The 71,534-nt window shown below is 45.3% G+C and overlaps 1 protein-coding gene across 9 annotated transcripts; it reads left to right on the plus strand.

Annotated features, from left to right (window-relative positions):
• Positions 6,345–42,238, plus strand: AZIN1 (antizyme inhibitor 1). Of its 9 annotated transcripts, none has more exons than XM_021088632.1 (13): positions 6,630–7,015; positions 11,728–11,865; positions 19,656–19,800; positions 27,862–28,059; positions 30,506–30,679; positions 31,564–31,736; positions 34,417–34,551; positions 35,027–35,108; positions 35,422–35,496; positions 36,335–36,494; positions 38,313–38,428; positions 38,894–39,108; positions 39,795–42,116. In XM_021088632.1, exons 4-13 carry the CDS (start codon positions 27,958–27,960, stop codon positions 39,901–39,903), a joined length of 1,341 nt encoding a protein of 446 aa, XP_020944291.1. In that variant the 5' UTR covers positions 6,630–7,015; positions 11,728–11,865; positions 19,656–19,800; positions 27,862–27,957; the 3' UTR covers positions 39,904–42,116. The 9 variants fall into 9 exon arrangements, with proteins under 9 accessions (XP_020944290.1, XP_020944291.1, XP_020944297.1 ...); XM_021088635.1 differs by having other exon boundaries at positions 6,658–7,015; positions 38,316–38,428; XM_021088631.1 differs by lacking the exon at positions 19,656–19,800 and having other exon boundaries at positions 6,345–7,015.

Raw genomic sequence — 71,534 nt, forward strand, 5'->3', positions numbered from 1 at the left:
AGGGCCGCACCCTTGGCATATGGAGGTTCCCAGGATAGGGGTCAAATCAGTGCTACGGCTGCCCGCCACAGACACAGCCACGCCAGATTCAAGCCACGTCTGTGACCTACACCACAGCTCACGACAACACTGGATCCCCAACCCACTGAGTGAGGCCAGGGATCGAACCCACAACCTCATGGTTCCTAATCGGATTCATTTCTGCCGTGCCATGACGAGAACTCCAAATTTTGCTTTTTTAAAAAAAATAATATTTAATGAGTATGTTTGTTTGACTTTTATTTTTTGGTTAAGTAAGGAAAGTGTCTAAGAGGTCCCACTTCTCCAACATCCTCCCAGGGCAGATGTCCCCTCTGTATCTCTGAGGGAGTCCAGTGAGACAACCTATAGCACTGCCTATTACTACATTGTTACAAAGTAATTAGAGGTCTATGTGTAAGGCGCCCTTCTGGGTGTTCCATCAGATTAGAAAAAATAAGAATCAAAATCCCTGCCATAAAGAAGTAGAATACCACTGTACAACTATAAATGGAATAAAATTCATTGAGGAAAAAATACTTTGTTCACAAAATTCAGACAATAATTACAATAACATCAGACAAAAATGAAAAGGGCCATAGAAAGGCACAAACCAAGACTCATGGAAAGTCAAGGGGAGAAATGAGATAGCATGTTTTGCCAACGGAACCCATGGTTACTAGTTCTGCTGTCTGCACTGATTGCAGTTTCTCTTGTCTACTTGTAGAGCTTGACACAGCCTATAGACCAGCCCAAGAGGCAATGTAGTTGAGGGGCCTGAAGTTGGGTCTTGGGCATTTAGACATATTGGATATAAATCTGGACCTTCTCTTTTTTACCTGGGTGACCTCGCTAAACTTCTGTTTTGACTATACTGTACTTCCTACTATACTTACTACAGAAGTAGTAACTTCCTATACTTCTGTTTTTTTCATTTGTAAAATGGGCATGGTAAGACCTATCTGATATGCTTATTGAAGGATTAAATAATAATATAAGGGGCTGTAACATAGTATCTGGCACTTGGTGCATAAAAAAATCGTACATTTTGCTTTTACTTTTTAAAAAATGTTTCCCTCTGTTTGTTTTCCAGTACATCTCTAAAATTTTTTTTTCTTTTTTGACCACACCTGAAGTATATGGAAATCCCCCAGGCCAGGGATTGAATTCCAGCCACAGCAGCAACCTATGCCACAGCTGCAGTAATGCTGGATCCTTAAACCACTGTGCCAGGCTGGGGATCAAACCCTTGCCTCAGCAGAGACAGCACCTAATCCTTCACCTGTTGTACCACAGCTGGAATTCTGATCTCTAACATTTTTATTATTCCTAATAATATGGTATTTTCTAGACCTTCTCACTTTTTTTTTTTTTTTTTTTTTTTTGCACCTGCAACACGTGAAAATACCCGGGCTAGGGATAGAACTTGCTCCACAGCAGCAACCCAAGCCACAGCAAAGATAAGACCAGATCCTTAACCTGATGCACCACCAGGGAACTCCTAGACCTCCTCACCTTTATGGTTATCCTCTTCCAGACTATCTGGTTTTTATTATCCAGTACATGTGCTAGAACTTTACAGCAATAAAACTGTCCCTCAAAACAGAAAATCTACAGTTGGGGTCTGACCAAAATAGTAAACCAAATTGCTACCTCCCTTCTGACTTGTACTTCTGTTAATGCATTAATTCATTGAATGTCCACGATTACTGCATTCAAGTTGTTTTGGTTTGGTTTTCCTTTTAAGCAATTCCACGCATCTTTATTGATTCATGGCAAGCCTGTGGCCATCTACCTTCCCTGGTACTATTTAGATAATGAACAATCATACCGCTCCCGTCCTATACTTGCACAATTGATTTTTTGAACTTAAATGAAGACCTTTTCCTTTCTTTCTCTTGTGTAGGCCTGGATTCTTGGTTGCAAGCTAGCCGGTGCTAACTTAAGACAGATGAATGTCTCTGTTGTTCTAACTAAAGAGTAAGAAAAACGGACAACCGAGTGCTGACTCTGCCTTCTTCATAGTAAGTAGCGGCTTCACTTTCTCATGCAGATTTCTCCCGGGACCCTCTGCCAGCAGCTCCTGACTCATGGTGCCATAATTTGGGCTGTAGGTGAAATGATTCCCCCATCTCATCCTCCCTCCAACAAACACGCTTCCATTGCTTTTGAGCTGCTGCTGCTCCCAACACAGAGTGAGAAGCTGTCAACCCTAAAATAGGTTACTGTGACCTGGGAAGCCAAGGTTGAGAAGATGGCAATTCCCAGCAGAACTCAGGGTGCGGCAGGGAAGATGTTCTCCCAAACGAACAAAGAATATGCTTTCTAAAAGAAATGAAGGTGACTTAGAATAAGCCAAGTAAGGCCAAGATAACATGAAGGTTTTCAAACTTACTGTTACAGATGGTTGAATGACACAAAAAGATTTTTGTGAAATCAAGTAATTTTTCTATTTTAGTAAAGAAAGAATTAATCCTTTATTATCTCTACTGTATGAGCTTTTCCCCTTTTAGTTAATATTAAGTAAAGCAAATTTGATATGTTTATAAGAGAATTTGTAAAATTTTAGATTAAATGACAAAGTCATCTAAAATTCCTCATTAAATAGTGGCCCATACTTACTTTTATTAACCATCATTTAGGTGTTCACATGATATCACTGAAACTAGGGTATTTATTTTTAAAAAAGAGCAAATCATAATTCAAGAACAGATTTCAGAAATCCTATTTTCTATGCCCTTAACCAAAAAGTTTAGATTTTCCAGGCAATCCTTTTGAGATAGAGAGAATACAAGCCTATCTCAGCCATGTATTATCCAACAAACAAAACACTTACCAGATCATGCCTGACAGCAAAGTAAAAATGAGATTAATTTTCCAAGGATTTCCTAACTTGCAAGGATTAGAGGAAGATATGAGGGTGGAAAACTCATAGGTCACATCCATTGACATTTAATTTGTAAAACTGGATTATTGCTTTGCCCTCTTACATAGGTTTCAAAACAGTCCTCACAACAGTGAGTGATTTGTTATTTCTGAAAGTATTAAAAGACTTGCTTATCCAAGAAGCCATCCAAATCATCTGGAAGAGGTAAAATGCTGACCCATATCTAATGACATACTCAGCTAGTAAAATGAAAATAGAAAAAAATTCTTTTCCCTTACGTGTATCTAGGCTCTATCACCCTTTGCTTGCCACGTATGACGTCTTATAGTTCAAATTATCCTGTGGACAAAGATATGGGTGATGAGCATGAGTGACTTTAAGTCAGTGCTGGAATGCAGGGCACCTGGACTAGAATGCCACATAACCCTACTGACCTGATCCCTAAATTCTGTGGGAAAAAAAATTAATAAAAAGTCTTCCTCCAAATTAAGTGATTCCTGATCTGAGGTGAAGATCAACTTAGGTAAAGGAATTGTAACTCTAAAGGATTATAATAACAGATTCTTAGCAAATAAAGGATAGCATCTTATAGCAGATCTGTTCAAAGAGAGCATGGTTTATAATCTGAACTATGTGCTCAGCAAAGAAATTTGGAAACGCTAATTTTCACTAGTCCATAAAAGTCATAGCACCAGATTCTTGATAAGCAAGTTAGCTTTTTAGATTATCAGTGCACAAAAAGATGTGGTGGACAAGTGAAATATCATAACATTTTATTTTCACTTTTTAAGAGCTGAACCTTCGGCATATGGAAGTTCCTGGGCTAGGGGTCCCATCAGAGCTGCACCTAAGGCCTATGCCACCAGTCACAGCCACAATGAATCAGAGCTGCATCTGCAAGCTACACAGCAGCTGAAGCAAGGCTGGATCCTTAACCCACTGAGCAAGGCCAGGGATCAAAGCCACATCCTCATGGAGACGACATCGGATTCTTAACCTGCTGAGCCACAGTGGGAACTCCCATAAAGCTTTTTTTTTTGTTGTCTTTTTAGGGCTGCACCTGTGGCATATGGAGGCTAGGGGTTGAACTGGAGCTGCAACTGCCGGCCCATGCCACAGCCACAGCAATGCTAGATCTGAACCTTGTCTGAAATCTACACCACAGCTCACAGCAACTCAGGATCCTTTACCCAGAGTGAGGGCAGTGATTGAACCTTCGTCCTCACAGATGTTAGTCAGATTCATTTCCACTGAGCCACAAAGGGAACTCCTCCCATAAAGGTTTTTTGTTTGTTTGTTTTTTGTTTTTGTCTTTTTGCCATTTCTTGGGCCGCTCCCGGGGCATATGGAGGTTCCCAGGCTAGGGGTCGAATTGGAGCTTTGGCCGCCGTCCTACGCCAGAGCCACAGCAACTTGGGATCTAAGCCGCACACCACAACTCATGGCAACGCCAGATCCTTAACCCACTGAGCGAGGCCAGGGATTGAACCTGCAACCTCATGGTTCCCAGTCGGATTCGTTAACCACTGAGCCACGACGGGAACTCCTCCCATAAAGTTTTAAAATTGAAATTTTTTTGGTGGGGGGGTACCCACAGCATGTGGAAGTTCCACAGCTAGGGACTGAATCTGACCCACAGCTGTGACGTATCAGCTGCAGCAACACCTGATCTTTAACCCACTGTGCCACAGCGGGAACTCCCAAACTTTCTATTTTCAATCCCACTGATGCTAGAGTAATCTTTTAAAAATATCTTTGATTATATCATGTCTCTGATCAAAAGGTTCCAGAATGAAGTCCAAGGTCTGATCCCTTCTTAATCTCATCTTTTATTTATTTTTTTAGGGCCACATCTGTGGCATATGGAGGGGCATATGGAGGTTCCCAGGTTAAAAGTCCAATCAGAGCTACAGCTGCCAGCCTAGGCCACAGCCAGCAGGATCCCATCCGCATCTGTGACCTACACCACATCTCACCGCAACACCAGATCCTTAACCCACTAGGCCAGGGATCAAACTCACAACTTCATGGTTCCTAGTCGGATTCATTTCCGCTGGGCCAGGACAGGAACTTCAACCTCATCCTTCTTAATCTCACCTTTTCAATCTCATTTGCAACCATACCCCACAGCTGGAACCAGAAAACTCACTCACAGTTCTCTGAATTGGCCCATTTCTGGGCCTTCTCTCATGTATTTCCCTTGTGGAATGTCTGCTCTCAAAATCTGGCTCTATCTTTCCCCAGCAGCCTTCCTCTTAGCTGCAATCATTTCCTCCTTCCACTAGGTTCCATGCAGCATTTTATCTATTTATCTGTCAACAATTTAGTTATTTTATGTAGTTGTCTTATTTCCCCTGCTAGACTATAAAGCAAGATTTCAAGTGGTGTATTCATTTCTAGCCTTCCTCTCTCCACCAGGGGGTCTAGTAAAGTGCTGTGTTTATAAATGTTCTGAGGCGAAAGAATTTTTAACGAATGAAAATCAAGAGCCAGCAGAGCGAAACACGGAAATATGAAATCAGGAACAGAGTCCACAGCTCCTGATTTTTACGTATTACTTTCATCCCAGAGCCCATATTTCAGCGTTGCTACCTTTCCACTCAGGAATGCTCTCTCTTCCTTTGTATCTGATGATTTATTAAGCAACCACAGTGCCACTCAAAAAGTAGAGACGGTGGGAAGTACAAAAAGAAAAAAGTCAGGATCTTCATCTCAACTTGATTTTGGAGGGATGTCAATACATATTTCATTTGTGCCCTTAAATCTGAATTGCAAGGCGTTAGTCAGGGTTTCCGATCAGCAGGGCGAAGACATTTTTTAAAAGATGAGAATAAATTAAAAGCTATGTTATGTCCTCCTAGGTTCGCCAGTAAAGTAAGTTTGTTATGGAGTAGTAAAATTAAAAGCACCGCGAAACGAGACTTAAGGGATTAATGTGCTCTTGTAAATCAGCAATGCCCTCTCCAACACTGGTCCTTCATTAATGACTTAATGAATGACTGCATCAACTCTTTAAAAAAGAAAGGCATAAAAGCCACACTCCTTTAAAAAAAAAAAATTCCTACTGCACCACACTGCAACAAGCGAGCACCGGGGACATTTCCACGCGGTCACGAGCCTCTGCAACCACCCGAACACTGGGCAAAGCCGTCCTGGCCACTAGGAACTCGCTTCCAAAAAGGAGCGCCGCATCCCGCGGGGGCTGGAGCTTCACCCTGGAGAGGCAGTTCTCAGGCACAGCCTACTAAGCCCCACAATGCGGATCGCTCTCAAAGGGGGAGGCTCGGGGATGGCTCACACAGGCCTCCCTTTCACCCTCACCAGGCAGTGCACGCGGCGCACTCGAGAAGTCCCAGAGTGCGCTCGGCGCTGCGGCCGCTGGACGCAGCTCCCAAAGCGCCCGGGCCCAACTCAGGCGTAAACGTAGGCGCCCAAGGGGTGGGGGCGCGGGTGATGCAGCACTCGGGGATAACCTCTTCCTTTCTCCCCCGCCCGCCCACGACAGCGCCGCAGGCGTTCCACGGGTTGGGAAGCTGCAGAGGGCGAGAAGCGCTTGGAGGTCCGCACCTGCACCGCGGGGTCGCGGTCGCCCCGCCCCGCCCCCTTTTGCTCCCTCCGCGCCTTCCCCCTTTCTCTTCCGCCCCCTCCCTTCTCTCGAGGCCGCTTCTCCGCTCCGCCCCGCTCACGCCGCAGCCCGGCCGGCTGTGACATCACTAGACCCCGCCCCCTTACCATAAATACTGGCGTCTGCGGTACCGCCTTCCCACACACTCAGGCTCTTCGCTTGGCTGTGGTGTTTCTTTTTTCTCGCCTATTCTGCTTCTTCTCATTCTTTCTCGCTCTTCTGCTTTGCGGTGTGACGAGGCCGAATCCTCTCCGCACCCAGCCGCCGTTTTCCTTCTGCCCGCGCTGTTGTATTTCTCTCTTTCGGCCGCCGCCGCCACTGCTACACAGCTGGTGTCGGTGCCGCGCTTTTCCCCCGACGTCGTCCCCGCAGCCTATGGCCCAGGCCGCCTTGGGTATTTCTGCTCAAGGTAACCACATCCCTCTTTAAAAATTCCGCCGAAAAAGAGAAGACGCTTTACCCGACTCTTTGGGCCGTTATCTCACGTGAGTACCGACTGGAGGGGCGCGGGCGGGGCCGGGGCGCTGGGCTGGCCTCGGGCAGCTGCCGGGTGCTTTGGGCTGGGCCCCGCCGCCGGGCCAGCGTCTCCGCAGCGCTCCGCGGCCGGCCGCCTCGAACATGGCGGACGGCGGCGTGTGTGGCGGCTGCCGGTGCCTCCGCGGCGGCTGCGGCGCGGCGGGCTGGGGCGGCGGGCACGCCTCGAGGCCTTTGGGCGGACGCCGAACCGGGGCCGAGCCCAAGCCGCCGCTGTTGGGGCAAGGGGGCGTGTGCCTGTGGGGGCGCGCGCGGGGGTCTCGCCCCCGGGGGTCGGCGTCGCCTCCCGGCGGCGTGCGGCCCCCACCCCGCTCCCGTGGTGCATTGCTGTTTCCGGGGAGGGGGCCGGGCACAGCCCGGAGGGGCCTGGGTCCCGCCGCCCGGCCCCGAACGGCGCCGCGCCTTCGCCTTTGGCAGCCCGGCGGTCGGCACGACCGGCTGCAACCGCCGCGGCCTTAGGTTATGAATGGAGCGGGGCGGGCCCGGCGCCGGCCTCCTATGACAGCTGCCGGAGGAGGACGGGTTCTCGAGGGTGCGGGGAGTGCGGCCCCCCTCTGCTGGAGGAAAGCTGACGCCGCCTGGGGCCCGGCGGCGGGGAAGCCCCGGTGTCAGGTAGCGAGCGCGAGAGGCCTTTGGCCCCTTCTGGAAGCCTCGGGGCTGCCGCTCCGCCCCCCTGCGGCGCTCTTGATTGGGCCGAGTCGCCTTCACTCACCCCAGCCACCTCCTGGAGCCCTAGGATTAGTCACCATGGCTTCGTTTTCTTGTCCGCGCCACGGTTCCTGGGCAGAGAGAGGGAGAGCGGTAGGCTTGGGTGCCTTATCAAGTACTGTTTTAGCAGTTAGTGGTGGTGTCGTGTTTTAACTCAACCCAATGTAAATCCTGAACGTTTGTTTCTTAGGCTAAGCTGCTAGTTAACGGAAGCCTTGAGACGGTCGGGGACATAGTTTTCAACCCCTAATGTTTCAGGAGATTTAACTGGATTTTGTGGTTGCGTCGTGGTTACATTTTAAGGTGTGTCCCGTTGTGTTTTCACGGTTGAGCCCCCAGCTTGAATGGGAACCTGAGGAGTCTTAAGAGAGAAGCTGATGATCAGGAAAAGTTAATGGAGACAAGCCTGGCAGAAATCCTGCTAAAGATTGCAGGGCAAGGCCCTGATGATCTTTTGATTACTTTTGCAAATGTAGGTGAGTGCAGGTTCTGAAGGCAAGTAAGCCCTGAGGAGTTTACATTAAGTAGAAGAGATAGGCTACTGATGATTTTAGGTGATAGTACGATCCCTAATCGTGTAATCAGCGCCATTACTCTTGCCGCCCAGGTTTAACTTAACAATTTTTCAAACTAAAGAGGCAAAAGATTGTACCCTCACGTAGAGTCAGTTAACAATTAACACTTTGCTTTATTTGTCATTGAACTATCTAGCCATCAGTCCATCTTACTTTGTATTTCAAAGTAAGTTGGGGACACCAGAAAGAACCCTTCACCCTTCCAGCTTGAGTATGCACATATCATTAAAGAGAATTTCAATATTAAGTATTCTTTTTAAGTAATTGTTTCAGTAAAATTCACATAACAGCAGAATGCTCAAATCTTAAATGTACCATTTGGTTTTTGACAAATACAGCTGTGTAATCCAAACCTCTATCAAGATGTAGAACATTTTCACCCAACCCAGAAAGTTCTTTTTTCCCCTCAAACTCCATCCCTCTCTACCCATTGAGAGAGGCAAGCATGATTCTGATTGTTTATTAAAAAAAAAAAAAAAAACCTCAATTCTAGTTCTCCCTGTGCTATTTGACAAGATGTAGCAAGGCATTTTCTTCAATTAAGGAATTTGGTTGCAGTGTTGTATCTGATCCAGTAATATAAACACCATTCTAAATGAGAATACTTTCTTTCCCTAGAGCTCCTTTTTTCCAAATTTTCATTTACCCTCTCATGATTTATCTTTTTTGTTTTTTTGTTTTTTTTGGTCTTTTAGACCACACCTAAGGCATATGGAAGTACCCAGGCTAGGGGTCAAATTGGAGTTGCAGCTGTCAGCCTAATCCACAGCCACAGTAACAGGGAGATCCGAGCTGTTTCTTCAACCTACACTGCAGCTTGCAGCAATGCTGGATCCTTTAACCGACTGAGCAAGGCTAGGGATTGAACCTGCGTCCTGTCCTCATGGATATATTAGTCAAATTCTTAACCTACTGAACCATAACAGGAACTCCACTCATGGTTTATCTTAACTATACGAATGGACATTCTATTTATTCTGTATGTAAAAGGCTTTGTTAGTCCCCCTCTCCTTTCTTTCTTTCTTTCTTTCTTTTTTTTTTTTAAATGATGGCATTCGGAAGTTCCCCGGGCCAGGGATTAAATCCCAGCTGTGACCTAGCCAGATAATTTTAACCCACTTGCATCGGGCTGGGGGGTCAGACCTGGTGCCTCTGCAGTCAGGTTCTTAACCCACTGTGCCACAGCAGGAATTCCTGATACTGCTTTTATTTACATTGAAATGTACCTTTTAGGATTGTGGCTCGTTGGATTAAGAATCCGACTAGTATCCATGAAGATGGGGGTTCAAACTGGCCTTGCTCAGTGGATTAAGAATTGGAAATTGCTGAAAACTGCGGTGTAGGTCACAGATGTGGCTTGGATCTGGTGTTGCTGTGGCTCTGGCATAGGTCTTGGATGTAGGTCTGATTTGACCCCAGCCCAGGAACTTCCATGTGCTGCAGGTGAGGCTGTTAAAAAAAGAAAGGTTCCTTTCCAAGTTGATTTCGTTCTGTTGTCTTTTTTGTTAGGTGGAAGTGTTTGAGAGATCCCGAAGAATGTTCTTGAATGTCTGAAGTTGAATGGCTTTAACATTTCATAACACTGCAGTTGGGTGGCGTTAAACAGAAAAAGAACTATGGATATATGGGGTTTATGTGTGTGAAAATGTCTCAGCCAGGATAATTATCCTATTCCTTAGGGTAATTGAGAATAAACTCTATCCAGCATGAGTCGGCTTTTAATTTATTTTTAAGACTACCTGGGTGTGGAACCTTTGTTTTGGAATACTTAGCTGGAATCTAATGTAATGTTACATGTTGGCATGGTTCTTCCCTCATTTTCCATAAGGTGTCATTAAGCATGTGAGCAGATACCCCAAATTGAAACAACATTTTCCCTCTCTCAAGGGTGCTCCATCCTAGTTGAGATGAGAGATATGCTTAAGATGTGCCTAGAGTGCTTTGAAATCTCAGATTCTTAAAATTACTAACTTTCATCATTTTTTTTTTTTCCTGGTCTCCTTACCACCCGTCTTCTAGCAAATATTGTTAGGTTGTATTACTTTAAAAGTAGCAATCATTGAATTACAAATAGAAGTAAAGATGTAGTGGTTTAGTTTAGAGGTGATAAATCTGTCCAATCAAACAGTAATAGGTAAAAACCATTTCTAAAATTTGCTTTGCAGAGTTCCCATCACGGCGCAGTGGAAACAATCCCACTAGGAACAATGAGGTTGCAGATTCGATCCCTGGCCTCACTCAGTGTGTTAAAGGATCTGGCGTTGCTTTGAGCTGTGGTGTAGGTCGCAGATGCGGCTTGGATCTGGTGTTGCTGTGGCTCTGGCGTAGGTCAGCAGCTACAGCTCTGATTGGACCCCTAGCCTGGGAACCTCCATATGCCTCGGGTGTGGCCCTGAAAAAGACAAAAACAACAACAAAAAAAAACAAAAAACCGTACCATTTTGTGCCAAGCATGTTCACATTCATATGTTGTTCCTAGTTACAGTAGAGTGACTTAGATCTGGTAGGTATGAGGAGGAGGTAAACCATAGGTGGTTGTATTAGCTAAGTCACAACATGTTTTTTTATCTTTTTAATTTTTTTAGGGCCGCACCTACGGCATATGGAAGTTCCCATGCTAGGGGTCGGAGCTGCAACTGCTGGCCTTCACCGCAGCCACACTGGATCCTTAACCTACTGAGTGGGCCGAGGATTTAACCCACATCCAGATAATATTCAGGTCCTTAGCCCACTGAGCCACAATAGGAACTCCAAAATGTTTTCCTTACCTTCTTAAAATGTCATAGGATTTTATACTTGAGCAGAGAAAAACTTGAAATTGGGAGAGTAAAACAAGTATTCTGGATCATTTCAGACTACTGGATCATGCTAGAGTATTTTACATTTGCAGCCTTGCATACATACCAAGTTGGTGAGGGTACTTGGACACTTTTGAGTTTTAGGCCACTTAGAAATTTGGGTTTTAGAGCACAAATACAAATAAAAACGAAATTAGATGAAAGCTGGAAACTGAGTAGGAAGATGAGAGCAACTTGGTAAAATGACCATGACCTCAAATTATGTGAATTTTGTATTCTTAGCAGATTGGAAGTGCTTATTACCACATAAGGTACTTATCAAGTACTTCTTGGTACTTTGATAAAAATCCTTTGAAAACGTCATTTCATTTAATGTGACCCTTTTTTGGCCACACCCACAGCATGTGGAAGTTCTCAGGCCAGGGGTAATCTGAGCCAGGAACTCCTATGTAATGTGATTTTAATGAAACACTTTTAAAACTGAAACTTCTTCCCATAGTTAATTTTTGTGAATTTAACCTTGAAGCACAAGCTAACATTTTTAAACATAGTACTTAATATCACTACTTTTTTTTCCTTTAGGGCGAACTTTCTGACCAAGTATACAACTACCCAGAGGGCCTAGGAGAAGTGCTGTATAGAGAGCAGTTCGACTTCAACGCTGAGCCACCTTGGGAACCTAGCTGATGATAGGGGGGTTCCATCTCCTAACTTGTCCATGTAAGTATTTTCATATTTCACAAGAGTGGTGGAGGGTCTTGTAAAATAGAAGTAAAGGAAAGTTCTTGTTGCTCAGTCTTTTTCAGAACTTATATTTACCACTTAAAAGTGCAGTGACCCTTAAAGTTGATTCAGTTGTGTGCATTGTTTAGTAGTGACTAGATCACTGTATTACTGTACTTAAGTACATACTGTGGGCTAAGTTTTAGGAAATCTTACTAGTCCAGATTTAAGTTGGGGAGGATTTGGGTTTTTTTAAATTAAATGTGGACAGTAGTTTATCACATTATTGAATCACATCATTTAATTTGGTGGATTGAAAAAAAGACATTTTTAATTTTTTTTTTTTTTTTTTTGTCTTTTTAGGGCTGCACCCACAGCATATGGAGGTTCCCAGGCTAGGGGTCAAATCGGAGCTGTAGCAGCTGGCCTATGCCACAGCCACACAGGATCCGAGCCATGTCTGTGACCTACATCACAACTCACGGCAGCGCTGGATCCTCAACCCAATGAGGCCAGGGATTGAACCTGCGTCCTCATGGATGCTAGTCAGATTGATTTCCACTGAGCCACCAAAAAAGACATTTTGAAAAAGAGCAGAAGGTTCTGTTTCCCATTCCACTTACTGAAGCTGTATCCCAGAGCATGGGATATAGGAGGTGACTCTAGCTATGAGCATCTTGACAGATACAATGTTATTTCTAGAGTTTATATTCTTTTTCACAAAATGACTTTGTATAATACTTACCTGGTGGAAAAAACTGGTTGTTTTTAGAGGACTTGCTGAGAGATGATAGATGTTGTCTCCCAACATCCTGCCTTTCCCAAGAGATTTTCAAGGATAGTTTCTTACTATACCTGATTTTTTTTGCTTTTTAGGGCCACACCCGAGGCATATGGAAGTTCCCAGGCTAGGGGTCAAATTGGAGCTATAGCTGCCGCCCTACACCGCAGGATCTGAACCATGTCTTAGACCTAACCACAGCTCATGGCAATGCCAGATCCTCAACCCTCTGAGTGAGGTCAGAGATCGAACCTGCATCATTGTGAATCTTAGGTTCCTTAACAGCTGAGCCACGGAGGGAACTCCTCTTTTGAGTGTTTTAATTGCCCTTTGTTAATGCACTGTGGTCTTTTGAACAGTAGCATTAGCATCACCTAGATAGACTTGACTTTCAGCCCCCACTCAAACCTGAATCAGAAATCTGCATTTTAGCCAAGTATATTATATGCATATTCAAGAAAAGTAAAGTTACCACCAGTTCAGTGCTAAACCAGTTTCTCTTAATTTTTGCTAGTTATCTATTCTGTTTCTAGCATATCTGATTTTCTTCCACGTTGGCTTGGAGATTTAAAGCTTTTCTGGGTGGGGTGTATTTGAGTCCATAGTGGGGACTGGATTCTTTGATGAAGATTTAAGAGCAAACTGCAAGACCTTATTAAAGAATAGGCTTCTTTATTTCAAGTCTCTTTAATAGAAACAACTTTGCATTATGTTTATTTCTGTTAGCGTTTCCTCTTAGCCTTGAGAAATAAGAATCATTGATAAATGATTCTGCCAAATCAGGGAAAGTCTTCTTTTTCTTTTTAGGGCTGCACCTACAACACATGTAAGTTTCCAGACTAGGGGTCAAAATCAGAGCTGCAGCTGCTGGCCTATGCCACAGCAACACTGGATCCAAGCCGGGTCTGTGACCTACACTGCAGCACATAGCCATGCTGGATCCTTAATCCACTGAGCAGTGCCAGGGATCTAACCCCCATCCCTCATGGATACTAGTGTGTTACTGCTGAGCCACAACAGAAACAGTCCATTTAGGATAATGAATGTATTTTAGAACACAAAAAGTCTATAGTTTCCCCCTCTTTTTTTGTGTGTGGAGTGTAGTGTGGATGGGCACAGATAGAAAATGTGGGTTCTGGCAATCAAAGTGACTGACTGACTTACTATACCCAGGTATAATGTGTATTATGTTAAATGAAACTTTATTTCTTGGTGCTTTGCTATAAAGCTATAGCCACAATCCCTTATTCATATAATTCCAAAATCTGAAAGTTAAAAATTTTTATAGCTTCCTTGATGTGACTTAACTTGATTTGGGAACAAAACGTTGACCTGAATCTAAGTTGATTTGAGGCTATTTTTATTTTGACTTATCCCATTTAGTGTTAATATTCCTAAATTTTGCTGCAGAAATATTCTGGACATGTTGACTCATGCCTCCTGGAAGGTGTTATATAATATGTTTAAAGTATGTGTTCCAAACTGCCATTCTAAAATCTTGAGAAATTTTTAATTCAGTAAGATATCTGGCCCCAAGATTTTCTGGATTAGAATTGGTAAAGATGGCAAGAGAGTCTGCATTTCAGAAATGTGCATTTCAGACAGCAATAGGAGTTTATGATACTAGACATTTGAAATCCTATTTAGAAAATTGGAAATCACTGACAGGACTTAAACATGCTAGTCTTCATGGAAAATACTTGACACATAGCGTTGCAAGATGTGTGGTTACATGAACTCTATTTGAACTGGGTTACACTCCATTACTCCAATAGGATTTCTGTGCAGGTAGTCTAAACTCTAGGATTTGGCTTCATTTATATCAAGCAACCACCTGAATTTTTTGCTTTTTAGGGCCACACCTGTGGCATATGGAGGTTCCCAAGCTAGGGGTCAAATCAGAGCTATAGCTGGTGACCTATATCATAGCTCACTGGATCCTTAACCCACTGAGCAAGGCTAGAGATCGAACTTGCATTGTCATGGATGCTAGTCACAATCATTAACTACTGAGCCATGATTGGTGGTTATCTTAATTTTGAGATAGTTCATTTCATTATCTGGAAACTTTGTAAGTTGCTTACATAGTAAGGTTTTTTTTTTTTTTTTTCTTTTGAATATATTGTGTGGTATAATGTGTGAGCACTGTAAAAGTATCTTAAATGCTTAAGCTAATAATAGATTAAAGACTATTCCAGAAGAACAGAAGCCAGCTATTTTTTGTTGGCAGATCTGGTGAAGCCATTGAATAATCATTAGCATATACCTTTTAATGTTTTGTATCTAAGAATGGGAAATTGGTTTGTTTAAACAGACTCTAAAAATTTTAATATTCTTGTTAATATTTACATGTGCTTTAAAAAGGGCCTGCTTTACCTAGATTTGAATTGCTTTAAGGAAATAAAATATTCTTTATGAATTTACATGGTGACATTCCTTCATGTTTCACTGTTAATTGAATAGAAAAGGTAGGTTTTTGGGTCATTGTGGAGAAATGTCTAAGTTTTGGTAAAGATTCTGTGATGCAAGCAAATTTGGCAGATCTTTTATTAATGGTTGTTGGTGCTCTTTGACCATGAAGATGAATAAAACAATCATGGAAATACACAGATTTAGAGACCAGTTTTTAAAGTATGTGTATGCATAGTGATGGTGATGCTTCATCACTTGTGTAAAGTAGCAAAAATCATTTCATATAAACCCAATGGGAATAATAGCATGTTAATGGATTAAAGGGGCCCTAGGAAACATAGTATTTATTCTTTAGGTAAATGTAGACTCTTTCCTGGGAGGGCCAAATAGATTGGAAAGCAGTGTAGATCCTTTTTTTTTTTTTTTTTTTTTGGTCTTTTTAGGGCCGAACCCGAGGCACATGGAGGTTCCCAAGCTAGGGGTCAAATGGGAACTACAGCCGCCCAGTCTGTGACCTACACCACAGCTCATGGCAATGCCAGATCCTTAACCTGCTGAGCGAGACCAGGGATCAAACCCCATCCTCATGGGTACTAGTTGGGTTCATTAACCACTGAGCCATGACGGGAACTGCATTGTAGACCATGGGATAAAGTGGTTCTTACATTGATTACAGAAGGTTGTAGAACTGAGAAAATTAATAGTCAATACCAATCTGTGTTCCATTATACTCCCCTTCTTTGGTTTTATTTCAGAGTTTTTGAGTTTGGGTACTTCATTGCCTTCAAAAAAGCATTTGGAGATGTATCTTATGTAAACTAAAATCTAGGTAAATGGTCAGCTACTGTTTTAGGCTGGCAAGCATAAAGAGGCTGTTAATATAAGTAAAATGCTCTCACATGCTGGTAAGGCCTAGAAAACAGATACTCCTGTCCTTTGTTTCCACTCCAGGGTCATCCATGCACACTTAAGCAATTTGTCGCAAGCTAACAGATTTGGTCCTTTTCTACAACCCAGTGAATAATGTGGACAACATTATGTCAGGAATGGAAAATATTTGTTCAGCAAACTGAGTTGGAAAGATTATTAGGTTGTTGAAGTTCAGCCTGTCCAGGCCATATTCAGCCACCATGAGGTGTTAAATACCTGTAACTGGGTGACTTGGAACAGGAGCCAAGATGATAAACCTTTTGGAATGCTCTGCTCTATGCTTTTTGCATTTTGTTCACTATCTTAAGTACACATTTTCATTTCTCTGGAATTTACTTGGTGTACAATTTTGTTCCCTTTTGTTCTTTCTCCTCAGAGTTACTTGGGGGTATCACGTTTTTTTGTGTTTTTATTTTTATTATTATTTTTTGTCTTTTTGCTTCTTCTGGGGCCACTCCCACGGCATATGGAGGTTCCCAGGCTAGGGGTCAAATCGGAGCTGTAGCTGCTGGCCTACACCACAGCCACACCAACTCGGGATCCGAGCCGCATCTGCCACCTACCCCACAGCTCACGGCAACGCCAGATCCTTAACCCACTGAGCAAGGCCAGGGATTGAACATGCGTCCTCATGGTTCCTAGTCACATTTGTTAACCACTGAGCCACGGCGGGAACTCCTTTTGTGTTTTTAATCTGTGATGTGTGTGGACTTGATCTTAAGAAGTTTAAAATTTTCTTAAAAAACAGCATCCTATAGAGCTACTCTGTTCAGTCCAGGTAGCTACCAGCCACGTAGCTATATACACTTAAAGAATTAAAACTAAATAAAATAAAAAATTCAGTTCCTTAGTTGCTTGAGACACATTTTGAGTATTTGGAAACTATATGCTGCTAATGGCTATTGTTTTGGACAAACAAAAAACATTTCAGTCATGAAGTTCCTGTTGGACAGCCTCACTCACTCTAGGATAATTGTTACTGTGAATGTGAGTAGTAGTAGCCATGTTAATCTTAAAATATCGATAAGAATCGTAAGAATTATATTCTCTTCAGATTTGTCTAGTAAAAACTTCCTTAACTGTAAGAGTTTTTCAGTTTTATATATATTTTTTTTTCTCTTTTTTTTTCTTTTTTTTGGTCTTTTCTAAAGCTGCACCTGCAGCACATGGAGGTTCCCAGGCTAGGGGTCTAATCGGAGCTGTAGCCGCCAACCTACGCCAAAGCCACAGCAGTGCCAGATCTGAGCTGCATCTGGGACCTACACCATAGCTCTTAGCAATGCTGGATCCTTAACCCACTGAGCGAGGCCAGGGGTCGAACCCGCAACCTCCTGGTTCCTCAGATTTCGTTAACCACTGAGCCATGATGGGAACTCCCCAGTTTTATATTCTAGTTGAATTCTTTAGTAGTCCGGCATGTTTTTAGGATCCAACTCCCAGCTATGACTTTATGTGCTATACAGGCTGAAATTAATTTAGGTTTATGTTGAATATATGAACTTTAGATTATTTTTTATCTAATTTGTGTTTTTACTACAAAGATCCCTCTGCCTAGGTTATGAAGAGCTGCTAAATAAGTATGGTATTTTCTTAGCTCATCCTCTAGGTAAAACATGATTGGCATGTTACATTTAGCATGACCCAAAGTAGATTAAGATTAACCTATCCTAGTATGTTCAACATGGACACTATAACAGAATAAATAAATAATACTCAAATTTGTTAATCTTGAATTGATGAAGAGCTCCAGCAGGTAATTTTTTTTTTTTTTTTTCAAAAACAAAAAAAGTTGGAAAATGAGCAGAAGGCTTGCAAACAACTTTTCACTAACAACCCAGCAGTTTCTAGGTCCCAGGTATGTGGCCCTAGACTACTGCTACTACCTAAATTGCCAGTCTGCAAGACAGACTCTGATGCAAGAATGTCAGGTAGCATGCTGCTTAAGTTCTTAAGGTGTAGATCAGTTAGTTTGCAGACCACAGTTTGAGTAATGCTCCCTTTGGGTACATAAATGATGGCAAGAAATTATAGTGCTTATAATACAGCAAAAAAATGGGAAATAACCCATAGGTCCTGTTTGGATAAATATGTGACACATCTACAAAGAAAGTGCAAACTGACTTGACTCTATCCGTATCTATCTGCATGAAGCACTTGAAAATAAAGTTGAGCAAAAGAAGTCATGGTAGGCAAACAGCTGATTCCATTCATAGTGCAAAACCAGTAAAGCCAATGTTCTAGGGGCATATAGAGGAATGTTGACTAGAAAAGCATGGACATGCTTTTACTCTAGAGGAAATGCAACAGCTGCTACTGGGTAAAGATGTATAGGGGCTTCTAAGGTATTCACTTGTCCTTCACCTGGTATTTACTGCAATAATTATAATGCATACTTGCTTTATATGATGAGACGTTTTACCCTTGGTGAGGTGTTAGTGAGATTTGCATTAAGGTAATCAAAATAGTAAAGTGCATTTGTTTCAAGGCTTATTCCCTTTGCTGCACTTGGACAACTAGAAAGCTTGAAATTAATATGGTTATTTAATTTATTTGTTACTTTACAGTAGTTATCTGTAGTGTTACTACATTCTAATTACCATTGGGATTTACTTCTGTATGGGTACATGCATACTCAAGAAAAATTTTAGTTTTTTTTTTTTAACCAAAAATCTTTTTACCTTAATTTGAAGAATGGAAATGTTTTGTGTTATGTCTCAGGCTGTGTTGTAAAAAAAAAAAAAAAATTACTTTTCACATCAAATAATCAAGACTTTTTCCCTAAAAAGAGAGCCTAATCTTGTCAATTTCTTATACAAAGTACATTGTTGTGAAAAGCCTGTATTTCCATTTTCTCATTTAGATGTATTTAGAATCATGAGGAATTTTATTGGGAAGCCTTTATACAAGCATTTCAAATTTAGTTTGTTAGACTCATTTATTTCCTTTAGGACTCTCCCCCCTTACCCCCGTATATTTCATGTATATTCTTACCTGTTTTAAAAAAAATAATCCTTCAGCTGTCAGTCACCTTTGTGTTCTTCCACTAGAGTTACGTTTTTTTCAACTTTATCACTTAAAAAACTTCAGCTGTTTATTGCCATTACTGGCTTCACTCTTGCTGTCAACTAAAGCAACCCCTGTCCTGATTATCCAAAGTACATCGTTTATTTATGGTCCAATACAACAAAAGTTTATATGGTTTTATGAATACACAATTTGTTGAAACTTCTTTCTGACTACCAGTTATAGTATGTAGATTCCTGAAACTACCCTCCTGGAAGCCTGCTCCAGACCTTAGGTTTGTAGTACCAAAGTCATCCTTCTCTTGTATCCAGTTATTTCTAAAGGTATTCTGTGTGGTAAGTAACATTTTTCTGTCAGATGTGGAATGCCAAGATGACTTTGACAGCATTGTGTCTATTTTAAGCTGAGCTGAGTGTTAAGTTGTCAAATGCCTATATAAAAAAAAAAATAAAGGTAGAAGTGCCCCTAGGCTTCTTTAGAGTAATAGTAGTGGTATAAGTTTCAAAATATCTTTAAGTTTTCATTTTTAATGAGTAAAATTTCTTTTAGAAATTTGGTGATGTGTTAAGGTTGGGTTTCCTGCTTAGATGTCTATGAAACAGTACTCTCAACCTTTCAGCTCTCCCTGTTCTACTTCCAGGGAGGTCTTCACTTCAGAAATCCAAGACATATTCATCCAGCTTGGTGTCAAGTGGGCTGTTGCTGCCAGACATTATCTTGTGATTATTTGAGAGATGTATCAGTTTCTTCTGAAGTACAATCAACTGTAGAAGCCCTTGTAGCAGGTGTGTAACACGGCAAGTGCCCAGCTGCTGCAACCATTCCTCTTGGAGCTGCCCTCTCGATGGCATGAGGACTCAGGACCTCGTGAAAGGCTCCAGGGAGCAGTGTGCGGTTTTGGGAGCTTTTTCTTTCCTTGGCAGCTCTTTATGAAAAATGTATCATCCCCAAACACCAATATGAAGGTGTAAATAAGGAATGTTAAATATTTTTCTTCCTAGCTGTGATGTCCAAGAGGAAATCACCTATTACATAGTATTGTGATTGCAGCAATTGTTTTAGTGTGAAACTGAGATTCTTTTCACTGTATTTTAAGGTGTTTGGTTATGAAAATAGCCTAAAGGCTCTTACTAGTAGAGAGCACATCCTAGTTAGTGTCATTAAAAATGAATTTTGGAGCCTTTATTAAAAATAGGTTTGCTGGAGTTCCTGTTGTGGCGCAGTGGTTAACGAATCCGACTAGGAACCATGAGGTTGCGGGTTCGGTCCCTGCCCTTGCTCAGTGGGTTAATGATCCAGCGTTGCCGTGAGCTGTGGTGTAGGTTGCAGACGCGGCTCGGATCCCGCGTTACTGTGGCTCTGGCGTAGGCCAATGGCTACAGCTCTGATTCGACCCCTAGCCTGGGAACCTCCATATGCCATGGGAGCGGCCCAAGAAATAGCAACAACAACAAAGACAAAAAGACCAAAAAAAAAAAAAAAAAAAAATAGGTTTGCTCTTAAGTTACAAAGGATTTTGAAGAGAGCCCAAGATTTACATAGAAATGTTTGGCATTACCTGGGTTTGAGTCTGCATCCTTTTTATTTTTTTTTTTTTGTCTTTTTAGGGCTGCACCTGCAGCAGATAGAGGTTCTGAGGCTAGAGGTCGAATTTGAGCTGTAGCTGCACACCTACACCACAGCTCACGGCAAAGCTGGATCCTTAACCCACTGAGTGAGGTTGGGGGTCAAACCCATATCCTTATGAATACTAGTTGGGTTCTTTAACCACTTAGCTATGATGGGAACTCCTGAGTCTGCATTCTTATTGGAGAGGTTCCTGGAAATTCCCTGTGGCATGGATTACCTTGGTGGATCTGACATACAGTATAAACTTTGCTCACCCCCAGTACATTTCACAGTTATTTTCATTCTGTCTCTAGAACATGTGTGTCGCACATTTTTGGTTTAGCATTATCACCAAGTAACTATTTATTTATTTTATTTTTTTGTCTTTTTGCCATTTCTTGGGCTGTTCCCTCGGTATATGGAGGTTCCCAGGCCTAGGGGTCGAATTGGAGCTGTAGCCGCCGGCCTACGCCAAAGCCACAGCAGCACGGGACCCAGCACGGGACCCGAGCCGCGTCTGTGACCTACACTGCAGCTCATGGCAACGCCAAATCCTTAACCCACTGAGCGAGGGCAGGGATTGAACCCACAACATCATGGTTCCTAGTCAGATTTGTTAACCACTGAGCCACGTGGGAACTCAAATCACCAAATAACTTTAAATATCTCTTAAATTTTAGTCAATTTTGGGGGGGCATTTTTAGGGCTGCACCCTTGGCATAGAAGTTCCCAGGCTAGGGGTCAAATTGGAGTTGTAGCCGCCAGCCTATGCCACAGTAACACCAGATATGAGCAGCATCTACGACGGGCAGATCCTTAACCCACTGAGCGAGGCCAGGGATCAAACCTGAATCCTAATGGATACTAGTCAGGTTCTTTACCGATGAGCCTCGACAGGAACCACAGTCAAATATTTTCTTAGTGCCTTATAAAGCAGAAATGTAGATCATAAGCCTTTTGCAGCAGTGGAGCTTTAAACTATTTTTGCTTACATGTTAAGAAAATTTCAGGAAGACTTCTTAGGGTATGATTATGAACTGCTTTTTTCCGGCTCTTGCAGTGAGATAAGGGATAGAAAGTACATACTTAAGATCAGCCTATACTTAGCCACCTACTTGAGCCTTTTCAGTTGTTCAAAATACGGGGTTCCAAGTGACATTTCCTTTGAGTAAAGGGGTTTGTTGGCTCAAAATGTGTTAGAAACCCTCTTTCCTGAAGGTCTTTGTGTTTTTGTGGATTCTTTTGAAGAATTATTTTATTCCTGGGCGTAGCTTTTAGTGTTTAACTGATAGTTGAGCTTACTTTTACAGTGATCACTTGCATATCAAGACTTTGGGCTCCTTTTGAGAATGCGAAAGATGAATCATCTTTTTCAGCACACTTCAGGGAGTTCTTCCCTGTCATCACCATAACCCTTAGGTTTAGAAATTCCTCATTTGTAGAATCTGCCTTTGTCCATCTGTTTCTTAGCACCTCCTCTGCGTTAGGAAATTAGCCTTCTTCCTAGGGAACATCTGAGAAAATAAATCAAGATAAAGCTCACTTATCTCCACATTTACCATCTTTTATGTATATAGAATATTAGTATTTATTTATTTTTATTTTTGAGGGCCACTCCTGCAGCATATGGAAGTTCCCAGGCTAGGGATCTAATTGGAGCTACAGCTACTAGCCCACACCGCAGCCATGGAAATGCCACATCTGAACCATGTCTGTGACCTTCACTGCAGCTCACAGTGACGCTGAATCCCCAACCCACTGACCAAGGCCAGGGATGGAACCTGCATCTTCATGGATGCTAGTCTGGGTTAATTTCCACTGAGCCACAACGGGAACTACTCTTTTTGTTTAAGTGGCAGCACCCACATCATTTGGAAGTCCCCGGGCCAGGGTTTGGATCTGAGCTGCAGCTGCAGCAACACTGGATTCTTAGCCTGACCTGGGTCAGGAATAGAACCCACACCTCTGCAGCCACCTGAACCACTGCAGTTGGATTCTTTGGGCCGCACCTGCAGTATATAAAGGTTCCCAGGCTAAGGATCAAATCAGAGCTGTAGCTGCTGGCCTATGGCAGGGCCACAGCAACGCAGGATCCCAGCCGCATCAGCAGCCTACGCCACAGCTCATGGTAATGCCAGATCCCTAACCCACTGAGCAAGGGCAGGGATCGAACCCACAACCTCATGGTTCCTAGTCAGATTTGTTTCCATTGCACCTCACTGGGAACTCCTGCATTTGGATTCTTAACCCACTGCACCCCAGTGGGACTTAGTATGAGTTTTTATCAATTATTACTGTGGTGCTCAGTATAATTAGGTAAAAGAAAAAATACTGCATTTATGTCTGTTTTTAGGGGTTTCAGGTGTGTTGGTCTCAACCTTTTTGTCAGGTACTGCCAACTAGGAAATTTTATTTTATTGTTCTATCACAGTCCTTTTGTCAGGCAGCTAGAGATTGGTATAAACTAACCCAAATGGTTACTTCAGAAGGGAGAGTTAATATTTCAATGATACCCCATTCTAAATGTACTCTAAATCTTTCTCCTTTAGAGCAGGGCGTGCTTTCCCATTTTTCTTATTCATATTGGTAGTACATTTATTTGTCAGCTATTTTAGTTTGGCCATTTATTGTTTAAAATTATTTCATTTCTACAAGTCTATAGTGACAGTAAGCAGGTGGTAAATGGTTGCCTGAGGAGGAGTTGTGAATTTATTGCAAAAGGGACATAAATTTATCTTTATGGTGTTTGTGATTACACTGTTACTATTTACATTTGTCAAAATGTGTGTGCGTGTTATTGCATGTAAACTGTTAATAAGATAGATGAAAACATTTTCAAATACAGGGTTTACCTGAAAATTTGGAGAAAAGGTATGGAAGGAACAAGGTCGAAATGTGGAAAACTTAAGAAGGAAGGTTTAAAAGGCCATGAGTGGGCGTGATAGGATGTTTTGGTACCGTATGTGAATAAACTTATTACATAGAGCATTAATGAACAACTATGGGAATTTATGCCTGAGAAATGGTTATTTGATTATAGGGGTATAATTAAAGCTCTATCAAAGAGACTGAGTTGTGTTGAATTTCCAAAAGAAGGGAGTTCTGTGTTGTCTAAGAATAGGAATGCTGGGGAGACAGGTTTTTCCTTTTAACATACAGGAAAACTTCATTTTATTGCAGTTGGTAGTAATGCGTTGTTTTTCTTTCCTTCCATCCTTTTGTGTGTGTGTGTGTGTTTTTAGGCCCGCACCAGTGGCATATGAAAGTTCCCAGGCTAGGGGTCAAATTGGAGCTCTAGCTGCCAGCCTGTGTCACAGGTATGCCAGATCTGAGCCATGTATGTGACCTACACCATAGCTCATGGCAGTGCCAGATCCTTAACCCACTGAGCGAGGCCAGGCATTGAACCCAAATCCTAATGGATACTAGTTGGGTTTGTTACTGCTGAGGCACAACAGGAACTCCAATAATGGGTTTTTAACAGGTTGAAGTTTTGTGGCAACCGTGTTGAGCAAGTCTATCTGTGCCATTTTTCCAACAGCATTTTTCAGTTGAGGTATATACATTGTTTTTTGTCACACAGTTAGTATAGTGTAAACATAAATTCTGTATGAACTGGGAAATAAAAAATTTTGTATAACTTGCCTTAGGGAGATGATTGTTACAGTGGTCTGGAACTGAACCTGCAGTATGTTTGTGTACTGCAATGTATGTGCCTGTAATTTGATCGTCAGCATTTCTAGAGCTAGCCTAATTAGTTCTGTGTCTCAGTGTCTTCATTCATGAAAAATGAATGATACCATCATTGGTTTTAAGGGGTTAAGAGAATGTTGTACAAAATATTTGGCACACTGCTACTAAAAATGTTTGCTTTTAGGAGTTCCCATCGTGGCTCAGTGGTTAACAAATCCGACTAGGAACCATGAGGTTGCAGGTTCCAACCCTGGCCTTGCCCAGTGGGTTAAGGATCCAGTGTTGCCGTGAGCTGTGGTGTAGGTCGCAGATGCGGCTCGGATCCCGAGTTGGTGTGGCTGTGGTGTAGGCCAGCAGCTACAGCTCCGATTCGACCCCTAGCCTGGGAACCTCCATGTGCTGCAGGTGCAGCTTTAGAAAAGACCAAAAAAAAAAAAAAAAAAATTTGCTTTTAGATATAAGCTAGTTTAGCAGGCAGAGAGTTGAACCTGTTAATTATGAGTTTGAAAATAGTTGGAAAAAATATCCTTATTGTTATGACCATAATCATTCTACTCTAGAAAAAGCTATCAAGAGTATTCAGGTTAGACTAGGGTGAATGGACCTGATGTTTTTGTAACTATTTAGGATTCTGATGTTAGAGGAAAATTAGCCTTTCTAAAAACACTGTAGCTACAGGAAATTTGAGGTTCATCTTGTCCTGGCTTTAAAAGCTAGACATGAAGGAATTCCTGGTAGTGCATTGGGTTAAGGGTCTGACTGCTGTGGTATGGGTTTGATCTGTGGCCCAGGAACTTCTGCATGCCATAGAGGCAGGAAAAAACCAACAACAGAAAAAACTAGACTTTGCATTTGGTAGTAGTTGCCTGTGATGGTCCATAATTGAGAACCCAAGGTTCCCAAGTAAATATTGCATATAGAGTAGAATATACTTAGGAAAATCATGAGCTGAAATACTAGGTTAAGGATCTTGATTATTTCCCCACCCCCCACTTTTTTTTTTCTGTTTTATGGCCACACCTTGTGGCCTATGGAAGCTCCCAGGCTAGGGGTTGAATTGGAGCTGCATCTGTTGGCTTATACCACAGCCAGGTCCAAGATGCATCTGTGACTGCGCTGCAACTTGTGGTGATGCTGGGTCCTTAACCCACTGAGCAAGGCCAGGGATTGAACCTGCATCCTCATGGACACTGTGTCACCTGACACAGTGCCCCCCCCCGCCCCCCGGCCCCATCCCTCTCCTGTGCCCCGCCCCCAGCCACACAGGAACTCCTGATTAAGTATTTTTATCATGAATAGATGAGTAGCCTTTATCTGTTCTGTTTGCTTTAGTGCATAGTTGAATATCCACCTAAAATTCATGTTTCAAATGGTCTTAAACTTAAATGTGTATCCTCAAGCCTAAAATGTCTACTTTCTGGGCACAGATTTGTCTTTTCTGGTGTAACAATTTTTAAGTAATGTCCAGGCTTTGATTTTACTTGTATAAGTATTAGGTCTTAACATAGATGCACCTAAGTTAACTCCTTGGATGAAAGTGTCTTCACCTTGTCATTTTCTACCATTGCCTGAAAGAGCTAAACTAAATGTAGTTGATTTCTTGGAAATAAAGCTGTTAGTGTTTTTAAAATATTATTTTACATGAAATTTTACTAGTGCTATGGCTTATTGATGAGTTTGTTTTGGCAATTTCTAAAAGCTGACACATAAGAACCATTGAAATGGAGTATATTTTTAGGACAAGGGCCGTCACCCAAGGAGAACTCTAACATAGAGCAGAGGGAGGGGAGAGGAAAAAAGGGGGAATCGAGGACACAGGAAAAGCTGTGCAGGTTTTAAAATAGTTGCCAAAAGCTAGCTGGCAACTATTAACCGTGGCAGACCGAAGTCAGTCCCAGGCAATAGGCAGCATCCTGTCTATAGAACCTGTTTTTTTTATAGACTTTATGTTGTTAAATCTTTGCCTAAAGTAATCTAAGGACCAGTGAATTCAGCAAAGAAGATAAACTTAGGTCAGTATATGCTAGTCGAGAGGATATTGGGTGATCTGGAGAAAGGGGGAGAGGACATTGGGTGATCTGGAGAAAGGGGGAAAGTTTGATTGTGGAAGGGTTGGATTTAGTCTGATGCCCCCTTAAAAATTAGAGTTCTTAGTAAACAAGTGGTTCAGGACGTATAGGTCCATGGCTTATACCTAGTTTCAAATTATAGTGGCATTCTTGCATATCTGACAATTGGCAGCTTAATTTTTAGCTCTTCTCAGTCAACACTTCTAACAAGTGTTTTTATTTATATACTGTAAGAATCATTACCTTTTTTTTCTTTTTTGTCATATGGCATATGCATTTCCAGGGGTCAAATCTGAGCCATAGTCGTGACCAGCAACTGCTGCAACCCTGAATCAAACTTCTGTCCCAGCACTCCAGAGACTTCCACTGATCCCATTGCACCACAGTGGGAACTCTTACTTATTTTTATTTTTTTATAACAGTCTTGAAGTAGCAGCTGAGATAGATAACTGAAGTTGACCTCAGGGTTGCACAGCTTGGGGTTGGGTGAGGGGTGCAGCATATTCCCCCCCTCCCAAACAGAGACACACACACACACACGCAAGTGCGTGTGGCATTTCCCAGGCCAGGGGTTGAACCTGCTACCACAGCAGTGACAATGCCAGATCCTTAGCCACCAGGCTGCCAGGCAACTCCTGCACAGCTGTTAAATAACATAGCCAGGACCAGGTCTTTTGACTTCTAGTGTAGAAACCAAATCAACGCACATCATAACTTGATTTAGGTGGTTCTATTTTAGCTTTTGGTGGGGTCTAGGCAGTCTGGGTCAGATTGTTGGCAAGTCAACCTCTAGGAGCTCCTGTTGTGGCACAATGGAATTGGCAGTGTCTTGAGTGCTGGGACTCAAGTTCATTCCCCAGCCTGGCATTGCCACAGCTTTGGCTTAGGTTGGATCTAATCACTGGCCCGGGAGCTCCATATGCCATGGGGCAGCTGAAAATGGGGGGTAAATGACAGTCTCTGCTTTGACTCATTCCTAGTACTTAGATGTCATCTACGCTTGAATTTTACTTAGAAGACACTTATTTGCAGTTACCTGGTAGCACACTGATAAGTGGCAGGCAGTGTGTAAAGTACAGACTATTTTGATTTCTTAGCTGCAGATATTTATTTCGCTAGCTTTCTGTACTTAAAATGAATAAAATTGTATGTTACGAAGAACCACAAAACAAGACGAATAAAACAGACTACGCCTGCAACTCTGTGTAAATAAGATTGACAGTTTTGACTTGTAGTAAATCGTGTGTATGTGTGGATTATCTTTTCAAGAAATTGTTTTTTAGATATGTAAGTACACATTTACTTGCTTTAAAATGGGCACTAAAAAAAGGTTATTAGTGATCCAGTGTTTATGAAAGTTAAATGATCACAACAGATTCTGCTAAAGTAGGTGCTTATTAGCGTACTTTCATCAACAACACATACATTTTTAACTAATGAAATAACAAGGCTTTGAAATAACTTCTCTTTTGACAGTTTGTTGCATATTCTAAGGACCCAGACGTAAGGCTTAGCGGCCCGTCTCTTGTTTTTCCTGGTTTATGACTTTCGGCTTTGTGGAATACGGCTGAGATGAAAGGATTTATTGATGATGCAAACTACTCCGTTGGCCTGTTGGATGAAGGAACAAACCTTGGAAATGTTATTGATAACTATGTTTATGAACATACCCTGGTAAGTGTGTCATTTCTCCAAATAGTATTAATTTTTGAAATCTAGAACATTAGTGCTTTGTTTACAAAATCTTAATCTGATAAAAGTACTTCGTTCAGATTTAACTTTTCCAGGTCTTGACACCCCTGCTGCCTTTGAGTAGTGAGGCTTTCTTTATAGCTCATATTTAAAACAAAAACAAACCAAAAAACCTACAGCCTTTTCTATTTATTTGCTTTTTAGGGCCACACCCACAGCATATGAAAGTTCCTAGGCTAGGGGTCCAGTTGGAGCTACAGCTGCTGGCCTACACATACAGCCACAGTAACATGGGATATGAGCTGAGTCTGCAGCCTACACCTTAGCTCATGGCAATGCCAGGGCCCTGACCCACTGAGCGTGGCCAGGGATTGAACCCACATCCTCATGGATACTAGTTGAATTGATTTATATTTCAGGTAATCTTGGCTGTATATATGTTAACAGAGAATTTATACTGGATGTTTATTCTCCACTGCCCTAAGTATCAACTTGTATGAAATCATATTTACTGCTCCTTAAGATCATTTTTGTTCTGTACTTGCTGATAGAATTATTTTTGTTTATTGCCTTACTGATAGAATTTGTTTTTTTGGAGCTAATTTCCTATATGTCTCAAATTTGAAGAATTGTTTTGATGTTACTGGTGTTCAGTAATAGGATACCCAAAAAACTTCTTTACTTCTCTTGACCTTTACAGATGTGCTCAAGTCTCCTCACACACCAGCAAAATCCTGTTTTTTCTCTCTTCTGCCATCAGAATTCTTTTTTAGGGGGAATGAGGGAGAGTGAAGTGATACTTATCCTACTGTTAAATCTATTCTACAGCCAAGCCAATCTACAGTTAATTCTTTCATGTCTCTGAGAACCTCCTATTGCAAGTATGGCGACCTTTTATAAACACTCTATAGGTCAGAACATTAGGGATGGCAGCATGTCTTTTAAGGATGGATTAACTTTGATATCACTGTCACACATGACTCATGATTTCTAATCATGCTTATTTCGTGGTTAGTGAGTTCCAATAATGTTTGTCTTCAAATAATGGTAGATTTTAGAGTAGAAAACAGCAATATTGTCTTCATGGCTTTTTGAGCAATATTTGGATGCTGTATGTTCTAAATAAGATTATTTTGTCTGACATCTGACATTGGATAATTTTACATTCTGGCTGGCATGCATAGTCATCTCTGTACCCTTAGAGGAGCCCCAATGTTGAAATAATTACAGATTTCTGCCAGATCTCTAATTAAAGCCAGGTGTTTTTTTTTTTTTTTTTTTTTTTTTTTTCTTTTCGAGGAAAGAAACAGCCTTACTTAGTATACTTCTGTATTTAAAATTTTAATTTTGCCTGCTCATAGACTACCAACTTTATCTCCTTAAAAACGGACTTCTTGGGAGATCTCATTGTGGCTCAGTGGTTATGAACCTGACAAGTATGCATGAGTATGTGGGTTCGATCTCTGGCCCCACTGAGTGGGTTGAGGATCTAGCACAGCCGTAAGCTGTGGTGTAGATCGCAGATGCGGCTTGGATCTGGTGTTGCTGTGGCTGTGGTGCAGGCCAGCAGTTGCAGCTCCAATTCAGCCTCTAACCTGGGAACCTCCATGTGCTGTGGATGAGGCCCTAAAAAGCAAAAAAATGGGGGGGGGCACTTATTTTGTTCCCCTTGTTTTGCTGTCTCTGGGTGCAGTTCATAGTGGAGATAGAGCCTTTTGTTGAGCATTCCTGGTGTACTCACTGTGTTAGGAAATTAGATCCTGAACTGTTGAAGTAGGATTATTATTTTATAAACAGGAAAGCATTGAAGGAAACAGGTAGTCTCCTTCCTGTCCACTCCTCAAAAGTAAAATTGAGGCAGTTTTCTGAATATTGAAAATCTTTCTGAAATAAAACTATAATTGATAATGTTGGGGGGGAGTGGCGTCGCCTGAGGCATGTGGAAATTTCTGGGCCAGCGATCAAACCCATGCCAAAGCAGTGATCCAGGCCACTAAGGTGACAGCACCGGATCCTTAACCTGCTGTGCCGCAGGAGAACTCCAAAGTAGAGAATATTTTATAGGCCAGCATAGCCACAAATCTGGTTTACAAGAGAATGTCTAAGAGTAACAATAATGCCATTATGGAGTTCCTGTTGTGGCTTAGCAGGTTAAGAACCTGACATAGTATCTGTGAGGATGCAGGTTCGATCCTTGGCCTCGATCTGACATTGCTGTGACTGTGACATAGGGCGGCAGTTACAGCTCTGATTTAACCAGGGAACTTCCACATGCCCCAAGTGCATCAATAAAAAGAAAAAATTAAAAAATAAGAAAGAATGTATAAATTCTCCTTTGTTTGATCTACTTAACTTTTTAATAAGCCTTATTTATAATATTCTGTTTTCAGTAGTTCTTTATGTTTCTCTTTTTTCCTGTCCATAATAGACAGGAAAAAATGCATTTTTTGTGGGAGATCTTGGAAAGATTGTGAAGAAACACAGTCAGTGGCAGAACATAGTGGCTCAGATAAAGCCATTCTACACGGTAAAGTGCAACTCCACTCCAGCTGTGCTTGAGATTTTGGCAGCTCTTGGAACTGGATTTGCTTGTTCCAGTAAAGTAAGTCATTTTCATTATTTTGTTATTAAACTGCAACATGGCTAATTTTTGTTGACTTAGAGCAGTAGGAGAACAATTGCAAGGAATTTTCACTTTGGGATAGGTTTTTTTAAGTCTAATTTTTCAGCTTAATATTGGAAATTTAGAAACTTTCAAGTGTACCAATGAAAGTTTCGGTTAGATGAGACAGTTCCTCAGAGATATTGTGGGTTCCGTTCCAGACTGCTGCACTAAAAAAGCAAGTCGCATGGATTTTTTTTTGTTTCCCAGTACAATCTAAAAGTTATGTTTATACTATGCTGTAGTCAATTAAGTGTGCAATAGCATTATGTCTAACTATATACCTAAATCAGAAAATAATTCTGTTGAAAAAGGTGCTAATAGACTTGCTAACACAGGGTTGCCACAAATCTTCCATTGGTTAAAAAAAAAAAATCTGAAAAGAAATGAGTATGGCTCTACTTTTTAAAAGGTTTTTAACAAGAGTATATAGTGTAGTAAGCATTACCAGAATATGAACTGTGATGTTAAATAATTCTAATTTAACCTTATATAATTTGAATTTAATCAGAAAACCAAAGTATAAAAATACTAATTGAAAAGTAATGGCGGAATTCCTGTTGTGGCACAGTGGAAACGAATTAGACTAGTATCCATGAGGATATGGGTTCAATCCCTGGCCTTTCTTAGTGGATCAGGGATCCGGCATTGCTATGGCTGTGGTGTAGGCCGGCAGCTGTAGCTCTGATTCGACCCCTACCCTGGGAACTTCCATATGCTGTGGGTGCAAGGGTGCAGCCGTAAAAAGTAAAAGCAAAAAAAAAAAAAAAAAGAGTAATAGAATGTTTGCCTTTTAGATGACACTGTTGAAAATCTATTTTTAGACTGAAATGGCTTTAGTGCAAGAATTGGGTGTATCGCCAGAAAACATCATTTACATAAGTCCTTGCAAGCAAGTGTCTCAGATAAAGTATGCGGCAAAAGTTGGAGTAAATATCATGACATGTGACAATGAAGTCGAATTAAAGAAAATTGCACGTAATCACCCAAATGCCAAGTAAGTGTAAAACTAAGTACATGGGAGTAATACTACTTGGGGTTTGAGTTTGTCTTTAGCCTGGGCAGAGGGGGCATTTACATAGAGCAGTGGTATAAACTGTAATCATTGTAACTTATTTGAAGTTCCTATATGGAAAATGCTACTAGCGTTTTATTGGCTGACTACTTCTGATACTTTATGTGGAGATGGGATAAGGGCATTTTGGGATATGAACTTGTAATCTTTAATTCATGGAAGAAAATTTGGTGTGATAATCAAACTAGGGCCACAGCTATACTTTCATAATTACATTAACTATGCTAGTTATTTGTCCTGTGGTAATGGGATGTTTCAGTAAGTTTTTTTTCCTGGTTAAGGGTTTAATCTGCCCTTAGCCGAGGTTTCTTGAATGGTTGTCCTTCGTGTCAGTGTATTAGGACCTAGTCCACAGATTGTGGCGGTTTCTTAAGGCCCACATTTCTCTTTAGTCAGGAAGTGTAATGTTTTGACTTGTATCCTGCAGTCACCCCAAGATTTTTTACCTGGCTACATCCACGCCATATGGAAGTTCCCAGGCCAGGGATCAAACCTGCGCCACAGCTGTAGGAACTCTGGATCCTTAATTCTCTGTACCAGAAGGGTGCTTACCCAAGATTGATTGATTTTGTCTGTTTAGGGCTGCACCCATGGCATATGGAGGTTCCCAAGCTAGGGGTCAAATCTGAGCTATAGCTGTCAGCCTATGCCACAGCTACACAGGACCCGAACCGTGTCTGCAGTCTACACCACAGCTCACAGCAACGTTGGGTGGATCCTTAACCCACTGAGCGAGGCTAGGGATCTAACCTGGGTCCTCATGCATACTAGTTGGTTTCATTAACCACTGTCCCAAGATTTTTTTTTTTTTTTTTTTTTGGGTCTTTTTGCTATTTCTTGGGCCGCTCCCGCAGCATATGGAGATTCCCAGGTTAGGGGTCTAATTGGAGCCGTAGCCACTAGCCTACACCAGAGCCATAGCAATGCGGGATCCGAGCCGCATCTGCAACCTACACCACAGCTCGCGGCAGTGCCGGATCCTTAACCCACTGAGCAAGGCCAGGGATCGAACCCGAAACCTCATGGTTCCTAGTCGGATTCGTTAACCACTGCGCCACGACGGGAACTCCCCAAGATTTATTTTTAATAGAAAACTTTACTCTTTTTTTTTGGCGTGCTCATGGCATGGCAGCCAGGGGCATTAAACAACATCTGAATACATTTTCTTTCTTTTTATGGCTGCCCATGGCATATGGAGTTCCAGGTCAGGGATCAGATCTGAGCTGCATTTGCCCCTCTGCCACAGCTGTGGCAACGCCAGATCCTTTAATATTAACCTGAATCCTGCCATTGCCACCAATCTTGTTATACCACAGCAGGAACTTCAAGGCATTTGTTTGGCCTTTTTGGAGAAATTCTAGGGACCTTCTTGTCCCTCAAAAAACTTCCTCAGAGTTCCGATTGTGGTGTGTTGAGTTAAGGATCTAGCATTGACTTTTAAGTAGCATGGGTTCAGTCTCTAGCCGGGGAACTTCACATTGCCATTTAAAAAACAAAAACAAAACAAAAGCCTGAAAACTTCCTGTGAGACAAGATCCTATGCCAAAACCTGTTGGAGAAAAAAAATGTGTGGGGCCAGACCCAGCCCCAAATCTCATGAAGTTTACAGTCTTTGCATGCATACAATACATAGTCTGAGATGCTCCTTTAGTACGTAAATATTTTGTAATATACACATAAAGAATGGTGTATAACAGGAGAGTAAAATTTTACATTTTGATTATTTTTTAGCTCGCAAAAATAGTATGAAAAATTTTCACACTTTTAAAATATTACCTGTATATTCTAGATATTTTGGCGTGTGAACTTCCATATGCTGTGTATGTAGCCAAAAAAAAAAAAAAAATCTCCCTGTTCTGTGACTTTCTGGTGATAAGCCCTGATTTGGGGTGTTTACTGTGATAAATCATAAATGGAATGGTATATTATTGATAAAAACCCAGTTCTACCCATAGGTAGGGTAATTTTGTTTTTACAAACAGCATTTTTATGTAATTATTGTTTTAATGGTTGACAGTTAACTTGGAGATTGCTTGACAGTCTTAATCACGGTGTCATGGTTTGGAATGAAATACCAAACAGATTTGAATCAGTAGTCTAAAAGACTGCTGTTGAAACACATAAAATAACTTAAAGCTTCCCAGTCTTTTTGTTAGATGTACAAGATTGATGGGAAGAATGTTTAGAATAAGTTAGCTAGCTAGAAAACAGTTTAGGAAATCTGGAACGTTTAAGGCCCTGATATTGAAAAATAGTGATGGCATTGCTATTGAATTTAGTCTTTCTAGGTGGATTTATGGACTGATGAAATTTGAAAGTAATGTCTTTCATTACAGAGCCCAACCCACTCTTGCTGCTACAACAGAATCTTAACTTCCTGCATTTTCCAAATTCCCATCCTTGAAAGCTTCATGCTTTAGGCCCTAATTGCTAGTTTTTTCTCTATACAGGATTGTATTTCATTAGGTTCACTTGATTCATCCATCGCTGGATTTTGGAGCACTGACAGCATAATCAACACACTTCCTACAATCTTCAGGCTTCACATGTGCTGATGATGATGTAAACCAACTCTGCCCCAATCATCTTCCCCTTCTCTTAGGGTCTTACTACATATTGCAACAGAAGATAATATTGGAGGTGAAGAGGGTAACATGAAGTTTGGCACTACCCTGAAGAACTGTAGGCATCTTTTGGAATGTGCTAAGGAACTTGATGTCCAAATTATTGGGGTTAAGTGAGTATTTGTATTAAACTTAATTTTGTAGTGATCATCTTTGTCTTTCTGCTTATTGATTTAGGATTTCATTTGCATGAACTCCAGTAGATTCAATTTTCCACATACTGCAAGTGCAGCCAAAAAAAAATTGTTTATAAAATGTGATTTTTAATTTTATGATCCAGTCATTGCCTTTAGTCTAATACCAGCCTTTCTAAAAGACTTAGAACCTGGTGGCTTAGCAGGATCTGGCATTGTCATTGCTGTGGCCCTGGTTACAGGTGTGGTACAGGTTTGATCTCTGGCCTGGGAACTTCCAGAGGCATGGCCAAAAACAATTTTTTTAAAGGCTGGTATTGTAACGTGTGCTTCTCATGCTTTTAAATATTTGGTAAGATTAATATGAATGCTTTTTATGAATGAGTTGAAAGGAATTATAGGAAGGGCCTCTAAAAGTTGTTACAACTTTGAATTTATTACTCATTTCTTTCAGATTTCATGTTTCAAGTGCTTGCAAGGAATCTCAAGTATATGTACATGCTCTATCTGATGCTCGATGTGTGTTTGACATGGCTGTAAGTTTTTCTCATATCATTTTGCTATTTTAAGCCAGGATGTTATTTAGTGGTTTTGTATCTCCGCAGTACTTGCATATGTATTTTTGGACTTTTAAAAAATGGTTGTGAAGGTATGATATAGTAATTTTCTTGCCTATGTCTAAGGATAGTACAGATAACATCAGGAAGAGAGCATACACAACATTGAATTAATCTGCTTCTGTTACTAGAAAGCCGAAAGTTTACAGTGTTATTTACCTCCTGGGAGGGTTTTTCGTACTTTGGAAAAGGATTTAAAGATTTTTTTCCCTTCCCCCCCCCTCATCTACAGGGAGAATTTGGCTTCACAATGAACATGTTAGACATTGGTGGAGGCTTCACAGGAACTCAATTTCAACTGGAAGAGGTAAACCTTGTTCAGTAAACAGACATAGTGGAATAATCTCTTTACTGTTGTAGATTTGTAGGCTAGAGTTTTTATAGCAGGAACTAAAGTTGTAACATTTGATTTTAAGAAAATGAATAGGCAAAGAGAAGACCTAGCTAACTTTGAAAAGTGAATAGACTTTGAACTCTGTATAACTTAAAGAGAAAGTTTCTGTTTCAGTACTTGATGACGTAAATGAATTCATAACTTGAAGAGCTTGACCTGTTTTATCCATATACACATCATTCCTTGTCCTAGGATATAGGAACTGATTTGAAAATTTTCTCCTTTGTTAACTGACTATAGAAACATGACTTGAAACAATCATAGTCACCAGTAGCTATTTGCCATTGGCATTAATTAATTGATTTTTTTTTAAAGTAATGCCATCACAGAGTTCCTGTTGTGGCTCAGCAGGTTAAGAACCTGACATAATCTCCATGAAGATGCATGTTCCATCCTTGGCCTTGTTCAGTGGGTTAAGGATCTGGTGTTGCCACAAGCTGCAGCACAGGTGTCAGATTCGGCTAGGATCTAGTGTTACTGTGGCTGGGGCGTAGGCCTGCAGCTGCAGCTGTAATTTGACCCCTAGCCAGGGAGCTTGTATATGCTGAGGGTCTGGGCATAAAAAGAAAAAAAATTAATGCCATTCTGATAGTTAGAAAATAAACTTTGATGACTTGAGTTTTGCTAAGCTTCATGGTCTATGATTCAACTACTTTATCTTCCTAGAAAATTTAATAGTTAACAATCTCTCAATATTTGTGAATTATCTAATCCAATATTGAAACTATAATAAGGGGTTTAAAATCCATAGGTTAATCATGTTATCAGCCCTTTGTTGGATGTCTACTTTCCTGAAGGATCTGGCATTAAGATAATTTCTGAACCTGGAAGCTACTATGTGTCTTCTGCATTTACACTTGCAGTTAATATCATTGCAAAGAAAGTTGTTGAAAATAAGTTTTCCTCTGGAGGTAAGTTACAAGTTTATAGTTTTGTTTCTGTTAATAGATAATTTGAATTAGTTTTGAAGATGAGTTTATCAGATACTGCTCAGGTATAAATATACTATAGGGCATGTCATGGATTATAAAGTCGTGGATGGTCTTATCTGCAGTTTTCAAAGTGCCCTAGCCAAGGTCACACACACTCTGGAAGACTTTTGGAATCCAACTCTTCTTTTTTTTGTTGTTTTTGTGTTTGTATATTTTATTTTTTATTTTTATTACTCAATGAATTTATCATATCTGTAGTTATATAATGAACATAACAATCCAGTTTTACAGGATTTCCATCCCATGGACTCCAACTCTTCTTTTTTTTTTTTTTTTTTTTTTTTTTTTTGTCTTTTTTCCTTTTTCTAGGGCCACTCCCATGGCACATGGAGGTTCCCAGGCTAGGGGTCCAGTCGGAGCTACAGCTGCCAGCCTATGCCACAGCCACAGCAAGGCCAGATCCTAGCCACATCTGTGACCTACCCCACAGCTCATGGCAACGCCAGATCCTTAACCCATGAGCAAGGCCAGGGATCGAACCTGTAACCTCATGGTTCCTAGTCGGATTCGTTAGCCTTGACAGGAACACCCGGAATCCAACTCTTCTTTTTTTTTTTGCCTTTTCTAGGGCTGCTCCCACGGCATATGGAGGTTCCCAGGCTAGGGGTCTAATCAGAGCTGTAGCCACTGGCCTACACCAGAGCCACAGCAAAGCGGGATCCGAGCCGAGTCTGTGACCTACACCACAGCTCACGGCAATGCCGGATCGTTAACCCACTGAGCAAGGACAGGGACCAAACCCGCAACTTCATGGTTCCTAGTCAGATTCATTAACCACTGCGCCACGACGGGAACTCCAATCCAACTCTTCTTGATGCTGGTGTATAGATAGGCTTATTTTTGATAAACTTCCTGTTAATCATTACAACCTTAAGTGTATAATTTAATGAATGAAGGCTTATACTGTCTTTCATATCAAAATACTAGTAGTTTTCATATCTTAAAATTGTCTCTCGGTTTTATTCTCTTGTTAGATCATCAGTTTGGGCTGCCCTTGAACTTTATATAAATGGCATCATAAAACATACTCTTCTCTTTTTATTTATTTTTATTTATTTATTTTTGTCTTTTTAGAACCACACCCATGGCATATGGAGGTTCCCATGTGAACCCGCCTCCTCATGGATGTCAGTTGGGTTCTATAACGCTGAGCCACAATGAGAACTCCTATACTCCTCTCTTTAAGTCAGTTGAGTGTAATGTCTGGTTGAACCATTTTGGCTTAATGTTTATTACCAGTTAATATTCCACTATGTCATGAGTGTACAGTTTATTCATTCTTCTTGCTGATGGGTACTGTTTGTGGCTATTAAGAGTAAAACTGCTATTCTTATAAGTATTGTGGATACTTTTCATTTCTTTTAGGCAAATGATTAAGAATAGAATTTCTCTGTCATAGAGCAGGCGTTCGAAATTTCAAAATGGTATTCCCATTTTACCCTTCCACTGGCAATGTATATGTGCAAGTTCTGGTTGTTCTCACCTTTACTGAGAGAACTGGTTGTGGTTTTAATTTGCATTTACCTGGTGACTAATTGTGTAGAGCATTTTTCGTGTGTTTGTTGGTTATCCTCCTTTGTGAAGTGTGTTCTGTATTTTTAGGCTGTATTAAGGTATGTCAGTATTTATGTTTTGGTGAATGTGAACCTAAGTTCTATAAATACTAATTCAAACTTTGATAACACCTTTTAGATGATTTACTATACATTCCTTTCTACTTCCCTTGTTTTATTTCAGTAGGAAAAACCGGAAGTGATGAACCAGCCTTCATGTATTATTTGAATGATGGTGTTTATGGTTCTTTTGCAAGTAAACTGTCTGAGGACTTAAATACCATTCCAGAGGTTCATAAGGCAAGTTTTGTTTTTTTGTTTTTTGTTTTTTTACAAGTAATGTAAAAACTGCTTACATTACGTTACATTGGCAGGTGATGAATAGAGCTATTATTTTGGAGAGATATTTTAAGATGAGAGAATGTTGCCCCTTTTGATGATTTACATTTCTCTGGCTGAGTCCCTTATAGTCTGCCTGAAATGGAGTTGAAAGGGGGTGTAATGCCCATGGCTCCAGGCCTTTTTTCCAGGGGCACATTGGCTCTGAGATAACAAAACGATGTTCTTAGCCACCCTCAAATTCAGTGCCTGCCTGAGTAAAAAAACAAAAAGAGTTCTCTTGTAGCTCAGCTGGGTAAGGAATCAGCTTCATCACTGCCACAGCTTGGGTCCCTCCTAGGGCATGGGTTTGATCCTTGGAGTGGAAACTTACACGTGCTGCAGCCATGGCAAAAAACTAAACAAAACAAAACCTTTTCCCTACAGAAATACAAGGAAGATGAGCCTCTGTTTACAAGCAGCCTTTGGGGTCCATCCTGTGATGAGCTTGATCAAATCATGGAAAACTGTCTTCTTCCTGAGCTGAATGTGGGAGATTGGCTTATCTTTGATAACATGGGAGCAGATTCTTTGCATGAACCATCTGCTTTTAATGATTTTCAGAGGCCAGCTATATATTATATGATGTCATACAGTGATTGGTAAGACGGTGTTATTATTTTAGGGTAGATTGGATATTTGAGGTGACATAATTCTGTAATGAATGCACATCTTTTTCTTTTTCTTTCTTTTTTTTTTTTGCTTTTTAGGGCCACACCCAAGGTATATGGAGGTTCCCAGGCTAGGGGTTGAATCAGAGCTATAGCTGCCGGCCTACACCACAGCCACAGCAACCCACAGAGTGAGGCCAGGGATCTATCCTGCATCCCGTGGTTACTACTAGTTGGATTCGTTTCCACTGAGCCACATGGGAACTCTGAATGCCCATCTTTACAGTAATAGCCAAATGAAATAGCCAAATGATTATTATTAAGAGCCACACCCATGGTTTATGGAAGTTCTTGGGCTAGGAGTCTAGAAATCAGAGCTGCAGCTGCTGGCCTACACCACAGCCACAGCAATGCCAGATCCGAGCTGCATCTGTGACCTTCACCACAGCTCACAGCAGTGCTGGATCTCTATCCCACTGAGCAAGGCCTGGGATCGTACCTGTATCCTCATGGTTCCTAGTCAGGTTTGTTGCTGCTGAGCTGTGACGGGAACTCCATAAAATGATCTTTTAAGAGTGATTGGAAGACCAGTTATATTTTATAGTCCTATTTCAGAGTCCATTTGTTATGTGGTTTGTGGCCTTTGCACTTAAATCTAAAATTCTTCTTTTATGTAGGTATGAGATGCAGGATGCTGGAATTACTTCAGACATGATGATGAAGAACTTCTTTGTGCCTTCTTGCATTCAGCTGAGCCAAGAAGACAGCTTTTCCACTGAAGCTTAAACAGGCATTAATACTTCTTTAGATCTGAAGTTGCAGGTTAAGCTTGTCTGGTCTACATTCCAGTCTGGAAAAAAATGAACCATCTTATTCTGTTAATTCTCTTGGAAACAAAAATATTAGTAAATAGCTATTTGGGACCAGACAGAATCAGCTCTCATCTATAATTCACAGGGGCTAATTGGGAGATTAAGATAATGTATCCAGATTTAAACTTAACCAGTTTGCCCTACCCCTCCAGCATTTAAAATAAAATATGCAACAAAATGGATGACTTAGTGGAGATGGAAGCCCATTAATTGGGTTCCCCATTAAACCGTTTACATACAAGTACACAGTTTTTATACTAAGGATTCGTGTTAAAAAGTCTTGTAAAGTTAATGTCTTTCACCCAGAGATATCAGCTGTCAGTGGAAGACCAGTGTGACTTCATTAGATACGTTTAGTGTATTTAGAATGTGTAAATTTGTGCTTTGAACTGTAGTTTATTAAATGTAAAATTGCATCATAGTATTTGTTGTATTTGACCTAATGTAACCCTTGTATGATTGCAATAAAATTTTGTGTAGATTTTACTGTTTTTTCAGGCTAAAACTGGGAAAGGGGCTAGCTAGTGTAGGTAGTTTTGAAATAGATGTGTATATGGACTGTTTTGAAGGTTATTTTCCTTTATAGCCCATTTTGAGTTTAGTTTGGCTCAGTACACTTTTCAGTTATTTAATTAGTAATTTAAGCAAAATGTTTGGTAAATCATTGTGAAGTTCAGATTCATTTTGGAGAGTTGATGTGCAGTAAGCATGATAACAATTTTAACACCAAAAATGTTACTTCTGCATAAACCAATTGTAATTAATAGGTGTTTCTGTATAGATAGAATGCATAGAGTACCTTAGTAAATCTTTGAATCACAAATCTTTTGGCTGAAATGGAAGATTCTATTAAATACTTTGAATGAACTTTGGGGGAGGGAAATAAAATTGCAGAAAACTGCAGCATACTAAATCTTAAAGAAGGGCTACATCTATATCCAGAAACCTGCTCTTTTGCACGGAATATTATTTAAATTCAGAGTTGTGAGAGGGTTGGGGTGTGGTACACCCACTTTCAATTTCTCAATTGCATTGAATTCAAACTTAGGGTTTGTTTTTTAGCCATTCACTTAGTTTCTAGTTACTTCCCATTTGTTCAGCTTAGTGTAATTAGTTTTAATTCTTTTCATACTAAAATTTTATGGTGATTGGGGGAAGGGATTTAAGCGTCACTAACCTGACAGTTGTTTCCAGGAATTTGCTATGTTCACTGCTAGTGTATTAGTAATCCTAGACTCAGAATCACAATAGTAATAAAATAACACCAGGGGTCATTTTTCCTAACTTACTCTATGTTCAGATGTGGAATTTCTGTCTTCCAAGAGGAAATGTGACTTCACTTTGGTGCCAATGGACAGAAAATTCTACGTGTGCTACATAGGAGAAGTTTGGAATGCACTTAATAGCTGGTTTTTCACCTTGGTTTCAAGGTGGAAAGAAATTGATCATGAATCTCTAATAAATTTCGATCTCTTAAACCAGTAGGTGCTTAATAATTTTTGATTTGATTAATTCCCATTTGAATTTTATGGGTTCTATTAAAGAAAATCAGGACCCCAATCCATTGTCATCTAATTAATTACCCTTGAAGTTTTCCAAGGTATAATGTGGGATTTTATGCAAAATTCCAAGCTACCATGCCACTTTTTTTTTAGCTGTAATGAGGAGGAATTTCTTCCCAACCTTGTTTACATGTTGTGCTTTTTTGGTCCAGAAATGCCAAATCTTTTAAAAGATGGTACAACTTTTGAGTCCTGGCTTGACTATACAACTTTGAGCTTTAATGGCATGAGTTTTGCCGTATTTATAGGAGAGTTATTCTCTGTATAACAGCTCAGAGTTGCAAGTATGACATGTGAATGATACAATAACTTTAAGAAATGTCTGTGTTGTATATTAAGACTGTTTGCCATGAATCTGAAGTTTGAACTTATGTATTTCAATTTGGTATGCTAAAAAAGTACTGAATTAATGTATCGATCTTTTTTTAAAAACGATATTGTAATCTCAGTTCAGAATTTAACTGAAAATATAAAACCCAAATGATTTCTATATGGTAAATTGAACTGTGTAAAGGTAACTTGTGTGATTCTGAATACACAGATAAAATGTTTTTATTCCTCCTTATGTTTTAGTTTTACTTTGGCTTCTGTCCTAAGAGTTCAAATTTTACGTATCAGCTTTGTGTATATTAATTTGCAAGCATTCTTTCAGAATTTTACTTGCTTTATTACATAGTAAATAATTGAATCTGATAAAATGACTCTGGGTATGAAACAGTGAAGGCTTTGATAAAGTCCAGACGTATGTGTGAGCACAAAGATTTATATGTGGGCACTGATAGCATTGAATGCAGATTTGGGTGAAGAAAGCCACACTGTTTTCTTTTTTTGTCCATTGTTGGATTTCCTCTTGATTTACTCTGGTAGTTATTAGCAACTTGGCCGATAAGGTAGTAAAGAATGCTTACTTAATTGGCTTGGAAGTATGAATCAAAATTTTCTTAGTCTTCCATATTCAGGTTGCGAATAAGTCCTACAACTACTTTAGTCCCTGCCTCATCCATCCTGAAGTATAGGGATAGAAGCCTGCTACAGGTATTTATGGGAATAAACCTGGCCCGGGGTAAGAAACAAACTGGCTGTAGTCTTTACTGGCACCTTCGGAGCCATCTCTACCAGCAGCAAGCTACCAGCTTGAGGATGGCTGGCTATATTTTGATAGCGAAAGTAAGTTACAGCTGTGATTTTTAGAACCTGTCCCAAACTCTGGCAGTTGAACAAAGAGAAGCAAAAATAGAGGACGAACAGTGGAATTTAAAGCCTAACCTTTGAGTTGCCTGGTGGCTCAGGGGATTAGGGTCCAGGTTGTTAATGCTGTGGCCCTGACAACTGTAGTGCAGGTTTGATCCCTAGCCCAGGACGCATGTGTGGCCAAAGATCCTAAGTTAAGGACTCTGCTTCCTCATGTTACTTTTATGTGACACACAGTCAAATCAGGAGCTCAGTGTCCTACAAACATTCATTTTTTACACTTAAGGGAATGACTCAAATAGATGGATTTTTTTTTTTTTTATAGGGCCTAACCTGCAGCATATGAAAGTTCCCAGGCTAGGGTCACATCAGCTGCAGCTGCCAGCCAATGACACAGCCACAGCAACTCCAGATCTCAGCTGTGTCTGTGACCTGTTACCACAGCTCACGGCAACCCCAGATCCTTAACCCACTGAGTGAGGCCCAAGGACCTGCATTATCATGGATACTAGTCAGATTTGTTACCCCCTGAGCCATGGTGGAAACTCCAGATTAAGGAATTTGTCCCCAGATTTTACAGCTAGGAGTGTCAGATCAGAGTGGAGGTTTGAACCTAAGATTTGATAAATCTCTGTCATTTAATTGGGTTTCCTGGACACAGATGGAGACAGCTGCATAAAAAAGCTGAGAGCTGCTCGTAGGAGATAGGAGGCAGGACTGGGTAGTGGTAGAAGCTGATCCATAATGCAATTTGACAGGGCCTTAGCTGATCCTATGGGGATGGCTCTTCAGAGTTGAACCAAATTGAGAAGCGGGGCTAGAACTTTGGGGAATTGGCCAGCCATTGGCTACAAGATGCACTTGTGAAGAGGCAATCTTGGACAAGTTGTTCCCTTATGACAAATTCTCAGCCATGAACAAAGCTGTGAACTAAATCCACCAGCAGCTGGTAGCTGGTGGGGGCAGGGGATGGTGCAGAACCACAATATCTGTTTAAGATACGTATTAGTTTTCTAGGGCTGCTGAAAAAGTACCACATACTTTGTGGTACCACATATGCCAGAAGTCAAGGCACTGTAAAGGTCGGTTCCTTCTGAGAGCCATGAGGGAAAGATCCCTTCTAAGCCTCTATGGCATGTAGACAGCTGTCTTTTATGTTAACATGGCATTCTCCTTGTATATATAGATCTGTTTCCAAACAACCACCCACCCCCCCTTTTTTTTGTTTTGTTTTTAGGACCACACTTCTGGCATGGAAGTTCCCCTGCTAGGGGTTGAATTGGAGCCTACACCACAGCTACAGTAACACAGAATCTGAGCCTATACCACTGCCCACAGCAACGCTGGATCTGCAACCTACTGAGGGAGGCCAGGGATTAAACCCGAATCCTCATGGGTACTAGTTGGGTTTGTTACCACTGAGCCACAACAGGAACTCCCCAAACTTGCTCTTTTTATGGAACTTCCTGGGCCAGGCAGAGATGGAACCCACACCACAGTAGTGGCCTGAGCCACAGCAGTGACAACGCCAAATCCTTAACCTAGGCCACCAGGGAATTCACAGTTAGCTGTTTTCATCTCAACATTGCAACCCCCTTCTGGAAGGTCTGACTTTTAAACCTTTTATCTCAGTTCCTGCAGGTTCCCTCTGTGATTCTAGAGGGAAACTTCTGGGGAGACCGTCTGAATTTGGTTCACCCTCAGGTACACCTGCAATGCCTGAAAATAGATTCAAAGGGATGTAGCAACTTTGCCACCTTCCAGATGGTTCTCTAGAGGAAGGTGAGCCTGAGTTCAGGCTCAGCTGGAGGTGAGAGAGCATGTGCAAAATTAGTTTCTTCAACCTGAGTGGCACATTTTTATTTATAACTCAGTCTCCAGACCAGCAGCTCAGAAGGCTCTCACCTCTCCTGGCTTCAGCCTGCTGATATACCCACATGGCTTGACCTAGAAGATCTGCAACACTAAACTGCTCCAACACAGCAGGGCCCAAAGGCAGGCGAAAGAGCTTTCTTTAGGGCTGGTGCTCCATATGGAAGGAAGTTCCCAGTTTAGGGGTGGAATTGGAGCTGCACCTTCCAGCCTACTCCACAGCAACTCAGGATTGGAGCATCTGTGACCTACAACGCAGCTCATGGCAACGTGAGATCCTTAACCCACTGGGGTGGTGGGGGGCACGGATCAAACCAGCATCTTCGTGGGTACTAGTCAGGTTTGCTACCACTGAGCCACAATGGGAATTTCCCTCACCTGAACAGTTTCAATGGTTTCTAAATAGTCTCTCTGCTGCCAGGGTCTCCCCTCAGGCCACCATCCTTACGGCTGCAGAGTGAGCTTCTGAAACTGGCCTGATTAAATCACTAATCTGCTCAAAAATCTCCCTTGACCGACTTCTAGGCCTGGTCAGCCTTTAAACCAAAGATGCCATCTCTATTCATCCCACAAGATGCCGCAACACCACACAGCATGGCTCCCTCAGCAATGCCCCAGGGAGAGTTCATCTTGACCTTCCTTCCTTCATCTGATTGTTCATTTATTCTCCAACAAATATGTTTGGATATTTTGAGGCCAGGCACTCTTCTAGTCCTGGGACTGCAGTAAACAAGACAGCCCCAAATCTCAGCCCACATGGCACTTCCATTCCAGGAGGCCACCTAGAGCCTTTCAACTCACTTCTGGATTCTAAGAGACAGGCCAACCCTGGCAGATCTCCAAGCCTGCTACAGTTAGTGGACTGACCCTGCAAGTCCCCCGCATCCCTCATCTGGGATGCTGGGCGAGTCAACACCTCTGTAACAGTCACACAACCCCAATTATACGTATCAAGCAACCGCGGATGGATCTGTGTCGCACAGCTCGCCAGCTTTCTGCTGGTGAATTCCTTGGAGACAACGCCAGGTCCTTAACCAGCTGCCTCACGGCGGGAACTCCTCAAGATGCTTTTTCTGGGAGTTCCCTCCGGATCGGATGCGTCTCTGGAGCGCTGGGATCCAGGTTCAATGCGGGGTCCTGCACAGTGGGTTAAGGATCCAGCATTGCTGCGGTGTGAGGTAGGTCGCAACTGCAGCTCGGATCTGATCCTTAGCCTAGGGACTCCATATGCACCACCCCCCCCAACCCGGGCGGCGACGAGGGTCTTTTTCTGGCAAGGGCCCAGGTACGGGTGGCTGGCCTCCGCTGTGGGTGCCAAAGGTGCAGACCTCTCACACGGGCTGGGCTCAGGAAAGGCTCCAGGGTTGCGCGCTAGTGACAGGTATGCCCACTAGATGGCGCTCATGGATTACCTTTGCTCATAGTGCCTGGCAGTTGCTGCACGTTTTTCAGTGTAGGTAGCTGATTTCACATAGTGCTGAATTCTGTCTGTGAATGTTACGCAAACCTCTGTCTCTGCATTGCTACAAGTGGGTTTTGAGGTAGAGCAGAGCCAGGAGGAAGAGGTGATTCTGCCTCACTTTTCCTTCCCTCACTCATATACCCACCCCCATTAACAACTTTTGCCACAAATCCCAAAGTACAGGTTTCCAGTTGTGACAACAGCTGGGGCTGAGCCCACTGACAAGTTACCATGACAACTCTGAGCCCGAGGGGGACACTCGTTCCCGGGTGTGAAACAGTATAAAGGCTAGAAGACATGGATGAGCAAGGAATGTGGTTGTTAAACTTTGAATGTGGCTTTTTCCAGGTGCTTTTTGAACTCAAGTTAGGATGGCAGGTCCACCAATGACATGCCTGTGGCTACACAAAGCCAAGTTTACTTAGCTTGATGCATCCAAGAAACCCACACACTAGACAGTCCTTTGGAGCCTCTTGGTCTTTGAGGGTCAAGATGGGCTTTTTGTAGGATAAAGAGCCCAGCTCAAAAATCAAGGTACAGTTAGGGCTGGTTGGTTGGGAGAAAAGGGACTTTGGTTGATGAGTTCTGGTTCAAAGAGGGATTTTATTTTTTTATCTGTGGGGAACATTCCCTTTGTGGCTGTGGCTTTACTAGATCCATGTGATTTAGAGGTTAAGTTTTTTTGGTTTTTTTGTTTTTTGTTTTTAGGGCCATACCCACAGTGTATGGAAGTTCCCAGGCTAGGGGTCAAATGCGAGCTGTAGCCACCAGCTGGATCTGAGCCTTGTCTGCAACCTACCAAGCTCATGGCAATGCCAGATCCTTAACCCACTGAGTGAGACCTGGCATCAAACCTTACGGATACTAGTTGGGTTCATTACCTCTGGGTCAAATGCGAGCTGTAGCCACCAGCTGGATCTGAGCCTTGTCTGCAACCTACCAAGCTCATGGCAATGCCAGATCCTTAACCCACTGAGTGAGACCTGGCATCAAACCTTACGGATACTAGTTGGGTTCATTACCTCTGACCCACAATAGGAACTCCTAGAAGTTAAGATCTTGAAGGCAGTCAACTGGTTTCTCTTCTGCCAACTTTTTCACATCCCCAGAGCCTGACACATAACAGATGCACTTTTGGGGGGGCTTGATAAGTGAACTCACACACACTCCCTCCTTTCTGTGCTTCTGGTTCTCCTCCTTGGCTTGTCCTAAGATGAGTGAGCAGATAAGGCAGTGGATTCATGGAACACATATTCATGAAGCACTTACTTAACGCCGAGCACTGGACCTGGAGGTGGGAGCACCATGATGGGCAAACCAGGCACAAGAATTCCTGTGGGAAGCAGGCATGGATCGAATCAACAAATAAATGTATGACTCCAAAACGGAGCAGCTTTGAGGGAGCAGCACTGGTGCTAAAGGGCCCTTTCCTTGGTCAGGAAGACTTCTTGGGGAAATAATGGGAGTGAAGAGTGGGAGTGAAGTAGGTGAAGAGATGGAGGGAGAATGTTCTGGGCAAGGGGTACAGCAAGTGCAGGGCAGAGACTCCTGGCACGAGCCTTGTCAGGACAAAGCCCGCTCCAGCAGAGAGGGCTCTGCAGGCCTTTTCATAGATTTTTATTTCTATCCTAAGAAAGATGGGGGTGGGGTGCATTTCAGAGCTGTCAAATGATCTTGCTGAAATCCTAGGAGAAGTGATAAACCTTGGCAGCTGCTCCTGGTGGTCCTGGGCCATGAGTGAAGTAACTGAGTCTATGTTTCAAAGGAGCCTGGCCTCATTGTGCAGAAAGGACCTGAGTAGAGCAAGAATTGGATTGGCAGCCTGCTTAGGCTCTGGCATTGGGACTGGATGGTGGTGCCGTGGAGGGCTGCTTCAGAGGTAAATGGGCAAGACGTGTTGAGGTGGGTAAGGATGAAGGAGGAAGAGAGGGAAGATGCCTGAGCTTCTAGCTTGTTTCACTAGATGGCTGATGGGCTTGGTCAGGACCTGGGTCACAAAAGAGGACCAGGCTTTGAGTGGGTCATGGGTAGGGTCTTGGACACATGGCATTTGAAGTAAATTTGGGGATTGAGTGGAGATGTCAGCAGGAGGCTGGATATCCAGTCTGGAGCTCAGAGAGAGGCCCAGCTCAGAGGCTGCAGAACATGTGATCACGGCTCAACCAACGACTCTTAAGTTGAATGTCTTGATTCCCAGGCCCTTCTGGACAAGATACCGTAGCATCTTTTTGGCCGCATAGGCCCGTGGATGGCGGTGTTTGTTTGGGGGGAATTTGGCTGCTCTCAGTGGGGTCCACTAGAACAAGCATAGCCTTGGAAGAAACAAAGGCAACCGCACAAGTGCTGAAGTCCATTGGTTTGAAGGTGGTGGCTTGGTGTAGGGAAGGTGTGGCCACATCCAAAAATCTAACCCAATCATATCCTTCCCTTTCTCACCACACCCCACATTCAATCACATCTCATCAACTGGCACCTCAATTACCTGGGGCTACCAAGCACCCAGAGTGTGTAAGAGACAGAGGTAAATGGGAAAACACGAGCTCACAGCAGAGACATCATCAGACCCTTGATGTGCCCAGAGGTTAGTGCATCTCTCTCTTTTTTTGTTGTTTTTGGTTTGGTCTTTTTAGGGCCACACCCATGGCATATGGAGGTTCCAAGGCTAGGGGTCAAATAGGAGCTGCAGCTGCCAGCCTACACCACAGCCACAGTAATGCGGGATCCGAGCCGTGTCTGCAACCTACACCATAGCTCATGGCAATGCCGGATCCTTAACCCACTGGGCAAGGCCAGGGATCAAATCGGCATCCTCATGAATACTAGTCAGATTTGTTTCTGCAGAGTCACGTTGAGAACTCCCAGTACATCTCTTCAAACTCAAAATTCAGAATGGTCTGGGAACTCAAAAGTTTTTTGGTTTAGTTTGGGGAAAACTCACTCATTTAACCTCAAAACCTGACTGAAGGGACGTGAAGCTGTTGACAGTGTTTATCTTACTTGATGTGAATAGTCCTACATTTTGCTGGAGAAATGTAGTGTGTTTGATTACAGAGTGTTTGTTGTTCCAGAGCCTGCAGCTGGTAGTGATGGTGGTGGTGTTACCATATACATAGACTGTGAATAATTCTGAATTCCAGACACATTCCTTCAGATTCTAGAAGGTGGTTAGTGGACCATTCTAGTATCAGTCTTTTACTACTCAGGGGAACATACAAAAGAATTTAAGCATGCTAAAAATGATGATCATGAAAGTGTGAAAAGCATGATCCCATGTTGGTAGAGCCAACGTTTGATTTTTGAGCACCCAGAACACTGCTAAACCGTGTTCTAGACACTGAGGGTGGAGCAGTGAACAAAACAAGGCCTGTGAGTTCTCAGAGCTGACAATGCTACATTTTAAAAATTCCAGGAGTTCCCCTGTGGTAGTGGAAACAATCTGAATAGTATCCATGAGGATGCAGGTTTGATCCCTGGCCTCACTCAGTGGATTAAGGATCTGCCGTTTCTGTGAGCTGTGGTGTAGCTCACAGATGTGGCTTGGATCTTGGCGTTGCTGTGGCTGTGGTGTAGGCCAGCAGCTGTAGCTCCGATTGGACCCCTAGCCTGGGAACCTCCATATGCTGCAGGTTGGGCCCTAAAAAGCAAATTAAATAAATAAATATGCTGTAAAGGATGCGCGCGTGCACACACACACAAATTTAAAGATATGAAGCCCTGGAAGGGCAGTCACTAAAATTCCAGAAGTGTTTATTTCTAGATACAGGCATTAAGAGTAATTTTTTTCTTTTTTCTCTCTGCATTTCCAAATTTTCCTGCAATGCTCAGGACTTATTTTTGAATTTGTTTCTTTTTTTTTCTAAGAATGGCATCGTTAACTGAACAGTAATTTCTACCAGCTCTCCTCCTGGCAGGTGCGGATGGAGTCTCTGTGCAGTTCCGAAACCCCACCAGCAGAGGGCGCTGCGGTCGCGGGGCTCAGGGCGGAGCCGCCGCTGCGCTTTTCTCCCCAGCAACACCGGCCGGCGCGCGGCTCCGGAGGCGCGGCCTCCCGGTTTCCCCTGCCGGGCCTCCCCCTCGCCCCGCCTTCCGCCCGCCTCCCGCCCAGCAGGGGCGGTGGCCGCCGTGCCGCGACCTCGCCCGCGCCTCGCCCCTTGGGCCCGGGCCGACTCGGGCCCGAAGGGCGGAGCCCTGGCTCCTCGCAGACCTACCCGCGTGGTGCAGGAGGGAGGAGGGAGCCCGGCGCCCGGCCTCGCCCGCCCGGGCCGCCTGCCCCCCGCCCGCCCCCGGCGCCGCCCTCCCTCTGCCCCCGCCCGCCCCCGGCGCCGCCCTCCCTCTGCCCCCGCCCTGCCGCAGGGTCGGCCGGGCAGCGGCTGACTCGTACTTTGGAGCCGGATGGGGAGACGTGACCGCCGAGACACGGGCTGCGCCGGGAACAGGCGCGGGGGCGGGAGGGGGAGGCCGAGTTTCTGGGCACCTGGCGGCCGGGCGGATGGGGAGGGCAGCCGCCGCCCCCTCCCCCCGCGCTGAGTTCCCAGGGGAGGGGAAGGGAAGTGGGCTCCTCCCCGCCACGGGGCCCCAGCCCTGGGCCTCGTGTGTGCGCGCGCCGGCTCTCCTTCCTCCGCTCCTCTGCCCCGCCGCGCCCGGGCAGAGTCTGGTTTAGAAGGGTGGCCACGTTACCATTCCTGTCCGCTGAAGGTGCTCAGGCCTCCCGGGACGGAGAAATTTATGCAGTAAGATGCAGCCGCAATTGAGTCCTGGCCTCTGTCCAAGCTCAGTTTTCTAATCTGTAAAATGGGAAAGAGAATACCTACCTCCCAGTAGGCCCGTAGGTTTTCACACCAGGAAGCTTGTGATGCTCCAAGGAGATGTGCCGGGGAGAATTCCAAAGGAGAGCAGAATTATCCCATTCCCAAATCCAAAAAAAGGGCCATCTTGGTATCTCTACTGCATTTCCTAAGCTGTTTAACAATCTCTTGCCCTCACTTTGGCCAGGAAAGACCACCAAACACTGATTACCCTTCATAGAGTTTCCTCTTCTGTAATGGGGATTAAAAGGGAGGAGAGTGCACAAGCATTTCAGGGGCCGTCTTACTCTTTGGGTTAAATGCCCCAACCCTAGGATTAAGTGTGGCTTTTCTGGAGCTCTGATTGTAAACAAAGCTTAAGATGAAATACCCTGGTCCTTTAGAGTCAAAAGGTGGGGAGGGGTCATCCTACTACATTTAAGATGCAGATTCCAAGCCCTTCTCTGCTACTTGCTACTGTGGCTACTTTACCAAGTATTGAATATCGCTCAGCCTCAGTTTTCTTAGCAGTCAAATGGGAACACAGCACTGCTTTGTGGTGATAGGGTCAGGTACCCAGGGCGAATCTCCGACTTTCGCAGACCCTCATGAGTCAGTGAGGCAGCATTGTGTTGTCATTTGTCAGGAAATTCTCCTTATAGCTCTAGATCCTCCCCAGGCTTCAGGCTGTATTTCTGCGGCTCAGTCCCGGGAGAGAACCACTGGTCAGCCCCTTGTTCATTGATGTCATCTTCCAAGCAGAGAGGCAACTGCCAAGCTCCTCAGCCTGCCTTTCCTCACCCCTGGCCTCAGATATGGTATCAGGGTCCTCCCCAGGGAAATGGGGGAGGACAAATGCTGAGAGAACTGAGGTCCAGACCTGGAGATTTCCCCTAAATTTGTGAAAGGAATTACTAGCAAATCAGGAAGAAGAAAATGCTATGGAAAACTACCCCTGTGCTGGGGGGATTTATCTCAAGGCCCTCACAAGAACCCGGGCAGGAATCATCACTGCCTTTTTGCCTGTAAGGAAGCAGAGGATCTGCTGCCCAGGTCCCCAGTCTGTCCTTAGCTGGGCCCTCCTCCACCCCAGAGGACTCGTGAGTGTCTCAGGAGAAGGTGCTACCTCCACCTTGGCCTCTTCCATGTGTGTGTTGGGAAATGGCCGCAACTGCTACTGACACCAGGTTCTCTTGCCAGTGAGTTTCCTGGTGGTTATCCCTGGCTTGAAAGGCCAAGTGGCTCTTGGGAAACACACAGAAGCCTCCCCCTCCCTTCCTGTTGGAAACTTTGGCCTCAGGCGTAGAGTGGATGCCTGGGAAACACATTTCAGCTCCAGCCTCAGAGAGTCCAACTGCTCCTGGAGCTCTGCCAAGGCCGCTCTCAGGGATTGTGGGAGTTGGGAAGTCTGAAGGCCAGGAGGCCCCGCTCCCATGTGGGCCTCATCTCTGGACACGCTTGCTGGTGACCATCTGCGTGAGTGGTTCTCATCCCTGGCTGCCCTTGGAAAGAAGGCCGATGCCTGGGCTCCACCGCAGACCAATGAAATCCCATTTCTGGGAGGGGGCCCATGCTCCAACACTTAGGTTTTCTGAAGCATCCCCGGCTAATTCCCATGTGCTGTCGCCGGGGATGAGAAACACGAAGGGAGATCAATACCAACAGACAGTCAAAGGACAGAATAGCCAAGTATTTAAAATCTGAGCAAAAGATTTAGATAGCAACGAATAGAAGCCACCCAGGGCAGGAAGACGCCCACAGCCCTGGCTGGGCAGGACTGTGGAATTCTTGGAAAGAATCTATCTATCCATCAGGGAACTGGCATGACTTGGTGCCTAGGAGCAGAGGGCAGAACCCTGTGGCTCCAGGTCCCTGTGGGTCACTATATCTGCTTCTGAGAGCCACATCTGTGCTACCTGGCCAGGCCCCTGATGTGCCTGTGCATTCCTCTAATGCAACTGCATTGCTTGCTATTCTGGGAACTCACCCTGCTCTTTCCTCCCTCTTGGGTTTTGGTTCCAGGCGTTTGTTTCCGTCTGAAACATCCTTTCCCCATCTGTTAAATCCTTGCTCTTCAAGGCCCCTGCCCTAATGCCAGCTCCACCAGGAAGCCTCTACCAGGGCCTCTGTAAGCACCTGTACCCCACTTCCCACTCTGTCACTGCTCAAACTGTGCCCAGGCTATCTCCCTGGCCAGATACAGGGAGGGCAAGGACAGTCAGACCCCTCTGTGCCCTTTCCTCCCCTTGCCTGTCAGAGCGGGTGGAGGACACCTTGCTTGGAGGAGCCACACATTTCCTGAATGCTACAGAATTTATCCCTGTTTCAGGACAGGGTGGACAGTCACAAAGACAAATCCTCTCTGCCCATGCCCCTTCCTGATAGCTCCCTAGCCCGTCTGCTCCATTTCCTGAGTGCCACGGGCCCTTGTGGTTAGCCGGCAGCGACAGGAAAGAGCTGGGGCCAGGCCTTGACCCGGCACGCGGTGTCCACGGCAGGGCAGCGGAGTAGCTTTCCCTGGGGAGGGAGGGTAGAAAGACGGAGGCGGGGGATGAGAATGTCGAGGCCCCAGATGCTGGTGTAGTCTTTTCCCACCGAGACCCGGCGTCTTTAGAAGGCGAGGTAGAACCCTGCGACCTCGGGCGCCTTGGAGGCCAGTGATGGTGCCACGGAACCGCCTTCTCCCGACACCGAAGCGTGTGCGACACGGGGAGGGGGAGCCCCGGGTGGGGGCCCGCGCAGCCCAGGGAGAACCGCGAAGGGGAGCGGGACCCGGTCGCGGCTCGCCGGCTGCGGTGACGTTGGGAGACTTGTTCCCCCCTTTGTCGCCCGCCACTAGCCCGCGCCGCAGGTGACTCTGGCAGCTGCCAGTCGTCTCCGTGCCGACACGGCGCCCCCGCCACAGCCTCCTTCTTGGGCTTTTCCGGCTCCGAGCGCCTCAAACGACCTCGGCGGCCGCCTGCCCGGGCCGCTCCCCGCCCCGCCCCCCGGGCCGCGCGGCAGGGCTTTCTGATGAGTCAGCGGGAGCCCGGGAGCCTCCAGCCGCCCCGGGCATCTGCTCCGGTGACGCACCGTGACTCACGGGCGCCCGGGCAGCCGCAGCCGCCGAGCGCGCAGCGCCGAGCTGAGGAGCCGAGAGCAGTCCCCCGCCGCGGCCGGGCGTCCCCCCGGGGCGGGCTCCACTCCACACCCCGGGCCCCGCACCCCGCACCCCGCACCCCGCGCCGGGCTCCTCCCGCGCCCCCAGCGCCGTCCTCCCCCAGCCCTCCCGCTCCCGCCCGCCCGCCTGCCTCCGGCACCTTCCTCCCCCCTCCCTCGCCTCTCCGCTCCCTTGGCCCAACTCCAAGCTGACATCAGACGCTGGCCGCCCGGCCACCCTCTGAGTCAACAGTTTCCGAAGCCGAGCCCGCTGCCAGGGGCGGGGAGAAAGCGCTGCCTCCGGGGGAGGCGGTGGGGAGCGGAGGCGGCTCGGCCCTGGCAGCCGCGGGAGGGCGGAGGTGGGTGGGGACGAGCAGACCTTTTACAAGAAGTCACGGGGTGGGGGGCTGGCTGTGGGGGGGAACAGGGAGGGTGAAAACCACCCAGCGGAGCCGCCGGGGCGGGGAGGAAACCTGCGCCAGGAGCCACGTGCTGGAGCCGGCGCTGGGTGGGTGGCTCGGGGAGCGGTGGGGGAGGGAGAGGCCCTTGCTGGGAAAGGCCCCAGGCCACGTTTCTGGGGGAGGAGAAGAACCGCGGGTGGACACCCTGGGCCCCAGGCCACCAGGGAACCTTCACCTCCGTCTGGATAATGCAGCCCAGATCTCTTTGATGGGAGCAGCTCTGGCCAAGCCCTGCCTGCTTGGGGTTGGACCTGAAGGAATGCACTGGCCTAACCTAATTGCCTTTTCGGACCTCGGTGGGACGGCGCTGGGGCTGGGACGGGAGGCTCTCCCACCTCACACCCTTCAAAGGGGATGTACGTCCAAGGGTCGAAGAATTGGAGAGCCTAAGTAAACCCAGGGTGGTTGGCTGTCCAGGGAAGGTGGGGGGAGTCGTAGGAAGAAGAAAGGAAGCATGCAAAAGAAGGAAGAAGCATTTAAGCACGTGATAAGGACATAACTGCAGTCCTTGGAAAGGTGGATTTCCTACTCCCTGGGAATTTAAGCCAAAATCCCCTCAGCAGAGAAAATGGATTAGCTGCAGGAAGGAATGAGACACGTTGAGGAGTCTGGGCTGCTTCCGAGTGGTAAGAGGCCAGAGGCTTTGGGTGCTGTGGTCTGCCACTGTCTGTTCAGCAACCCCCTTGAGAGGCTGCCTCCTGTGGTTCCAGGATGCTCAAGAAGGGCTAGAGACCCTTTAAGAAGCACCCACCTGCAGTGGCCTAAGTGGCACCTAGAAACTTCTGTAAACCCTTACGGTTTTTCCTGCCTAATCAATCAGGAAGGGAGAGGAGCCAGGAAGTCAAGGCGGCAAACCTCCACAGGTGCCTGGGTTTCCTCCCCTGCCCTCCATCTCACCTCACTCCCCCCACCCATGGACCCCCCCCCATGACCCCCTCTCCCCGCCCCCTGCAACCAGGAGCAAACACAACTGCCACTGGTGGGCCCCCTGCTGGAATTTATTCTCAGTCTCTTTTCCAGCTTTGCCATGCTGTTCTTTCAAAGCCACAGCTCAACAAGTGATGCCAGCCCAGGGAGGGGGTGTCGTCTGTGTCTCCTCTTGCAGGCGGAAGCAGCACCACAGCCGGGAGAACAAAACCCGTTTGGATCTGTCCAGAGCTGTTTGTCAGTACTGCCTTCCAGGACCACGTGAGCTGCCTCTTGCCCCACGTGACCCTCATTCAAACTCAGGGAGAACGAGAGCTCCCGGGCCCCTTCTCCTCGGACAGCCTAATCCCACGTGTGCAGATGGGTGGCTCATTTCTGCCAGCTCAAAATAACTCTGAGCCAGACTTCTGGGAAACCCTGTAGGCCAGGCCTCTGCAGAAGTTAAAAATGACAGCTCCGGGGAACCAAGGGGTCTGATTTGCTGAGGGGGAGACGATGCTAGAGTCCTGTGACATCAAAGGGCAGAAATACTGGCTAGGAATGGGTATGGAAGGTGTTAGTAGCAGAAGGTCCTGGACCCTGTGTGGTTGCCCTTTGGGGAAACTGGTGGACTAGACTGATGGGGGTTATCCTGGGAGTTAAGGGCAGGTGCAGGAGGGGAGCTGTGGCCGGATACGTAAGCCGCAAACACTGCAACCCCCAACTTCCACTTTTTTTTTTTTCTTTAATGCATACTGAGAACTCTCTTGGTAGGAGCTGCCTCCTCCACTGTTTCAAATTCTGATTTCTCACATCTCTATCAGAGAGACAGTTGCCACCGTCTCTGTGAAGCTCTCTCTCATCCCACGGTGTGTGGGCCTAGGCACTTGCACTGTAACTCTTCCCAGGCTTTGCTTGGCCTGAGAGGTTTTGCTGTTTTCAACTTCCCTCTCTACCCAGAGGCCTGCTGGGAGGCCCCGAGTTTCATCTTTGCAGCTCCCTCTTGGCACAACTCCCGGGGAAGTGAGTTAGCTGTCAGCTCTGCCCCACGCTTGCTTGGCCCGATAGCCTCCTTTGTGTCTAACGGCACTTCCTGTTTGCTGGGTTTTGACCCAACCTGCTCTTCAAGTGACGGTTTGGCCCAGCCTTTGGAACCCTGGCTTCTTATCCTAATTGACTCCTGGCAGCTCTTTATCAGGAGGGGCCTAAACGCCTTCCCTTAGCAGGTGAAACTAGGGCAGAGGGTTGATGGACCCTAAAGTGGGCCTCACTAAAGCCAGCCTGCCCATTGTGTGTACATGCACACCCAGGAACACAGGTGGGCCTCACTAACGCTCACATGCCATGTGTAAATCCACATTTATACAAAAAATAAATGGGGCGCATCCCTTCACAATACATTTTTCAAAGTATACCCTTAGATGTGAGAGTCCTTGTATGCATTTAGAGGGCTCATTTTCCTCGCAACTTTTGGGAAACCTTTATATTGAAAGTGAAATAACAGGAGTTCCCGTTGGCCTAGCAGTTAAAGACCTGGCATTATCACGTCGCTGCTGTGGCTTGGGTTCGATCCCTGGCCTGAGAGCTTCTGCATGCCGTGGGCATGGTCCCTCCGGAAAAGTGAGATACAAAATTAGGAGGTGAATTAGCAGAGATTTTGTATCACTGTAGATGCCAGAAAAGTTGGAAATGAAACTGAGCCAAACTAGGAACACCTGCCTCCAAAAATTTGTCCTAACTCCTCAAAACATCTGGCATCCCTTGGTAGCATTTATCACTCCACTAAGAAATCAGCCTTCTCCAGGTGAATGTGATCTCACAGTGGAGCAGAGAGCAGTGGACTCTGTAGAAAATCTTGGCTCCATCTCTGGCTGTGTCTGAGCTCTGCTACCTTGGGCCATCTGCTGATCTCTCTGTGCCTTGATTTCTTTTCCTGTAAAACTGAGATCTTTATACCTACCTTTTTAGAGCTCCTGTGAGGCCCAGAGGAAGTCAGTGACACCCAGTGGGCACTCTGTAGGGGTAGCTTAAAATGTTTAGACTTTCTGGGAGTTCCTTGTGTCTGAGTAGGTTGAGACCCTGACTCATATCCATGAGGATGTGGGTTCAATCCCTGGCCTTGCTCAATGGGTTAAGGATCTGGTGTTGCCGTGAGCTATGGTGTAGGTCGCAGACGTGGCTCTGATCTGCCATTGCTGTGGCTGTGGTGTAGGTTGGCAGCTGTAGCTCCGATTCATCCCCTAGCCTGGGAACCTCCATAGGCCTCAGGTGCGGCCCTTAAAAAAAAAAAAATAAATAAGAGCAGCACAATCTGCCAACCCATTGTGGGTTTGGGGCCTAAGAGAAACCTGATAATGAATCAGTCTGAGGCCTGATCAGTGACAAATATGACCTTTGCACAGATACTAGGTGTGTTTGAGCTGCTGAATGAGTTTTTAATACAGGAGGTGTTGAAAGAGCCGAATAAATACTTATTCACTGAGTCAATCCCAAGTGTTTAAAGAAAAATACAAAGTTTATTTTTTGTGCCCGTCTACCATGTGAGATGTGACCCCGAGGAAAAACACTAAATCAGACCCTGCCGTAACGGATCATGGGACCCAGAGCCCTGTGCTGGGCCCGGGACACTTGCTTCTGTGCATGGGAGCACATAATGTTCCCAGGAGGCAGGTCAACTGGTGGCGTTGGACACCCTTCAGAAAGGGGGTGGAACGGTACTTTTTACTTCACCCCAGCTCTTTCTGGCCCAGTGGACACCAGTCCAAGGAACACATGGTATATTAGTCTCCGAGGAGGGCGTAACCAAGCACCACAAGCTGAGGATCTTTTTTTTTTTTTTTTTTTCTTTTTTTTTTTCAGGCCACATCTGCAGCATATGGAGGTTCCCAGGCTAGGAACCGAATCGGAGCTATGGCTGCCGGCCTCCGCCACAGACACGGTAACACCGGTTCTGAGCCAAGTCTGCGACCTATGCTGCAGCTTGTGGCAACACTGGATCCTTAACCCCCTGAGCAAGACTAGGGATCGAACCTCTAGCCCCATGGATACTAGTTGAATTCTTCACTGGATGAGTCACAACGGGAACTCCCAAACTGAGTATTTTCAAACAACAGAAATGTATTTGCTCAGAGTTCTGGAGGCTGGAGGTTTAAAATCAAGGTATTGGCAGAGCCCTGCTCCCTCTGAGACTCTGGGTAGAATCCTTCCTTGTCTCTTCCCAGCTTCCTAGCTTCACATAGCTGGCAATCCTTGGCATTCCTTGGCCTGCAGCTACATCACTCCATTCTCTACCTCCATGAGCACCCGGGCTTCTCCTTGTGCGTCTCTGTCTTCGTACGGCAATCACCTCTTTATAAGAACCCAGTTATGTTGGATCAGAGTCCATCCTAATAGCCTCTTCTTAATTTGATTATACCTGCAAGGACTCTTTCCTAATGAGGTCACATCTACAGGTAGTGGCGGGAGGGTGGGTAGGAATTCACAGTATCTTTTTTAGGGAAAACAATTCAACCCATAACATAGTAAGAGTGACACCTTAGATAAACAAGCTGCCAGGTAGCATGGGGGTGTAGCATGGGGCATTCTGCTCCATGCAGGTGAGGGGGCGTGTTGGGACAATAAGTTGGCATCTATCAGGAGCCTCAAAAACATTCATATCCTTTAATCCAGTGATTCACTACTAGGTATCTAGCTATAGGAAGTCATCAAAAATACTGATAAAACTATGCACACAGCTATTCATTTCAATATTGTTTGTAATAATTGTCAGAGAAGTTCCCATTCTAGCTCAGTGGAAACGAACCTGACTAGTATCCGTGAGGATGCGGGTTTGATCCCTGGCCCTGCTCAGTGGTTTAACGATTTGCCGCTGCCTTGAGCTGTGGTGTAGTTCGTAGATGTGACTCGGGTCCCACGTGGCTCTAGCTGTGGTGTAGGCTGGCAACTGCAGCTCTGATTTGACCCATAGCCTGGGAACATACGCTGCACTTGTGGCCCTAAAGAAAAAAAAAATGTTAGAAACAACTTCAACATCCAGCAGTTAGGGATGGTTATTAAAATAAGCCACATCTACATGAGAGGGGTGTTACAGCCTTTCAAAATGATTTCCAGAAAAAAATTAGTAACGTGGGGAGAAATGAAATAAAATGATATATTCAGTATATTGCCAACTTTATAAAAAATACACAAGGAAGGGAAAAAATCAACATAATGCTAATAGTCTTTCTCCTTCTTATGGAAAGATTGTGAGTGATTTTTCAAAATTATTATTATGGCATTATGTATGTTCTTTGCATTAGCTTTATAACCAAGAAGAAAAAAACCCTGATGTTGTTTTAAAAATAGAAATATACATAGTTTCCTGGAATATACATTCCAGGAATGTTCTGGCTGGAAGGAGAGTAGCAGCTGCTGGTCTGATTTCTGTGTGTATAAGCCACAACCGTAACCCTCTAGTATTTCTCCACATGTATTCGGATGGCTACTTGCCTCAGAATTACCCATGATGCTTATTTAAAAATGCAGAGTTCTAGGCCCCACCCCAGGCCTACTAAATCGGGATCTCTGGGCTCAGGGCCCAGGAATTTGCATTCTCACAGGTTCTGCACACTTGAGTTTGAGTTCCCCTGGCCTTAGAGGCTGTGGACAATGCAGTCATCAGAAATCCACTGTGGTTTGTCTTATCAGTCATTTTTGCTTTGAAGAATAAAACCAAATGGAAGTCGTAAAGTCCACTCTTGCCTGTGCCCAAGAAGGGAGGCTGCAAAACACAATATTCAAAAGAATAGAAAATTCCTACCTGTATTTTAACTTGGAATTCAGTAACAACAGATTGTGTTTCTTTCTTTTTTTTTTTTTTTTTTTTGTCTTTTTGCCATTTCTTGGGCCACTCCCACGGCATATGGAGGTTCCCGGGCTAGGGGTCGAATCGGAGCTGCAGCTGCCAGCCTACGCCAGAGCCACAGCAGTGCAGGATCCGAGCCGCGTCTGCGACCTACACCACAGCTCACGGCAATGCCGGAACCCTGACCCACTGAGCAAGGGCAGGGATCGAACCCTCAACCTCATGGTTCCTAGTCGGATTCGTTAACCACTGTGCCACGATGGGAACTCCAGATTGTGTTTCTTAATTTATGTTAGGCAAATAATTGAAAGGGGTTACCATTCCCAGACTCTTTCTCTAGGTTGGAATTCAGAAAAGTGGTTGAAGGGAGTTCCCATTGTGGCTCAGCAGGTTAAGAACCTGATTAGTATCCATGAGGATGCCGGTTTGATCCCTGGCCTCCCTCAGTGGGTTAAGGCTCTGATGTTACTGTGAGCTGTGGTGTAGGTCACAGATGGGCTCTGATCCCATGTTGCTGTGGCTGTGGTGTCAGCTGGCCACTGCAGCTCTGAGTCAACCCTTAGCCTGGAAATTTCCATATGTTTCAGGCGCAGCCGTAAAAAGCAAAAAAAAAAAGTTTTTGCAGAAGGACCCACAGAGAAAGCTTTGCTCCATTAACAAGTGGGTATTCCATGTGCTGTTAGTTGAGAATTGTAATTACAGACGTGATGACTCTTAACTCACAACCTGAGGTTGCCTTTATTGACTGGCTTAGGGGAGTGATATCAGAGGACAGTAGAAAGTTCTCTACCTCGAGGTTGTGCTGGCTCAGGGCAGGGGCTGGCCCGGAATGCCCTTCCAGCGCTGTGGTGCCGTGACTTGTCAAGACTGAAGGGAGCTGTAGCTTGTGTCCAGGGAGCCTGGCAGCTGTACCATTAGCCATCTCATCTCTCCTTGAAACTCAACACGGCAAAGAGGCAATAATGCAGGGCATTAGTTCACACTTGTTGCTTCTGGAGTAGGTCACAGCCTCCTGAAGAAAAGATGAGCTATCCTGAGAGCGAAATATCCCAAGAATGAAGACAGCTACGTGTGGGAGCCATCAGAAAAAAAGAACTGAGAAGACAGCAGCAGCTGTGAAACTCTGCGTCTAGCCTCCGGGGAAGGGGCTGCCTTCCCTCTCTGCGCCCTCACACACGTGGCACCTGACCCCCTCTGTTTGGGAGCGGAGGAGGGCGACAGGAGGGGGGTGAAGTGCGTGGCACCTTTTAATAACACCTTCCATTTGTGCTTTGTCATAATCCCCAGCGCTCTGGCAGGAGCGGATGGCCCTGCAGTGGGAAATGAGACCTGGATGGGTAGGGCTGTCGCCAGCTCACCAGCTCCCAGCAGTCAGAGGCTGAGAGCCCGGCCCTGGGGAGCGCAGGGCAGGAGGTCAGGCCAGCTCCTCCTCCCAGCGCCCTTCTTTCCCGCACAGGGAGGGAGCAGGCGAAGGCGGCAGAAGGGTTAGGACCCATCGACGAGGAAAAAAATGTAAAAGGAAGCCCCGCATCTTTCATACAACATGTAATTAACTCAGCAGAAGATGCCAGGGATTCATAATGGGAGCCGACAGCGGGGGAGGAAGGCTCTGACAAGCATGAGATTTCTTGTGGGTTTTTTTTTTTCTTAAATTTAATTTTTAAAAGAACACGAACAGTTGCAATTATAATCGTGGACCTTGAGTGATTGTGTCTCCCCAGCAACCAGCCAGATCGTGCTGTATCCCACCCCACCCAGGCAGGATGAGCCGCAAGGGCCTTTCCGCCTCAGCGCTCTCTCCTCCTCTGGCCCCTGGTGCCCCAGGTGGGCCTGTCAGCCTGCCTGGTGGGAAACCAGCCCCAGAGCCCTCTCCTCTCCACGACGGCCGTCCTTGGGGTCACCCTGGTGTCCAGCCAGGGTCACCCTTCTGGCAGAGCCCAGGCCTCCTCCCGAGGGCCCTGCCCTTGCAGGGTGGCTGCATCTGGTGAGGAAAGGAGGTACAGCTGGAGAGGAAAGACGGGGAGCTCCGGGGGGTTGGGGGGTGGCTGCAGGTGGGCACTGCCTGGACTTCCGGCAGAACAAATGTGGCCAACCCTTTCCCAGGCACAAAGGGCTCTCTGTGAGGGACACGCCCAGCCCTGTGTGCAATCTGGGAGGCTCGTGTTTCCTAACACAAAGGAGGCCCATTCCCAGACGGCTTGGGTGTGGCCTGAATCCTGCTGGGCAGGGTCCATGGACTCTGGTGACCCATCTGGGTGACTTCAGTCCTCATTATGCTCCGGTCTGCACGTGGGCAAGGAGGGAGGCCTGGGCAGGCCACTCAACTCCACAGGACACGGGCAGCGGCCTTTTCTTCTCCTGGAAAAGAGCCTTCCTAGGTCCTCCACACACACACACACACACACACACACACATACACTCTCTCTCTCTCTCTCTCTCTCTCTCTCTCACTCTCACTCTCTCACTCACTCACTCATATACTCAAAGTCCACATGAGAGTAGATCTCAACCTAACCATACTTAGACTACCCAAGTCTATTGTGCGGACACATCCCCCTTCCCCCAAGCCATTACCTTGGAGAAATTAGACTAGGCCACCAAGAGATCAAGCCAGGCAGTATGTAACAAGAACCACTGTACTGACCACAGAGATAATTATCACTTTATTTTCAGAATTCAGAGGCTCTCCCTGCCACTAAACGCCTCCTTGGTATGACCCTGCTATACCTGAAAAAAAATAAAAGAGAGAAACCCTGGGGGAGGCAAGCTGGCACGGACAGCATGTTGAAAGGGTCTGGGCTGATGTGACCCTTAAGTTGAGCTTAAGGGTTACCTCAGGTGGCTGTGCTGTGCCATGGTGTGTTGGGTCAGGGAGTTACTTAGGTCCTCAGACCTCATGGACTTTGTGTCTTAAAATGAAAGAGTTGGGAGTTCCCGGCGTGGTGCAGTGGAAACGAGTCTGACTAGGAACCATAAGGTTTTGGGTTCGATCCCTGGCCTCCCTCAGTGGGTTAAGGATCTGGCATTGCTGTGAGCTGTGGTGTAGGTTGCAGACGTGGCTCAGATCTGGCGTTGCTGTGGCTGTGGTGTAGGCCAGCAGCAACAGCTCCAATTAGACTCCTAGCCTGGGACACTCCATATGCTGTGGATGTAGCCCTAAAAAGACAAAAAAAAGAAAAAAGAGGTGGAGTAGGATTTTTACGGTCTCTTCAGCAGTTAGTCAGCCCCGAGAGCCACAAGTCCACATAGCGTCCACACGGCTCCTATGGCCCTGCTGCTGCCTCAGGTGGGTCCTGCAGCGGCTGCAGGGGTGGGCAGCGGGGCAGGCACGGTCCTCCACCACCGGTGAGGCCTATGGTGACAGATGAGAGGTGCGCAGTCTTTGAAGGAAGGGTCTTTCTCTGTCCTGTTCACACTGTGCTGTGAACTATGAAAAGGACATACATTTATTGAATGTATATTTCTTGGGGACCCTCTAGGAGCCAGAAAATGAAACAGACAAAATGCCTTGTTCCTCAAGAGCTTAGGTTTGACACCAAAGCATAAGGGCTGCTCCTCATGTATTTCCTAGGGCTGCTGCTGGAACAGAGTACCACAAACTGGGTGGCTTAAGCAGCAGAAATGTATTTTCTCACAGTTTTAGAGAGTAGGAACCCAAGGATAAGGTTGGTTCCCTGAGGGGCTGAGAGGGCAAATCTGCTCCAGGCCTCTCTGCTTGCTTCTGGTGGCTGCTGGCAATCTTTGGTGTTCCTTGACCACGGCTCCATCATTCCGCTTTCTGCCTGCCTCTTCGCATGGTGTTCTCCCTGTGCGTCTGCATTTCCAAATTTTCCCTTTTTATAAAGACCCATCCCATTAATTAGAGCCCACCCTAAAGGGCTTATTAACTTGACTATCTCCGAAAGGACTCAGAAGTCATATTCTAAGGGACCAAGAGTTAGGAGTCCAACATGTCTTCTTTTGTAGGCGGAAGCGGGGGAGTGGGGGGGGAGTGGGGAGGGGGGGAGTAGGGGGGACGGTGGACACCGTTCTGACCCTAACAGCCTCTACAGAGAAGGGTAGGAAAGTATGGAAGAGTCCTTTGCCTTGGAGACGCCTGCAGTCTCCTGCTTCCGCAAGGTCTCTCATGGAAGAATCTGATTGGTGGAGCCTGGGTCCTGTGCCCCATCGCAAGGCAAGCTGGGACATTGGCTTCTCTGGCTTCTCTCTTGGGGAGGGTAGACGTCTAACTAACATGGGATTTTACCCAGACCCAGGGAGAGCGCTCAAAGGAGTCATGCAAAGGTGACCACAAAGCACAAGCGAAATCTACTAGGCGGATGCTTTGCGGATGCTTTCAGATTTTCTCCGAGGGGACCCAAGAGCAGAGAATGAGAACAGTGTCCATGTTACACGTCTCCCCATTAGTGTCTAGTATTGTGCGCTGCTCAATGCAGGGACCACATGTTGGTGACCACGAAGGACATCTGGCAAGTCTAGATTATAGCCAACATGTATTGTTCAATAAGCATTTCCTACGTGCCAGGATTTCTCTAAGCTTCTTAGAGGCATTGCCTCATTTAGTTCTCATAACAGCCTCATGAGGTAAGGATGATGACCAGCCCCCTTTGACAGATGAGAAAACTGAGGCACAGAGAGGTTAAGTAACCTAGCCTAGTGGGTAAGAGAGCTAGGATTCGAATCCAGCCATTTCGATCTGAGACAGAGCTTAAGCACTGTACCCCCTAAGGGATGGAAGAAGATGATGAGAGATGGGAGGAAAACCTCCCAGCCAGGGTTCAGGACAGGTGCCGGAGTGCTATTAAGCCACTGCCCAGCTGTCAACCTGGGAGCTCACCGGAGCCATCCCTGGGTGGCATGTACATTGCCTCACACGCTCTGAGCCAAGGTGTGTGAGAAGTTGGCGTGAAGCACCCTGACAAAGTCCTTGGGAATCCTGAGAGGAGGGAGTGGGGAGAGCAAAACCTGCAGTGGGGTTCAGCCCAGGAGGCCCTGCCTGGAGTGGCTGAGGATGGCCTGCGTCAGAGGATGGGTGGAGGCTGGCTCCCCTGTGAGGCAGGGAGGGGCCCAGGCTGGGCCCTTGCCAAGGCGCTGCCAGGAGAAGGCTGAATGTTCCCAGAGGTTCTTCCCCAGTGACCTAGAGTGACAGCTGGGCCTTGGAGGAGCCAGGTGGCTGCCACACCAGACCCTCCTTGTTGAGGTGCACATGAAAAGTGTTTTAGGAGTTCCCGTCGTGGCTCAGTGGTTAACAAACTTGACTGGTATCCATGAAGTTGCGGGTTCAATCCCTGACCTTGCTCGGTGGGTTATTGATCCACTGTTGCCGTGAGCTGTGGTGTAGGTCGCAGATGCAGCTCGGATCTGGTGTTGCTGGGGCTGTGCTGTAGGCAAGTGGCTACAGCTCTGATTCGACCCCTAGCCTGGGAACCTCCATATGCTGTGAGTGCCACCCTAAAAAGACAAAAAAATAAAAAAGGTAAGAAAAGTGTTTCAAATCCCTGCCACGTGCCTGGAGGCAGAGACTAGGGACCCTTGTGTCTGCCCTGGGGGAGCCTTGGCCATGACCTACTCCTGTGACTCTGGACGAGGATTGCTATTTCTAAGACTCTGGGGCGGCAGGAGAAAGGTGGGAAAAGGAGCAGGAGACAAACATAGATGGAACACATTTCCACAGCCTCAAGCTTGCCCAGCTGGAGATGCCCTGTGGCCCTGGCCCTTAGGATTGGGCCTCGAGCCTCACACACTCCGAGTCCCAGGCATAACTCCTAGACTGTCCATACACCAGGGGTGACTGCCAGTCACCAGGGAGCCCCCCTCTCAAGAAAGCTGGGACCAGCCTAACAGCTTCCTTTCCCAAAGGGAAATAGGGGACATGGTGGTAGCTGAGCTTTGCTTAAAAGGAACCAAAGAGAAAGGTTAAAAAGTATTTTACTTGAACAGTGAACAGCATTGTAAAAATAAGGTAAAAATACTTGCCTTTATTCTGGCAAGACATTTCCAAAACACAACGGTAACAAAAATAAGAAAGAAACAGGAAGGAAAAAGAATTATCCACTGGAGCGTTTAATTTTTTTTCTATTTTTTTGGAGAGTTTTTACAGTAGATGACTGTGAAATTTATAGTTAATAAAATAGATCATTTGCAGAAATGTTTGCAAACATTAGTAATGTTCCAGAGTTTTAAAACCAGGTTCATAGCCACAATAACATAAAAATACCAACGCCTTGCATGTGCCCTGATGTTTGAGTATCTCCCCACAGATAAGAAGCAGAGAGGAGGGACATTCTGAGAATTTAAAGAATGAGGTGGGGCCAGGGTTGCCAGATAATAATACAGGATGGCCTGTTACATTTGAATTCCAGATAAAACAATGACTATTTTGTTAATATAAAAGCGTGTTCCAAATATTGCATGAGACCTACCTATATTCAAAAATTAGGAGTTTTCAGAGTTCCTGTCATGGCTCCATGGTTAATGAACCCGACTAGTATCCATGAGAACCCCCTGGTCTCGCTCAGTGGGTTAAGGATCCGGTGTTGCTGTGAGCTGTGGTGTAGGTCACAGACGCGGCTTGGGTCCTACATTGCTGTGGCTCTGGTGTAGGCCGGAGGCTACAGCTCCAATTCGACCCCTAGCCTGGGAACCTCCATATGCTGCAGGTGTGGCCTGGAAAAAAAAAAAATGGAAGTCCCAGTCGTGGCTCAGTGGTAATGAACCAGACTAGTATCCATGAGGACTCAGGTTCAATCCCTGGCCTTGTTCAGTGGGTTAAGGGTCTGACGTTGCCATAAGCTGCAATATAGGTTGCAGATGCAGCTGGGATCTGGTGTTGCTGTGGCTGTGGTGTAGGCCAGCAGTTGCAGCTCCAATTTGACCCCTAGCCTGGGAACTTCCATATGCCGTGAGTGAGGCCCTTAAAAAAAAAAAAAATTATTCGTTGTTTATCTGAAGTTCAAATTGAATTGGCCATCACGTAGAATTTTCACTTGCTCCATCTGGCAGCCTAGGGAAGATCTTCTATCCACCTCTCCGTAGGGGAAGGCAGAGAAGTGACTTCTGGAGGAGAGGCTGGCAGGCATGCGCCTGGTATCAGGGACTCCAGGGAGCCCAGGCCTGGGGCTCCAGGGCTGCCATGTGGGACCCTGGGAAAAGGCCCTTGGCCTCCTCTATGAGCTCTGGCTCCCTGGAGGGAACAGGCGGGGCCCAACAGCTGCAGAAGGAGGCCTTGAAAACAACCTGGAAACAATTCAGGCTTCTCTGGGCAGCTGCCAACACGTCTGCAAGTGCACCAGGGCCCCCAGACCACACGCTGGGCCACCTCCCTCGGGCTTGAGCAGTCACCCTGACCCCCTTGGGGTATAGTAACACCGAGCCACACCTCAGCCGGCCCTGTGAACGGCCCAGCCTAAGCTGACCTCTCCTTGAGCCCTGTCTCAGGCTGAATTCCCCCACATTCCCTGCAGCTGAGGTCATGGAGTAGCTTCAGGCCTTTCCTGCAAGGCTGCCGTGCCAATCCACGGGCATCAGCTGGGTGACTAGTTATTTGTGTGCTGCCCACAGGTACCCCAGGGAGGGGCAGTGTGGGCACCTGCTCCGAGGAGCCCTGGGAGATCAATGGGTGAGAGTCCAGCAGGCCCCCTGCTAGGGTGGCTGTGCTGAGGGGCAGGCCTCCTCAGGGCCTTCCTCCCAGGGCCATGTGGGAGCTCTTCTCTCGTGAACAGGGAGGGGAGGAGGAGGGAGAAAAGGGGGCAGGCCTGCCCTGGGAAGTTTCAACTTGAATGTTGGATCAGATCCCACACCGGAGGGTTGAGGAAGTGGGAAGGTAGGACCACCTGTGAGCAAAGCATCACTTTGATAAGCATCTCTTGTGAGGTGCTTTTAGTCCCATTTTTATGGAAGATGAAATAGAGGTCCAGAGAGGTTGTAGAACTTTCCTCAGGTCACACAGTAAGTGCTAGAGTCGGAACTCCCACCCAGATCACTCTGATTCTTCAACTTGAGCCCATTCATTTCCCCCTTTGCTACCCAGGAAAATTCTCATCTAGCTCAGGAGAAAATACCTACTGTCAAGGCTGTTAGTCTACTGGGTTAGGTTCCTGCATCCCCTGACACCCCCAAGACTTGGCTCAAGACTGTGAAATTTCCACTAGAAAATCATGCTGAGAAGAAACAGCTGTACTTCTCCGTGTCCACACCCAGGAACCCCATCTCCTGGGCTCTCAACCCTCCTCTCACAGAGCTGAGTGAGCGCTCGGGGCCAGGCACGTTGGGGATTGTCCCCCGTTTCCGCTCTTGTGTGGCTCATCTGGTACTTCCTGACAGACGGAAAACCAGCTCTGAACTCTGGCCTGTGGGGTGGGTCGAGTTTAGTAGAACTGTAGGATTTCGTTCCCCACGGTGCCCCATCACCCCTCCCAAGGGACTCTGAGTTGTCCCTGTCCCCTTGGCCCTCTCCAGATGTCTCCCACAGAGGCTGCAAGCCTTCCTTCTCTTGGGCATTTGTCCTGTCTCTGGCACTCACGCCACCTTGGTCCCCCGTTCCTCCCGTCGACACCTCGCAGCAGTCTGAGGACAAGAACTGTCTGAGGCGGTGGGGAGAGAGCGGGTGGTTGCGGTGGGGGAGGCTGGGAGGGAAGAGAGTGGGCTCTTTTTCTTCTGATCCTGAGCTTCATGCCTGTGTGCCTTTATCTGCTCATGCCTGTGTGTTGGCTGGATGGGAAAGTGCAGCAGAGCATGGATGCTGGCTGTGGCAGCGCCAGCCGGGGCCCCACACGGCCCAGGCTCCCAGGCTCAAAGTCGATTCACAGAGGCGCAGGTTCTTAAAAAGGTCTCCAGGGCTCTGCTTACACCTCTCCTACTGAGGATCGATTCAGAAGCATTTCTCCGAAGCACTTTTCTTTTGTCACATCTTAAGTCCCCCAAAACCTCCAGCCTTGGAGTTCCCGTCGTGGCTCAGTGGTTAACGAATCCAACTAGGAACCATGAGGTTGTGGGTTCGATCCCTGGCCTCACTCAGTGGGTTAAGGATCTGGCGTTGCTGTGAGCTGTAGTGTAGGTTGCAGACGTGGCTCGGATCCCACGTTGCTGTGGCTCTGGCCTAGGCTGGTGGCTACAGCTCCGATTAGACCCCTAGCCTGGGAACCTCCATATGCTGTGGGAAGTGGCCCTAGAAAAGGCAAAAAGACAAAAAAAAAACCAAAACAAAAAACCCCAAACAAATAAACAAATGAAATATCCAGCCTATGCATTGTCTTCTCTTGGTTGGAGTGTGGCCGTAACAGCCAGACAGCCTGGTGCACATCCTGGCTCTGAACCTTCTCAGACTTGGGGGCAGGTTCCTTAACCCATCTCTGCCTCAGATCCGGTGCTTCTGAGGTGGGGATTCGAGCATCTACAGCCTAGAGTTGTTGACGGAATTATAACGTTGACAGTCATAGAAGACTTACAATAGTACCTGGTGTTTAGAACCTGGTAGGTGCTGAGCGTTCGTCGCTTCATTATGGCTACTGTTAGGATTGTGCTCGCTGTGCTTCCATTTCCTGCCACGTCTCCAGTCCAGTGTTCATCAACGTGCTGTCCTCCTGAAGCCTCGAGGGCTGGCGGGGGCAGAGCCATCCTTACCGGGTGGTGTGTATGCGTGGTGGTGGTGGTGGTGGTTGGAAGGCTGCATACTCTCGGATGGAAGTGAACCTGTGCCTGATGTTTCAGGAGGTGTGGGGGGTCCCTACAGCTGGTTCTGAGGTGGGACGAAGCAAGTCACCCTCCCTGGACTGACTGGATAAAGGACTTGCCTGCAACAGAGCGCGTGTCTCCAGGTGGTGAGAGAGCTTCTGTTTTAGGTCCAAACAGTTCAGTTTAGAGGAAGAGTCATCAGTCAGAGCACTGCTGAGTGTGTCCAACTGGAGGCTGCAACTAAGACCCTCATACTATGTGACTCTAGCGGGTTGATGGGTGGTTCCCTGAAAGGTATGTCCATGTCCCCTCAACCTGTGAATGTGACCTTATTTTGAAGGAGGGTCTTTGCAGATGTACTTAGGAAACCTGAGGCACAACACTGTAAATCAACTATACTTTTTTTTTTTTTTTAAAGGAGGAGTTCCCGTTGTGGCTCAGTGGGTTAAGAACCTGACTAGTATCCATGAGGATGTAGGTTTCAATCCCTCGCCTTGCTCAGTGGGTTAAGGATCCTGTGTTGCTGCAAGTTTCTGCATAGGTTGCAGATGCAGCTTGGATTCTGTGTTACTGTGGCTGTGGCGGAGGTTGGCAGCTGAGCTCCAATTCAACCCCTAGCCTGGGAACCTCCATATGCCGCAGGTGTGGCACTAAAAAGGAAAAAAAAAAAAAAAAAAAAAGGACCCCAGTGTCCTAAATCCAGTGACAAGTGTCTTTGTAGGAACAGAAGAGGAGAATTCACAGATACAGAGGAGAAAGCCGTATGAAGACAGGAGCCAAGACCGAAGTTAGGCAACCAAAGAAAGCTGAGATCTACCAGAAGCTGCAAGAGGCATCGAAGGAAACTCTGGAGAGAGGGCAATCCTGAGGACACCTTGACCTTGGATTTGGGGCTCCCAGAACTGTGAGAGAATTAATTTCTGTTGTTTTAAGCCACCCAGTTTGTGGTTATTTCAACAGCTACAGGAAATTAATAACAAGGACCAAGTGAAACCACAGCCCACCCCCACCCTGAAAGGAAAAGATATGGGGCCATGGTCTGAGGGGTGAAGGCAGAGAGACATGAAACTCAGAGGATCAATGAAGGATTTTCGTCAAGTTCGGTGCATAGGATGGAGCAGGCTGTGCAGTGCACGGCGGGGGGTGCCATGGACAGCGTGATTGAAGATTTGAGTACGTATCACTCTTGTTTTTCCTGCAGGGATCAATAAGGTAGCTTGAGGAAGGAATGCCTCTTCCTAAAACACACAAAACTCACCCTGTGGACTTGTTGGGTTTTGGTGAGAAACACCTAGATAGCCGGGTCCAATGGAACTTTCTGCAAAGGTGGAAATGTTACAGTTGCACTATTTAATAGAGTGGCCATGAGTCACACATGACTCTTAAGCACTTAGACTGTGGCTTGTGCAACTGAAGAGCTGAATTTCATTTTACTTTAATTACTGTAAATTTAAGAAGCCACCTGTGGCTTGTGGGTACCATATTGGACATAGCTCCAGGACAAGAAAATGGAAGCTGAGCAGCTTGAAGCAGAATTTAGTCACCAGAAGCATGGCCACTACTCACTTGATATTGTGAATCAAGTCCCCTTAGCAACTTCACTCCTTGTTGAATCGGGGTGAGGGGGTCAAGCAGATGGGGGAGGTGGTGGGAG

The sequence above is a fragment of the Sus scrofa genome, chromosome 4 (assembly GCF_000003025.6).
Source record: "Sus scrofa isolate TJ Tabasco breed Duroc chromosome 4, Sscrofa11.1, whole genome shotgun sequence".
Classification (NCBI taxonomy): Eukaryota; Metazoa; Chordata; class Mammalia; order Artiodactyla; family Suidae; genus Sus; species Sus scrofa.

Bases quoted from the DNA above. Each gene is read 5' to 3' on its own strand.
- AZIN1 (XM_021088631.1), top strand. From the start codon at position 27,958: ATGAAAGGATTTATTGATGATGCAAACTACTCCGTTGGCCTGTTGGAT. The intron at 31,737-34,416 runs GTAAGTGTAAAA...CCCTTCTCTTAG, and splicing joins CGTAATCACCCAAATGCCAA to GGTCTTACTACATATTGCAA. The intron at 35,109-35,421 runs GTAAGTTTTTCT...CCTCATCTACAG, and splicing joins GATGTGTGTTTGACATGGCT to GGAGAATTTGGCTTCACAAT.